The 60,948-nt window shown below is 34.7% G+C and overlaps 3 protein-coding genes across 3 annotated transcripts; 1 reads left to right on the forward strand and 2 right to left on the reverse strand.

Annotated features, from left to right (window-relative positions):
* Positions 1–1,049: 1,049 nt before the first annotated feature.
* Positions 1,050–5,210, reverse strand: LOC117784110 (cytochrome P450 18a1). The gene is made up of 5 exons (XM_034621758.1): positions 4,557–5,210; positions 3,684–3,805; positions 3,136–3,565; positions 2,790–3,054; positions 1,050–2,060 (listed from the first exon to the last, which is right to left on the reverse strand). The coding sequence occupies exons 1-5, from the start codon at positions 4,942–4,944 to the stop codon at positions 1,652–1,654; spliced, it is 1,614 nt and encodes a 537-aa protein (XP_034477649.1). The 5' UTR covers positions 4,945–5,210; the 3' UTR covers positions 1,050–1,651.
* A 38,185-nt stretch (positions 5,211–43,395) lies between these two features.
* Positions 43,396–44,523, reverse strand: LOC117793995 (cholecystokinin receptor-like). The gene is made up of 2 exons (XM_034634459.1): positions 44,324–44,523; positions 43,396–44,268 (listed from the first exon to the last, which is right to left on the reverse strand). Exons 1-2 carry the CDS (start codon positions 44,521–44,523, stop codon positions 43,857–43,859), a joined length of 612 nt encoding a protein of 203 aa, XP_034490350.1. The 3' UTR covers positions 43,396–43,856.
* Positions 44,524–56,363: 11,840 nt separating this feature from the next.
* LOC117793996 (probable cytochrome P450 308a1) lies at positions 56,364–59,333 on the forward strand. Its single transcript, XM_034634460.1, has 4 exons — positions 56,364–56,551; positions 56,612–57,154; positions 58,434–58,901; positions 58,958–59,333. Exons 1-4 carry the CDS (start codon positions 56,364–56,366, stop codon positions 59,238–59,240), a joined length of 1,482 nt encoding a protein of 493 aa, XP_034490351.1. The 3' UTR covers positions 59,241–59,333.
* The last annotated feature ends 1,615 nt before the right edge of the window (positions 59,334–60,948 follow it).

The following is a 60,948-nucleotide window of genomic DNA, read 5'->3' on the forward strand; positions in this document are numbered from 1 at the left end:
TAAGAAGGTATCATGTCACTTAGCAGGTACTGATAACTAGAAGCAAAGAAGGGGTTAACGACCCATACTATAGGTCTTAAAAGAGAGAATAATACGCCAAGACCATATAATTTGCGTTCACTGCAGTTGAAATGCCTTCACATGCACATATTTTTGCTACTTTTATTCTTTTCCAGAATCAACAAATTCGTATGGTGCCGGGTTACAGAATATTTTATAGATACAAATTGAGTATCCGAATAATCAGGCTGTCCGAATTAACAAGTGTCCGAAATATTGAAATAGTACAGTAATATATTTTTGCTCCACATTGATGTTTATACGCTTGTTGAGGAAATAAAATTTTGTAACGAAATATGTAACGCATTAAAGGAGGCATGGCGCCTCTATAAACAATACATACGAGTATTCTTCATTAGGACAACGACCTGAGTAGTCCTCGTTTCGAAGCTATCTCGATGAAACTTTTGCACAGGTCAGTTTTTTTGCTGCATGCAGTACATATCTCGAAATCGGCTTTATCGGATGACTATATCTTATAGAAATCAATAAATGGGCATTTTTTTGTCTTTTTAAGCAATTTTATTTAAGGCGGTTCTGAATCGCTTAACCAGTTCGGTTCGGGCTTTTAGGCTAACCAAAATTGATTATGAGCCGAACCTTTGATATTATTTACCCAGCGAACCAGATCTGAACCTTTTTTTCGGTTCGAAAAAGATATTGCATTCTTAACACTTTGCTGTCTGTGTCTCATTGTACGTATGGAAGTGAACACTCCAGCCCGTAATGTCTTTGATATGGTAGCAGACTCAATACCTTACCATCAGTAAAAAAAAGATAAAAAGAAATGTGAGAAAAAAAAATATTTTTATGATGCAAGCAATGTTTTAAGCTATACTTTTGGCGTTGCTGCGACTTAATATTTATTATTTTTATTAATTTTAATTCATTTACTGTTGCCAACAAATGAAACAAACAACTTTTGTGATTTTTTTGGAATCATTCGTAACAAGGCTTTACTTTATTATTGTTTTTAATACATTTTCTTAAATTTGTTGCCTATTTTTTCTGTTTGTGCTCATAAAACTAAACCACAGTTCGTTTTGTTGGATGTATAATATAATGAAAAACATCAACTAATTATCTAATTTGATGCTAAGATAAAATAATTGAATATCAGAAAGACAAAACAAATATAATAATAAAACGAATAACTAACTTGGCTAATTAAATGGCTATTTAATTGATAAGACTTACGAGCTAGACTACCAAGTAATTAATAATTAACTGAACACAGCTTCTTGGGTTTGAAATAATGGAATTCGTTCTGCATAAGAAAAGCAGCTACACCCAGATACAGTACACACATAGTGTATGCACTAATACCATCTTCAATTATAAGACACGCACACTCACGTGTACATATGTAATGGTGTTGTTGTTTTTGTTGTTTGTGTAGTGCTAAGCACTTCTCTCATTTGTCATTTGGAAAACTTTCCACTTAGAAATTTACTTAAGTTGAACTTAATTTAAGTTTTGTCATAGATACATTGTACATACAAATATATAAAAATAATAAAAATAAACGTGTTGTGTGTCTAGGAACAAAACCGTGCTCTTCTGAATCTATGTGGCATATTGATGATTCAGTTCAGTTGGAGCCCACATTGCGCACCTGCTGCGGCTCTGTGGCAGTGGGTGCCAGTGGACGACGCTTGAGGCAGACCTTGAAGGACTCGGGCGTTATGGTTGCGCCAACATTGCCCTTGAGACTTGGCAGGGGTTGACCCTCAGGTATCGCAATGTCGAAACAGTGCATGAACGATGAGAAGAACAAGAAGAGCTCCATGCGCGCCAATACATCGCCGAGGCACATGCGTCGACCCACACCGAAGGGTATAAAGTACTCAGGCTTGCGCACCTTGCCCTCCGTATCGATGAAGCGGGCGGGACGAAACTCCTCGGGCTTTTCCCACAGATTGGGATCCATGTGTACGCTATTGATTAGCGGAATAACATGTGAGCCAGCCGGAATTGTGTAGCCATTCAGTTCGACATCTCTGCAATGGAAAAAGAGAAAGGAACGGAAACGGAACGGAAACGGGAAGAGTTGCTGGTTAGTCCAAATGTTTTACTGCAGTTTCTTATTTATAGTGCTCATTGTTTCATTGTTTTTAATTAATTCATTTTCTTATAGCGGTTCTGTTTGGTGGGGTCGGTTATCAGCTGACATGCCTCTAATCAGTATATCAAGTGCGTAGAACCGAAACTGGGACAAGCCGCGATGCAAAGATGCAAAGGAAGCGCTTCCAAAGAAACGGAAAAACTGATGACGCTGTCCAGCTGAATGCGAGAGATGAGGGAATGAGACAAGTGGCCAGTTTACAGTACGTAGTTCCCCCAGTTCGTCGATTGCAATCAGTTGCCAGTGCCAGTGTCATCTGATTGGAGTCAGAGTATTCTATATTATGTATTTTCTATTCTGTATTCATCCGACTGGGTCCCTCCACCAGGTCCGATCGATTCACATAACGACAATGAATGTGCAATCTCTGATGCCATTTTCCATTCGTGGTGTGAATGAACGAACGAACAAATGGACCTCGTCGTTGTCGTCATTTGCATGTTACGCACAACATGCTCAATGCGAATGCAATGAGAATAAAGTGGGCGTGCCATACTGATAGCTGACAACCGATGATACCCGATGATACCAATGACCGATAGCTGAGTCGAGTCGTCGATACATAGTTGTTGGATCGTTTTTTGTTCATTTCATTTACACGTACCTTGTAGGCGAGTGTGTGGTGGCCAATGGCACAATGCTGGATCGTCGCATAGATTCGAGTATTGTTGATTCAGTGATGGGCAAATATTGCAGATCCTCAATTGTGGGCAATCGATGGCGACCAACAACCTGATCGAGCTCATCTTGCACTCGTCGCATCTCCTTGGGATTGCGCAGCATAAACACATTGATCCACTGCAGCGTTGTCTTTATTGTCTCCATGCCCGCTGAGAATAGATCGATGATCACCTGCACCAGCTGTTCCTCTGTTCCGATCAAAGCAAAATAATAGGAAATTAATCCTTTACTCACAATATATTGATGGGGTGACATGTACGAGTACTTACCATGATTTTTGCCATCGAAAAGCTCCGCATCTGTGCCCTCGGCCTTGGCCTTCTCGATCTCACACAGATAATAGTCGACAAGATCTCGGATATTGTTGGGATCAAAGCTGCGCTTGTGCTCATCGATGACATCCTGATAGAACTTTTGCATCTCAGCCCGATTCTGTGCAATCTTGTTCTTGGCCGTCGATATGCTGGGGAAACACTGCAGCGTCGGTATGTAGTCAACGGTGTGGATCTCGCCAAAGAGACGCATGCCCTCCTCGATGAGGAAGTTGAAGCGTCTGAATTTGGGATCATCGATAGTGAAGCGTGTCGACATCATCAGGCTGCAGATGACATTGCTAACCGCCAACGAGATGACCGGTGATAAATCAATTGGCTGACCATCACTCGCATGCAAATGGCCAATGAATTCGTGAACCTCCGTCTGTTTGTTGAGAAAGCGGTCATAAGACAATGCCGACAAGGTTCGAGTTGCTCATTTAGTTAACTGTTGACTGTTGACTGTTAACTGTTAACTGTCTACAAGTCTCATGTCGACTTACCATAATGCGCTTTTGCATCTGTTGCTTTCCGTTGCCCATGTAGGTCATACCAAATTGTCGCAGTTTGTCGTGCAGAAAGCGTCGCTGATCCTTCCACAGTTTGCCGGTGCTATTGATGATGCCTGTAAATCGATACGATACGATACGATACGATACGATATGAATATACGATACGATACGTTCAATGAGATTTCCACTGTCTTAACACTTAATTTTTATTTCTTTTGTTTGCACTTTTTTTCCTCTCTTTTTTCTGCACTTTTTTTTTGGTTGTTTTATTTTTATTCAATTGAGGTAGGCTCCACCGGGAGAGAACTACTCTTCAGTGTCCCACTTTTGCAGATTGTTAAATCGAAATACCAGATATAACACTCGTTAAATTTCAATCGGAATTTTTATAAAAACAATTTATATAAAACAATAAAAAGACAAGCTCTTTAAGGGCTGGCCACAAGGAGTGAAATAAAAAATAAATTCATTTAATCAAGTAAAAAACTGGCAACAATGAAATGTTAACTGCATTTCTTGTTTGTCGAATTTTTTCATTTCTTAATTTTGTTTTTTATATAAGCAGTTTGGAATACGTTCGTAATTCTCTGATAAGTTACGTATTCGTATAGAAAACTATATATACTACTGGTAGTCCCCTCCCTCACTATATTTATTTATACTTATTACACTTTTTGCTGATTCAACGAAATTACATAGCAAATCGGTTGTAAATTTCCATCGTAATTATAGTAAAAATTCGAAAATAAATAACATAAGAATATTTTGTTGATAAGATGAGATTCGAGAGATTTTCTGAGGGCAAGTGCGATCAGGAATCAAATTCAAGTGCAATTTTTTTTTCCTGCTTAACAATTTACTTACCGTATCCATTTAGAGTCTGCATAAAGGGCGTATCCGGACGACCAGTGAATTCCTCGCGGCGAAAGCATTCGCGTATCATTTTGTAGTCACTCATGACGACCGTCAGTTGGCTGCCCAGGCGTGTGGAGAACAGGGAACCGTATCGCTTGGCCAGCTCCATGAAGCGAGTGTGCTTCTCGTTGCCCATGAAAAGAAGATAGCCAATGACCGGGAATCCCCAGGGACCCGGTGGCAGCTTACGAAGCTCCCGATAATTGCGCAGCAGCCATTGCATCAGACTGATCAGCGTGAGGAAGCTGAGAAAGACCATCAACAGATGCTGGGCATCCTGCTGCTCCACCTGAAGCTGTCGCAGCATAAACTTTATCAGATACGAGTCGGTCAACATGTTGCAGATATTTGGGCGTCTTTTATTTTGGACGGTGGGAACTGGTAGACAGATCGCTGTCTGTGTGTCTGTGTGTGGGTGTGTGTGTGGCGTTAATGCTCAGGACACTCGCTTTACGTCTGTGTGAGTGTGTGTGTGTGTGTGTTTTCTTTTCTGCTTTATTTGCTGCACTGATTAGCCATTTGTTGTCACTTTTGCTTTTTCTTGCAACTGAACCTAACCAAAATAGTTTTTTTTTTTTTTTTTTTTTGATTTGCGGTCTTTATTGTTTGTGGCACAGAGAACAGAATAAAAAAATTGTATTTTTCTTTCACGAAATTTTGTTTCTGGTGTTTCTATTAATTTGTTGAAAAAAAAAATTTTTTTTAATTTTTTTCTTTAATTTCCTAAATTTTGTGTTTGGCGTTTTTCACTTGATTTTTTTTTTTTGGTTACATTTAAACAAATTAAGCAGCAAGCAAAAAAAAAAAATAGTTGCTTGCTTGAGTCGAAGAGGAAGAGACCCGGAGACGATTTCGCGTCGAGCGTTTATAGTTTTCGACTAATGGCTCGAGCGTATGTCCTTGCCACTTTTATAACAACTCGGCCGTCGCTTCTGCGAGCAGCGCCGAACGCGAACGAGTGATCGACGGCAATCGCGGCTCGGCCGCTGAAGCGCGCACACCCCAGAGCCAGAGTCACAGCGACAGAGACACAGCGACACAGTCGAAGCAAAGCACAGCAAAGCCAGAGCCGACGACGACGACGACGACGCCGATGACGACGACGACGCCGATGACGATGACGACGACGACGACCGATTCGACGCCGCCGTCTGCGACGCTGTCTGCAACGTCTTTGAGCTGCTCGCTCAAGCAGCGGGCAACGCGACGCAGCTTTTGCTCTGACTCTGGCTCTGGCTCTGACTGTGGCCCGCTCTGGGCCAGAATCTGATAGTAAAAAGCTGGGGAACTGTTGTTGCTACTGCTGCTGTTGCTGGAGATTGAGCTGTGGCGCTGCTGCCACTGTCACTGTCGCCGCCGCTGCCCTCTCTCAGTCGGCGTCACGATCACTCGCTTAAATTAGTCTCCGTCTCAGTCTCCGTCTCAGCCTCCGTCTCAGTTTGAATTTGATGCGCTCGTATCAGTCTTGAACTGACGACGCAGCTGCCGCGGCCGCTGCCGCTGCCACCGCCGCTGCCGCCAGCTACCCTCCTCTCCCCCCGTTAGCCGCTGACCATTGAAGCAGACAGCGCCAATTTAACAAGTTTCCAACACGCAGCTCACTTCAGTTCAGCTCAGCGCAGCGCAGCGCAGCGAAACTTTGTCGTTGTCGTTGTCATTGCTTTTCACTCAATTTTAAAGCGCTGGCAAACATGTTGCATATTAGCAGCGAACCTATTCGAACATGTTTGAGATCAAGCTGTTGCTCAATCAGCTTTGTCAGCTTTGTTTTGAGTGAATCTTCAGTACCGCGTGCTCTCTGTTTATGTTTTTGAACGCAAGCCAAGCTCAAGAGTAGCAAGAGACGATCTGGAATCTCGGCTCTCGGCCTCCACTGGACACACATAGCTCAGCGCTTAACAGTCTGAGATCGGAGTCTGAGCGATAACAACTCTCTTCTCTGGGCTCGGACAGGTGTACTTGCAGCCTTATCAACGTTCATACATATTTATTTGATAAGCGTTTACAAATGCCAGAAATGAAGATCTGTGCGTAACATTTACTAGCACATATTAACATGCTTATAGATGGTGAATCATGGTCAGTTTACTTACATATGTACATACTTATCTTAAAAGTGCTTAAAACACCGTGTATACATACATATATAGTCTATTTCTATCAAAGCAGAAGCGGAAGCAGTTGCAGTTGCCATAGTATTCGATTTTCGACCATCGTCTGATCGATCGCCTGCAATTCAAACCGGTCAAAATCAAAGCAAATGTCGCACGCACAAAAATCAATTCGAAATTTACATTTTGGGTCAGTTTCAATTTGGTTAGCCTTGATAAACGTTAATCAAAGAAGGGCTGCAGCCAACAAAAGCTAATCTTTAAAAATTAATTATTAAGATTATTTAATTTGCCAATGTTCCACAATCCAAATGCGAGACTGGACAATGTAAATATTATCAATGTACTGGGAATTAAAACGGACAAAAACTATAAACAAAAAATTGCTTAACAAAAATGTTGTTCTAGAAAGTAACGAAGTTTAGATACCCTTGTGTCCACATTTGTATGTGTATACAATTAAGTTGTTAGTTCATTGCGTCTGGATTATTTGGCATCAATTAAATATGGTCAGATCATATATGTAGGAACAAGCAAATCTTTAATAATCCCGATTCCGCAAATTAACCTTTTTCCTGTTCATTACACCGGTATCCAAACGGTAATCTCTTTGTTTGTTCGCAATATTCATATTTTCTGTCGAAAACACAATATGGGTAATTCTCTAATGTCGAATGCGACACTCGTAGTGAAAAGTAAAAAATCAACATATGCCAAAACATAATTTTATTGTGACAAAAGACGATACTTATGGGTCTTGATTAGCACTATTATTGGTGCTAAGGTGGATTTCGCGCAATTTTCAAACAATTTCAAAAAACCAAGGCATTCGCATGCGACTCAAACAGAAGTATTTTCAGCGACCAGTTCAATTATTTGTATTTCAGCGAAACGTTAACGAATATTTTGATGCAATTAATTTTTTTTGTTTACTTCGTATGAATTACATTTTAGCTTTTTAAGTCACCTAGAAGCTTTATTACTGGAATTGAATTCTTTTCTTTGCATTTTCATTAATTTTTTGTCTCTAAAAGAAAGATTTCGTCAAATAATCATTATAATACAAAAAACTTAATTTATTCAAAGATGCAGTCGGTATGCTCAAACTAATGAACTAATTTATGTGTAAAATGCTTAAACAAGTAACTTGAAATTGTTTCTGCAAGAAAATTTCACAAGATGTGAGTTTAAGATCAATTTTACGTTTTTGGCTGCGGTTGACATTTCCGAAAGAATTGCATATACATTGATTCAAAAAAAAAAATTTTTATCCCTGTACTCTAATCGCGCAAAGGGTCTATTAAGTAAGTCCAAAACGGGAACAAAATTGTTTTTGTAATAACCTTCGAGTTTATAATCCGATTATAATAAAATTTTCAGGACATATTCAGACTATAGCATACAAGGTAAATACTTTAGTTAAAATATACTATGTGCTATATAGAAATATGTTAGAAAACACTAGAGAAAAAGCATGGCAAAATTAAAAAAAAAGCATGATCTACGTGGGTTACATAAAAGTTTGTGTGTTATTTTAATTTCTATATTCTCTGAGCTTTAGACGCTCACACGGAGGGGCGGACGAACAAAGCTATATCGACTCGTACGTTGATGCTGATCAAGAATATATATACTTCATGGAGTCAGAGATGTTTCCTTCACCCTGTTATATGGACTTTAACGAATACAATATACCCTTATACATATTTTTCAAGTAACGGGTATCAAAACCAAATTGCTTTGATATTTTAAATGCAAATTAAAATGCATTTGTAATTAATTCTATAGAAGTGTTTTGGCTTTTGATTTAGTTTTGCCGTTTGATTTGTTATTCATTTGGTTGTTTACCAACATTCGGAGGCGATGCCGGTTCTTCGGACTTAAGGACAAGGTTTGACCCTCAACATTGACGTCGACTGACGGCGAGGCGACAGACACAGTCACAGACGGAACTAGAAACAGACGCTGCTAGCGGTCAAGAAATTTCGAAATATTTAATGTTTTTATACTGAAGAGTTGAGCATTGGCTTAAATCCATTTTGTATCTTATAAGTGTGCATGACAACAAATTGATTCAGATAACCGATGCAGCCTCATAGATACCTAAGACATTTAAATTAAGTTTAATAATATATTAAATCAAAATTAATAGGCACTAATATCAATGATACGCAAAGGTTTTCCATACAAAAATAAAACAAATATATTATTTATTTTATGAAAAAGTTTTTCAAACTAACGTATAGTTTTCAACAGATACATTGACATTTCCTCTTCCCGCTTACATTTATTTATTTTTTAACTTCTCAACGTTCATGTAAAATACCACATATCTCAACCGTCTTTATTTGTTGACAAGTACTTGTATTCCACAATATTATGACAGGTACTTAAACCTACTATAGGGCCAGGTCATTTCACAACCTTTTGCAGTTACCACACGCTCATATTGTAAAATCCACTTAAAAAATGCATTTAATCATACATATATTACACAGATATATTGTGCAACATTTTTTTTTTTTTTGGTATTTTTACAAATTCTGTAAGTCCGATGTTTTTCTTAACAGTCGATATCTTTTTGAAAAGCAAGCAGTTAGGGCTTACTATATTTTCTTAATAATTGACTTTTGAGGTCAATTAAAAAATAGGTCGGATTTTTTTTTTTTAGTTTTTTACCTATGTAAATGCTGAAGATTCTGATGTGAGCCATTTATTTCAAGGTCCATTATAAGTTAGGGTTTTCTTCATTAAAAAAAATATTAATGATTATGAAAGTGGGCTTTATGCCCCTACAGAAGCCTCACAATAGCGAAAAGTTAGACAAGGACATGCAAATATCTAAATCTCGAAAATCTAGAAACCCATTGCGACCGGCTTAGCCGATCTCATATATATAATACATTGCGAGTGGTCTGCAGCCCAGCACACTTCACTGAATGTATGGTTTAAGACTCTAAAACTTAGAGTCTGATATCTCAAAAAGTTTGTCCAACTAAAACCTGATTTTCGACCGAACATTCTTATGTCAGCTACATATATGTATGATACAGTGAAGCGATCCATGAATAAATATGATAAAATAAACTTGACCTGCGTCCAAAATCCCAAATACCAAGCCTGAAGTCTCAATTTCTAATAGTCTCTAAGATCGACGCATTCATTCAGATTGACAGACAAATTGACTCGGCTGCTGATACTGATCAAGAACATATATACTTAATGGGGTGGGCCACGTCTCACTCTGCCTGTTACATACATTCACACAAAACCATTATACCCCATGCTCATGTTTCTAGAACTCCGGGTATAATAAAAGAAAATAAAATGCAACAACAACTAGAATGCACATGCACGTATGTAAGACATTGGTCCTTGGGTCAATGCACCTGCCTTAGCACAGGACAACAAACTCGGCAGTGTGATCTGGCGTGATGCATACACATGCGTGTACGTACATATACTTTTTTGCATGTATTCGTATATATGTAGGTTGGTATCAGACACAAACGCGGCATGCACATGAAAAATGAGAACAGGAAAACTATGCAGTCGTATGCGTCCTTGGAGGCAGTCATTGGCCCAGACACAGATCTTTAGCCAAGAGCAGAGGCTGTCGTGAGCGGAGAATGCGAAAAAAGTTTCCAGGAACTGCAGTACTCTGCCAAAAGGCTTACGACTGCTAGGCTAAACTCCAAGCTAAACCCAAACCAATAACCAGCCTATATTTTGCCATTCGCGACTGTGCCTGGGCCTGTGAGCCAAGGAAGCCGGACATGACTCAGTCTAGAAATATGCCGCAAAGTTGCTTGCGGCAAAGCTACAAAGACATAGGCAGCAAGAAAGAGCGATTATTTTCTTAACGTCGGATGTTTGCCCTTTCTTCAATTTGCGACTTATCGCTGTATATTGCTTATGTATACGACAGTAGCAAATACTCAGTCTGTTAGTTTAATTAAGAGATTCCACGAAACACCAATATGTTGCACACATTGATCTTCGGCCGATCGTTGTTATGACAGCAGTGAGATCAAGTGGACTGATCTTAGCCAAATGCATTTTCTGTGAGATGAGGTGAGAATAGCGGAGACATCTTAAAAAATCAAAAAACGTTTTAAAAAAAAAATGCTGAATTTCTGATCGGTGATCGGTAATATTTATACATACTTGATGATTTCTACCACGCCTCTATTAATGCGTTACACATTTTGTGACAAAGTGATAACACCCTTTGCAAGGGTATACAAATCGATACAGTTGCTTTGGAAGAGACGGAGGCAGAAACAGTATCAGATTCAGTTTCAGAGGACGTCACTGAGCTCACAGACACGGGTTATTAACTGGTAACTGGTTTCTCGATCTCAATAGAAGAAAAGGCAGCTCAAAACGTCAGCTTCAGCTTCGTCGTCAGTGTTAGTTGCATTTATTGTATGCACGATTAATTATAAAACGATTCATAAATGCCAAATTTACCATAATTTGAGTAAACATAAATATGATGTCAAATAATGTAGAATCTAGATTCTAGATGCATATGTATGTAGGTGGTTGATTTGTATGGGCGGTATTGGGCGGGTAACATATGGTGGTAAATGGTAATTAGTGAACTCACCAATCTTTCCCCAACGAGCAGTACTAGAGGAAAGTAACGAATTTGTAACAAATTTAACAATGATACGTAGATTTAAATTAAAGGACAAGTAAATATTCTATATCGGTACCTATTCTATATTTTACCGCCCATTTTAAAACTGGCAACATAACAAACTTATAGGAAATGCATATATACATACAGTGGTCGGCCTATTTTTTTTGACAAAATGTAAAATTAAATCTACTCATAATTTGAACTAACTTTATGAAGATTTTAGCATCAATGAAAAGGTCATTTAAATCCTGTTTGAATGATACAAAATTTTCCTTAGCTTATTAAGTATCCATTGAAAATTTTGAATTTATGTCGACGTAGAATTGAGTCAAATTTTAAAACTTTTTTTCTCGGGCTTAAACAAAAAAAATGTTTTAATGCAAAAAGTTTCTTTAAACAATTCTTATAGGGACTGCAAAAAGAATCTTTTCAAAAATGAATTTTTGAAAATTGATAAAAATGTCTATTTTAGCCATTTTTTCTTCATCATACAAAATTTTTCTGAGATCATCCCATTCAAAAAATCATAAAAAATATAAGCAAAGAGATTTTTGAAAAATTCTTTTTGCAGTCACTATTAGAATTGTTTGAAGAAATTTTTGCATCAAAACAATTTTTGTTTAAGCCATAGGAAAGAAGTCAAAAAAGTAGATTTGTACATAAATTCAAAATTTTCAATGGGTACTTAATGGGTTAAGGAAAATTTTGTATCAATTAATCAGGATTTTAATGACCTTTTCATTAATACTAAAATCTTCATAAAAATAGTTTAAATTATGAGTAGATTTAACTTTTCATTTTGTCAAAATAAATATGCCGACCACTGTATATCCTTGGCCAGTATTAACAGAATTATATTTAACATTTTTATTTTTTAAATTAATAAGAACATTTTTGTTTACAAGACACAGTGGGCGAAACGCCAGATCTAGAAAATGAAATCTCGACGTTTAAAGTTCTCCGAAATTGTCAAACGGTTTTTTCAAGTGATAGAAGAAAAATCGATACATCGATGTATCGACTTCTGTAAAATATAATTCCGATTCATTGATTTCACTAGGCAACAAATTTCAACTTTTTGACTATTACACGAACCAAAGGCGTACGCAGGTTGGGGGTTTGGGCAGGGGGGTCAGCTGCCCCCCACCTCTCTAGATCCTTTAAAATAAAGAAATTATAAAGAACATTTTTATGTATTGTATTTCAAAAGGGAAAAATTAAAATAATGTACTTTAAAAGATGCTAACACAGCTCAAAACTATCAAAATCATCAGTTAAAAAAAAAATATTAAGGAACGAATTTTTAAACATAATGGATGTAAACTAGTCGGCCGGTGCTACAGTCGAACATACTCGACTGCCGGAGACCCCGTACTTACTATGGCAAAAACTAATAATATCATATTAGTAAAAATGTCTCATAAAACATAAAAGATTTTTATACTAAGACGTGATTTTCGCCTGATCGGTCCAATGACAGCTATATGATATAGTGGTCCGATTTGAACCAACTTTGGACAGGATATATAAAACCAATTGCTATACATATTTAATCAGTTTGGTTACGATATCTCATTAAACAAAAAAGTTTTTCATACTAAGACTTGATTTTCGCCCAATCGGTCCTATGAAAGCTATATGATATAGTGCTCCGATTTGATCCAACTTTGGACAGGATATATAAAACCAAGTCATATGATTATTGTATCAGTTTGGTTACAATATCTTATTAAACAAAAAAGTTTTTCATACTAAAACTTGATTTTCGACCGATTGTTCCTATGGGCGCTATATGATATAGTGGTCCGATTCAAAAAAGAAACAAACTTGCCCTGCCTGCAAGATAGAGGAATCTACATACCAAATTTGGTGTCACTAGCTTTTAAGTTGTTCTTATAATTTGGATATGAAATTTTTTTTTCGATTTGTGGGCGATAAGGGGCGTGGCCAAATTTTGAAATAAACTTGATCTGCTTGCAATATAGAGAAACCCACATACCAAGTTTGCGGTCTCTAGCTCTTATAGTCTCCGAGATCTAGGTGTTCATACAGACAGACAGACAGACAGACGGACAGACGGACATTGCTATATCGACTCGGCTATTGATGCTGATCAAGAATATATATACCTTATGGGGTCTGCCACGCCTCCTTCTGCTTGTTACGCACATATTCGTTAAAACAAACCCAATAGACCCCTGTACTTTTTTTAAGTAAATGAAAAGAGTTTGCTTATGCTTGCGTAGACCCAAATGTTCCTGGAGCCCAAGTTGTCACCGCCACTTAACAAATTTTTCTGCAATCAAATTTTTTTTAATTTTTAAAATCTATTATTTTTTAAAAGCTCATCTCTACAGGTGAGCTTGCGTTATTCAACATTACTTAGCCAAGCATTATACTTTCACAAACTTATTTTAATTTTTAATATAAGAAAAGTAATAATTTTTTTTTTCCTTTCTGTGTTTACGTAATTTGATTAATTAAGCTTCCGACAAGATATTAGACAATAAAATCAATGGTGGAGAATCAGCTGGGCATATTTGCAAACCTGTCTAACGTTAATTGATGGGTTTGTTTGGAATTATTATAATAAGGCTTCATTCAAAATTCAAAAATATTCCGAGGCCGGCAAAATGCATATTGCTATAAGCCATAGTAAAACCACTGCAGTTTGAGTGATGTTTTGTGAATTTTATTTTAAGTGATTTAAAAACATGCCTTCACTTGGAAACAAAATTAAATTTTGACAGTTAAATAATACTATTATAGAATGCAATTATGGGAAGTTTTTTTTATCCAGTAGGGCACTCCGCCCCCTGCTCGATTCGATCGCGGTGATGTAGTTGAGCCCAGGATACAAAGAAGTTTTTTTTTACGTATGGCAGCTATATGATATGGTGGACCGATTTGAATAAAATTTGCTTAGGATGTGTAAGACATAGGCAGACACTTGCCAGAATTCACATATCACCACCAAGTTTTATTAATAGTCTCGGTTTTTTGCGAACAACGCCCCCCACAGTGGTCGTGGAAAAATTTTAATATTTACTGGATCTGCCTGAAATTATAGGGAGTCTACATTCCAAATGTACGCCTTACTCTTACCATCTCTAAAATCTTTTAGTTCATTCGAACAGACGGACAAAAGTACATCGACTCGGCTGTTTTTGCTGATGAAGAATATATATACCTTGGGGGGTCTGGCACGCCTCCTTCCCGCACATGGTATTAAAATACATACTAAAAATATTGTTCTGCCAAAACCGATTTTCAATAGCTTTACACTGATAAAAAAAATGTTCTAAAATTAAGATTTTGGTCTCAGAACTACAATTTTTGGTCAAAAAAATGCGTTGAGAACATAAAATTCTTAAATTAAGAGAGCACATCTTGATTTTAAGAGCATTTTAAATAAGACCAAGTTCTTATTTTAAGAATAAATGTTCTTAAAATTAAAATTAAAAAAACACAACAAAATTATTAATTTTTAATTTTGATTTATTCACTTTTTTTATGTTTTATTAATTTTATAAATGTTATTTGAATCTGTTACGAGTGGGACTCGAACCGCTGCCAACTGAAGCGACTTCTCTAAGCTGGGGGCCACGGGGCCACAATTTGTTTGATACGAAATAGTACATATTTATACTTTCCTAACAATTTAAGATTTTTATTCTTATATTAAGATTTTAAGATTTTTTAGATTAATAATCTTAGTTTTAGTAATTTGGTCTTAAAATAATTTTATTTTAAGAACAAAATATTTAATTTGAATGTTCTTGATTTTAGAAGTTGGTCTTTTTTTCAGTGTATCTTCACGAATATCGGTTCAAATTGGTCTACTATATCAAATAGCTGCATTTGAACCGATCGGCAGTTTTATTAAAAAAAAATTTGTTGTTATGGAGATATCTCAATCAAACTCATAAATTTTGTATCTTTAATTGTCCATTACATCCTAACCAAATTTGTTAGAAATCGGACCACTATATCATATAGCTGCCATAGGAACGATCGATAAGCAACCTTTAGTATGAAAAACTTTTTCATTTTAAAGTTATCTGTACCAAACTTATAAATTATAAACCTCGTATCGTATAAAAGTGGTCCAAATTTGTTTGGAATCGGACTACTATAATCTAAAAATTCTAAATAAATATATAAATTAATAAAAACAAAAGCGAAAATTGGCATTGTGCACTGTGAGTAAAAAGGGTGCGCTTCTTTGTACATAAAAATTACTTTTGCGCAGTGCCGAATGCCAATTTTCGCTTTTTTTTTTTTTAATTTAAGAATTTTACCAAAAGGCCCCAAAGCCCCATTAGCTGCAATCATTTAAATTTTTCCCCTCCCACTTACACCCCCGTATCTCATGACCCAGGTTGGTTAGAAAAAGTTTTAGTATGCCATTTTGTAAGTTAAGACTTAGCATAGAAAATTTTCCAACTTTTCCAACTTAGCTGTATATATTGTTTGTCGCCTTTCGCACCCTTCGTGATGCTTTCGTTACTAACGCGAACTGCCGTCCGCAGTGATAATAGAAAATGTAAAAAAATCTAAACAAATAATCACAATTTTTTTTTTAATAAAAAAATAAAATCTTATCATCAAAAAAAAATGTTTTTCGTCATATGGGGTTGTGATATTTTTTTGCTGTTGCCTAGTGTAACTTAACCACTGTACCTTACACACAATTAGACAAGAAATTATAAATATATTGCATCTTTAAAATTCGATACATCGACTAATATCGATATTTTCAAATCACTAGTTTTTTCAAGAGTAATTCTCTAAGGATTTGTGGTGTGTGATATTCTATGAAAAAACAAAATTATTTTTTTTTTTCTAGTGCAATAATAAATTACACGTTTTTAAAGTTCAAAAAGGAAAAAACTTAATTAAAATCAGCCGCAACATTGCTTGTTTATATTTAATTTATCTATATCAATTAATTTTATGTATGCAAAAATAAGTACAAGAATATTTAAGGCCATGGGCGCAGGGTAATTCTTAGTCGTGTACAGTTGACTACATTTTGCACCCGATTCGCTTCAGATTTTAAGGTGTAAACAATTTTTTGTGCTTCCCGAAACATCTACGCACAAGAAATCGTAAAATTATCCTAAGCCAAAAAAAAAACTTATGCTAAAAAGCAGTGACAAACAAAATGTGTTGTTATTTTGATTCGTTTATCTACATAAATCTTTATTTCAAACAGGTGATCTTGAACTTGAAAACAACAATGTGAATTCCTATTAAAAATACCAATAATAGCAAAAGAAAAAAATAAAATGAATGTTATCTCAGAATCGAGCTGGAAAAAAACAAAAACAACTTCATATCAGGTCTAAAAAAGAGGGTAGTACCAGCCACAGTGTGAATTAACGAAAAAGCCTGTGGTCATGATCCAGATATGACTGAAATCGGGAATGAATAAAATTAGTATGAGTTTTACGATATAAACAAAAATAATTCTTATATCTGTCTGTCTGTCTCCCAACTTGTTTACAAATTACAAGATGCACGTTTAAATTCTATTCTCTAGACACTCGAGGCAACTTGAAAATTTCACAACTATCGACAATATTTTACCATACCAGAAGAGTTGGTGCGGTCGTCTCGCCGATGCGCTACACATTAAGTTGCTGCTGTATTCGATTTTATTAATTTTGTGGGGAATATATTAAGCAAATAAATAAGCCGTGTTTTTTAAAAAACTACACGGGTCTATTAAGTTTGTTTTAAGAAAAGTGCGTAACAGTCAAAAGGAAGCGTGACAGATTCCATAGAGTAAATATATATCTATTCTTGATTAGCCATATATTTTTACTTTTTCCTTTTACTAGTTGGTACAAATCGGTCCACTAAATAAGATAGCTGCCATAGGAACGATTGGTCGAAAATCAAGTATTAGCCTGAAAAGCTTTTATGTTTTATGAGATATCTTAACCAAACTAATAGAATATGGTCAGTCATGTCATGTCAAAAAATTAAAATCAATCTTGACCTGCTCCAACGCCATTTGAGTCTGTGTGTGAAAGTTTGGTATCTCTATCTCTTATAGTCTCTGAGATCTAGGCGCTCACACGGACGGACAGAGGGACTTGGCTATATCGACTCGGCTGTTGATGATGATCAAGAATATATATTACTTTATGGGGTCGAAGGAGCCTCCTTCTCCCTGTTACATACATTCCAACGAACAGAATATGACCGCTTACTTATTTTTTAAGTTACGGGTATGAATATAAATTAATACAAAATTAACACGAATATTGGCATTCTGCACTGTGCGCAAAAAGGGTGATCTACCACGAACATAAAAATTTCTTTTTGCGCAGTGCCGAATGCCAATTTTCGTATTTATTTTGTATTCATTTATATTTTTATTTAAAAGTTTTATATTAAACTATATTTTGTTCGTCACAAAATTGGATATCAGAAAAACAACTTAACTGTTTGGCAACACTGGCTAGTTCTGCAACTGATTTTTCATTTCATTTTAGCCCTGAGCATCTTTTTTTTCGAGTTTCTTTATGAAACTTTCGGGACTGATAAATTTGAGGTCGCTAAATCCGAAAAAAAAAATTATTTTTGTTCGTCCTTGTCAGGATATTAGATAGGACCATTTTTTCGTGGTTTACCATATGGTAATGCTAGTACCAACAGGGTACAGGTTTTCTTAATACTCATAATCATACGTTATACATCCTGATGAATTCAAACTTCCAAATTACATTAAAAACTAGTGGGCCGGTGCCGGTCGAGCATACTCGACTGTCGAAGACCCCGTACTTACTATGGCTAATGGCCATAGCCATACATCCTTACCGAAGTTGGTTTTAATCGGACCACTATATCATATAGCTGTCATGGGACCGATCCAGCGAAGATCAAGACTTAGAATGAAAATATTTTTTTGTTTTTTGAGGCATCGTAACCAAAATAATAGAATATGTATTTAACTTGGTTTTATAAATCCTGACGAAAGTTAATTTAAATCGGTCAACTATATCATATAGCTGTCACAGGACCGATCGGGCGAGAATCAAGTCTAAGTATGAAATACTTTTTGTTTTATGAGATATCGTAAACAAACTGACAGAATATACTTTTAAGTTTGCTTTATACATCCCTACCAGCTAAATCGGTTTACTATATCATATAGCTGCCAACATGCAGTCGAAAATGTAATACAGCGCTCTGTAAGAGCGTCAAGTGAGCAGAATATTTTTTAATTTTTAGCAGTCTTATCTTTTTCTATAGTAAGTACGGGGTCTCCGACAGTCGAGAATGCTCGACTGTAGCTACGTCCAACTAGTTTTTTTCTATTTTTGGATTTCATTTATATGGCTTATTATACCCGTTACTTAAAACATAAGTAAAATGGTATATTGTGTTCGTTGGAATGTATGTAACTGGGAGAAGAAGGCATCTCTGACCCTTTGTATATAAGTATATATATTCTTGATCAGCATCAACAGCCGAGTCGATATAGCCATCTTCGTCTGTCCGTCAGTGTGAGCACCTATATCTCAGAGACTATAAGAGATAGAGATACCAAATTTGGCACACAGATTTCTGTAGACCCCACGCAGATCAAGTTTGCTTCAAATTTAAGCCACGCCCTCCTCCGCCCCCGCAAATCGAAAAGCACCACACCCACAGTTTTTATAGTAATTAACATTATCTATTACTATTATCTATTATCTCACTTAACCGTAGCAATAATGGACAAGTAGTAGGGAGTAATAGCTAACCAAAGTTATTATTTCAATACAATCACCTAAAAGTATGCAGTAGTTTTCATTAGGCAGCAATTTCTTTAAAGTACTTTTATATATATTGAAATAAGTTACGGGTATCCTATGGTCGGGATCTCGACTATAGCCTTTTCCACTTGTTTTCATTTTATTTTTTTTTGAATACAGGTTCAAATTTACCCAAAGCTTTTCAGATCACATTTCATTCGAGTAATCATAAAGAAAATTCTTGGAACCCAAACAAACCATTAATAACAATATAATTGTTGTTTACGTAAGTACAAGTTCCGAATTGAGACGTCATTCATGCAAAGCGTGAATGGCCGATAGAGTGCAATCCTCAGCAAAAATTTGTTTGTGCATTACAAATATATTACTTTTATATGTTTTAATTCTCATGTTGTTTTTTTCTTGTATTTTTTTTTAATAACAACTATTTACCATTTCTTATTCTTTAATTCTCATAATATATATTTCTTGTTGAGTGCCTGACTATAAGATTCTCCGTAGTTGCCTGTTACTTATGTACTATTGTTATAGACTAATTGGTCGATATTTACCTAATATAATAAATACAATTTTTTAAATATTATAAGAATAATATGTATGACGAAAATATAAAATGATAAAGAAATTTTTCGTGTTACCCAAATTTTGTATTTCAGTTAAGTTTCCGTCAGACCAGCGTTTGTTCCTTTTTTTTTATGATAAGCTAATATTTATTTAGAGAGCTCGCTCATGTTAATTAAAGCACTTTAGTGGCTTCTAAAACATTCAGGATCGGCTCTGGTCAATAATAAAGAACTACTCGTTTATTAAATACCTTTAATATCGATATTCTTAATTTGCGATGGAGAGGAGTCTGTAACGCTGTTCTCTGCCGGTTACATGCTGTTTTACAAAGTTAGTAGTATATGCCCTACTAGCAGATATAGAAATTTATTTTTTTATATTATGCCAACTAAAAGCAGTTGACTTAGTGTTATTAAGAATTTGAAATAAATTTAGAAAAAAAAAGGTCCAAAATTAAAAATTAAAATAACATAAATTATATATTTAAAATTAAAAGTGATAAAACAAAACAAATTAAGTTTTGAATATCGAGTCGGTCGATCATTTCATTATAAAAGAAAAGTTGGAAAGGCTACAGTTGCGATCCCGACCATAGGATACCCGTTACTTATTTCAATATATATAAAAGTACTTTATAGAATTTACTTCATAACAAAAACTACTGCATTCTATTAGGTTATTGTATTGAAATGATAACTTTATTATTAACTTTGGTTAGCTAATACTTTCGTTATACTTGTCCGATCTTGCTGCGGTTAATTGAGATTATATATAATATTAATATTAATTAAGTCTTTCGCGATTTACGGAAGTGGAGGGGGGCTTGGCTTAAATTTGAAACAAACTTGATCTGCGTGGGGTATATAGAAATCTGTGTGCCAAACTTGGTTACTCTACCTCTTATAGTCTCTGACATCCTTTTGTTCATACAGACAGACAGACAAACAGACGGACATGGCTATATCGGCTTGGCTATTGATGCTGATCAAGAATATATATTCTTTATAGGGTCGGAGATGCCTCCTTCTCCCTGTTACATACATTCCAACGAACACAATATACCTTTTACTTAGTTTTTTAATTAACGGGTATAAAAATATTAAAGCCTGTGAATATTACAAAAATTTGTAAAATATCCAACATTTGTTGCATCAATTGGGTAAAACCCAGAAAGCTCTATCAGAAACAGAATACAGCAGGGTATACAAATTCAAAAATACTGATAGCTCAAAAAAGCTTTGAGTAACGTGTGAAAATGTTGGGAATTCATTGAACCCGGCGGGAAAATGAAGCAAAAACATTTTGTGCTTGGCATTATGTAATTGGAGTACATGGCAGAGCAACAAGTGGAAGGAAGGAGCGCGGAACAGCCTGCTAGTTTTATACCACAATACAATTTAAAGTCAAGCTCGTAAATATGAGAAGAATGTGCGTGTTGCTGTGCTTCCACCACCACCAACCAACAGTATAGCCATTGAGTTCATTAAACTGACAGCATCAGCAGATATTGGCGTTCGATTCTATATATGGTATGTAGGAACATGTCGTACTCAAAAGGGCCCGATTGAAACCGAAAACAAAACTGCGACATTTGTTTTCTGTTTATGTTTCTGTTTCTGTTTCTGTTTATACTTTTGCTTCTGCCGCACGCCAAATTAATCGATAAAAATAACAAATTATCAACACCAGCAAAGGGCTCAATCCCGTGAAGCTGTGCATGTGTGTGAGTCTTGAGTGCCATTCAACCTTTTGCCGGACAACTGATTGGCTGGTCGGACTGTCTGGCTGTCTGGCTGTCTGACGGTTGACTCACATCTGGGAGACCCACAAGCCACCAGTCGAAAACCGCGAGCCATCGACCATTGACCATTGACCGTCAATAATCAGCCATATCATAAGCCCAAGCCGTACACAGAGACACAATTCACACAGCTGTGCTTGTTTACTACGGCGCGTCGTAGGTTTATGGGTATGCGTATCTAATAGATACGGATACAACTTGTTTTGTTTTCGCGCCAAACAAGTAGAAGCAATGAACTTTGTAGGCGGCATGCCTTGTTCCATGTTCAAGTGTCGTTTATTATAATGACCAAATGAGCTCAACCTGGCAACGATTATATAATGTCAATCGATGCGCCATACCCCGTTTTATCAGAGTCGCAACCTTGAGCGCGTACGCTGACATCCCCGAGCACCAGGCACCAACCCCTTCCCCTCCCCCGCCCTCCCCCCAGCCAACCCACCTAGCTTTAGCAACAGAAACAGCATCAGCCCCAGCCCCAGCCCCAGCGCCAGCGCCAGCCACAGTCCCACAAGTTGGTAACTCGTCTACAAGTCAAGTCTCGCCTCTCGAGCTGTTTCGTTTAGCATTCTTGCTGCTACTGCGCCATAACGGCCAGGCCAGGCCAGGCCAGTCCGGGCCAGGCTAAAACTGAGCTGCAGGCCATAGACCGACTGTAGAGTGTGGAGTAGGCTGGACTGTTTGTGGGTTCAACCACCTCTCAGACTGTGGATGCTACCGCTTAACCGCGCTGGGGTGGGCTTTAGTGTGAGGGCCTTAGTCCAACTAGTACGCCACTTCCTCGAGAATAAATTAAAAAATTCCGAAGCTGTAAGCTTTAAATATTATTTATAAAACAAAAACGCGTTCAATTTGCGTCAATTGATGTGAGAGATACAAATATCTGCATTTATAATAACGCATAAGACAATGCAAATTCTATCAAAACAAATGAAATTCCAATTCCTGTTTAAAAATTAAAAAAAAACAAAGAAAAAAAGAAAAAAGCTTCTGCTAGTCACCTGCTTGTGAATGAGACAAGCGCGTAGATTTCCGCTTTTCTGGAACTTCATTTGCTCCGAGATCAAGATCAAGCTAGAGAACGTGCGTCTAAAAGTCTTTGATCGAGGCGACCGCTCCATTTGCTGCTCCCGTCCATCGCAAGGTATTATTGCTTTTTAGATATGACTAAATCAGTTTTGGGTTTTTTTTTGTGCTATGTTTTTTGAATGAAACGTATACGGGCCTAAAGCGCTTAACTAATGCCTCCCCTTCGCCTTCTCATCGACTACAAGCGTGCTTCATTGAAATTTTGTTGTAGTTGTAAAAAACAAAAAACTAATGTGCAAAACAGAAACTGCGTGGTCGTATCTCCCCTCTTACTCTCTCTCTCTGTCGTCTGTAGATTCTGGCTCTAAGCAGTATCTAAGCAGCATGCGTATCCCAACTGTTTATGTTTTGATTCGGATCGTTTTTTCTGTAGTGACATTCCAGATAACTCTTGTTTTCATGTCCATTGACCATAATGATTTTACAAATATCGAATTGCAAATGAGCAGCGGTTCGTTGGATAGATCGAGTACATTAGTTTCAGCTTCTTGTTGACAGTTTTTGATCCCACTCTTACACATTTCCTTAAATAGCGCACTTAGCGGATCCATCAATTCGAAGTATGTATTTCTTATACCATTTACATTTATATTACTTACGAATTAATACATCTGAGTATTTGATAATATATATTTATTATCAGGGACGATAACTGTTATGAGGAGTATAAAAAAAATCACTTTTATTGGTTATTTTAAGACTTTTATTTTATAAATACAAAATAGTAGTTACTTTTATTACAAAAAAATAAAAATTAAAATTAATCATTATTTTTGATTTTTATTTTATTAGTCTTTAGTAAGTCTTTCGAGTCTTTTTTGATGAATAATTTAAAAGTCTGTAAACACTTTTATTTCTGGTTTTAAAATTTTAAAAGTCTCAAAAGACTTTTATTTTTGAGGAATAAAATAAAAGTCTTTAAAGACTTTTGTCATATGAAAAAATTTGAATAAAAGTCTTTGTGAATATCTCCGCTTATAATCAAGAAAAAAATTTCAAAATTACACACTTGGTTTTCATTTATCTATACCAACCATGGAAATTTTTGCTCCTATTACATTGTAAAATAAAGTACTGAAGTAGTTGGGAAAACAGAAAAATAATATTTTAATCCAAAAAATAATAATAGTATTTGAGCTCACGTTTACAAATTCACTAGATTGAACTTATCCCCCTGTGCTATTACTCCTTTGTTTAATTACATATTGTTATTTATAAAGAAAAATTAAAAAGTTCTTAAAAATTAGGCATTTCAATTTTAACATTATAGTTCTCAATCAATTGTGAATTGATCCCGCTGTGCGGCGAAAAGGGGGTAGTTAGGTTCATAGAATGTCGTAGGTTTTACTGGTGTTGTAATTTTGAAAGTTCTATCTTGAGTATAAGCGAAGATATTGACGAAGACTTTTATTCAAAAGTTTTCAAATCGTAAAAGTCTTTAAAGACTTTTATTATATTTATCAAAATAAAAGTTTTCAAAGTCTTTCAAGACTTTTATTCAAAAAAAAAAATCAAAGACTCTTATTAAAGATTAATAAAATAAAAATCAATAATAATTATTATTCTACATTTTTTTGATCATTAATAATTATTAAATGTGATTTACAAAATCAAGTCTTTAAATAACCATTAATTTTGATTTTTTCTTTTATAAATCAAATAAAAGTTTATTAGCTGTTTGCAGAGATATACAAATAACAAAAATTTTGGTACATTCAAAACAGAAATTGATCTTCTCCTTATGGTTGATTTTTATGTTGCTATTTTGAACAATAATCATTATTTTCAGTCCCTGTTTATTATGTTAATTGTGAACTTTTTTAATTTCATTGAAAAGTAACCTTTAGATCAGTGCATATGTTCGATTTGAGTAAACAATTAAGAATTTTTTCTATTCATTTATAACAAATAAAAAAAAAGGAAAGTTATCTTTAGTTAAATTTTTTAGGCCACCAACCTTATGTTTTTTTGAAAAATACAAACTTATTTGGAGCCATTTAACGAAACAAACACTTAAAAAAATATTGTAGCTGAATTATAATTTGTATATCTTTGCAAAGGGTATTACGCATAAGGGAGTGAAAAATTTCATTAATTTTATTTAAGTATATTCTGAATCAGAAGGAAGAGCAGAGTCTATGGAGCCATGTCCGTCTGTCCCTCTATTTCGATGCAATCTAGTCTTTCAGTTTTAAACAATCTTTATGAATTACTATTTGCTGCAGGCAGAGTGGTTGTCGGAACCGCCCGTATTGGATAGCTAAATTATATACTGTAGTAGCTTCTATGTTATTTCTTAAGATCTCCCAACCACCGGCACAGGTAGTGTAATTGGTGTTGCCTTATACAGAAATAAATTTTGTTAAAATATAATAGGTTTTCTAAATATTTGTCGGAGCGTAGATCATCATTGTTAAACAGGCAAACTGAATCATAAAGGTCGATTATAGTATTTAGATTTTTACAAAGTCCATAGTCTAATTTAATTGCTACTCAGCTATTTAAGTTAAGTTTATTTCAATTTACAAACGTCATGTAAAGTCAACCTGGAAATATCCATATGCAGAGTTTAGTAGACAATATTTTTGTCTGATAGCAAGCATAATAAGACAGCTTTGCAATCGTGCTCACTCGTACGCCATATGATAGCTCATTGATGAGTCAATGTCAACAACTGAAAAGGTGATTCGGTATATCATTACGTGCAAGTGACTATGTTTATGACAATGCTGATTTAATAATGTAGAGATAAGTCGTATTTACCTTCAACATTGAACCCAAACTAGCAATTTTTCTGCAGTTAAACTCAAGCTAGGAACGTGCACTATAAACGCTTATTTTTAAATGAAAAGTATTCTAAAGTCTTAATTTTTGACAAGACTACTTCTGAGCCTCATGACATCTTAGCCATCACGCCCTTTCTTTTCCCTTCCAATAAAAATATCTATTTGATACCAACTTGTTGGCAAAAAAACTTACTTTGGAATGAAATGAAAACCCCTACGATTGAGCTAGAAAAGTTGATCATAATTAGCACCTAACAAAAGTATCCAATTAAATTAATGTTTGAAATAAAAGGAAAATATCTTTCCTAAACTGCTTGTATACCTCTGTTATTCTTAATTAGATACTTAAGTTCAGCATTATTTCATTTATGGTAATTGAATCAAACGGCTGCGATGTTACGGATACTGTTGTCTCTTTAAAGCGTGTTTTCATACCCTAGGTCATTAAAAATGGCCAGAAAAGGGTATGTGTTTTTGGCAGAATGTATGTAAGAGGCAGAAGGAGGCGTAGCAGACTCCCTAAAGTGTATATATATTATATATTACACTAGGCAACGGCCAAAAAATAACAAGAAACAAACCTACTTTTTTTTGATGGAATTGGGGCCCCAAACGACGACAAAATTTTTTTTTTTTTTTTGAAATTTTTTTTTAGAATTTTTTAAGATTTGTCTTTTTTTTTATTACTTTTTTTTAGACATGCGCCCACATTTGTCATCATTACTCGAGAATGCCAGAACCGATTTTAAAAAACTTTACTTTTTCTGAAAGTGTAAGCTTAAGATTTGAAAAAGTATTTTAAGAGATATCAATTCTTAAATTAAGAAAATTATGATTTTTTTCCTAGCTTTTTTTACTTTAAAATTCGAGGAAAAGTCGAAAAAAAATTATTAAATTTTATTTTATATTTTATTTGCATAGCTGCATTAATTACGCGTCGTTTAAGATATGATTCATTAATTTATGGAGAGACGGCGATATAATATTATTTTGTGTCTAGGCATGTTTTTGTCGACTTTGATGACTTCCTTGTGGAGCGGCATGACCGTTAGTATGAAAATTTCTTGTGATTTTTTAAATATCTTAACGAATCTCACACATTATAAATTTGTGTTTATTTTACACATTATGACGAAAGTTGGTTTAAATCGGTTAACTATATCATATAGCTGCCATAGGAACGATCGGTCGAAAATCCATCTGTTATATGAAAAGTTGTGTTACTTCTTGAGATATATCAACCAATTTTTTTCCGACTTTTCCTCGAATTTTAAAAAAAGCTTCAAAAAAAATCATCATTTTCTTAATACAAAAATTGATATCTCTTTAACTACTGGTTTAAATCTTAATATTTGTATTCATGAGTTATAGATATATTCACTAGCTTTCAGAAAAAGCAAAACTTAAGATAAGTTGCTTTTGGCATTTTTGAGTTGTTTTGAATAATTTTAGTTGAGTATCAGATCGTAATGAAATTTTCTAGACTCATCGAGATTATGATACTTATCATGTGTACCGAAGGTCTACCTTTAAGATTGCTTTATTTATTGTCAAGCTATTAGCAGCCGACACTTAACTATACATTTAAATTAACAAATAAATTAAAATATTACTGTGAAATGTAAATGTAAACATAAATATTCTGGGGGTATCTAAAATGAAAAAGAAAACGATTGGTCCAACATTTGTTGCAAGGATTGGGGAAACCCCAGAAAAACCCAATCAGACCAAGATAAAATTAGAGATTAGTTAGTTAGTAAGATTAGTTAGAAATACTAATATAGAGGCTTTAATAGTTAGCGAAGAACACTAGTCGTACGGTGTTGTTAAATTCAGCACACAGAATAAGAAAAGGTTCATGCAAAGCCCAGTTAGTGGTGCAATGCTGATGATACAGAGGCTTAAAGTTATGAGTTAATCTTTGTCATTATATGCTTGGTGTTTTCTCGAAAGGTCGGCGAAGAGGCATGGCACCCAAAAATTCTAATAAGCTTCATCTGCTTATGGTGTTTTTGAAGATACATACCAAATTGGAAGTCTTTAGCTTTTATAGTCTCTGAGATTGACGCCTTGGTACTGACTTACGGACAGACAAAGTAATTAAAATAAAAAGTACTAGCGCGTTAACTAAATGTTGATGTGTACCCAAACAATATCAGATTTTTATTTAACAATTTTACCACATTGCAACAACTGAAAAAGTTTCTGTAGAAAGCTGAAATTTTGAACTTACTATATGTACATTTAAGTATATGGGTTATCGGATAATAACCCAGGATACAAAAATTAAAAAAAAAATATTTTAAACTTCCACTTCACTCTACTGAATATGCATACGATAGTAGTGCTTTTTAAACTGCTATATTATTTTCGAGCTTCCAATGCGCTTGAAAAACTTTCACCAATCTGAAAATACAAAAAGCAATCTGAAAATATAAAAATATTTTTATACATATATTATTGGAATAAATTTAAATAAATGAAGTGATGTCTTAACAAATTTCGCTATGTACGAAGGTCAACTGCATGAAAATAAGCCACGAAACTTCTCCAAATGGCTAAGCCACGTTTCGAAATTGCGACAGATAAGCAGCATAATTAATATACAAAACGAATAACCCGTTTCAAGTGAAGTTGAATTGGATGCGCATGCAAACGGCGGCGTCAATTGTATAATTGTGCAAAAAGGGCGCGTCCATTGCGAAAATCCGTCTTTAAGTTTCGCTTGTCGTTACCATTGAAAACAAAATCCCAATAAACCAAAAATTGGTCAAGGTCGCCGGACCGTAGCCGTTTTGGGCCCTCTGTGCGTATACTTGTTGGCAACAGGCGCTATCACCGTTAGGCAGGCGCTTACGGCCCTTAATAATTCAAGTATTATCTTATGTGAACAATACATACACAGCTATTATTATAGTTACTTTATTGATATTGTTGATTTGCGTTGGACTGTTGCTTTTGTTGTTGTTGTTGCTGGTTTTTAGCATGTTAAAAGCGACGTTCAGCCACGTTGTTGTTATTTAATTGGAAGTTTAAGAAAGTTCGAGTTTTAAAAATTATCGAATTTATTTTGCATGACTTTTTAAAATCATTTATGTCATCGCTCTTCTCGGTGTAGAAATCCCTTTAATGATCTCCGTCTGTTATGTAACCGTCCAGTTTGTGAAGTAAGTGAATTTTTGTGAGTATGTATACTTACATATGTATAAGTAATATCAGTATCATGGGTACCACAGAAACCGAAACCTACCGAAAATCTCCCAAAAAAGTATTGGGAGATTTTCGTTTGGTTTCGTTTTCTGTGGCACTCCTGTATGAAACGAATATACGAATACTTATACGTTGTAATAATATTGTACTTAAGCTAAACAGCAATCGCACTTATCGAGTATTTTTTTTTTTATCAGGATTAAGCATGTTTAATTTTAAGAACGACATAGTCTTCATTTAATATGACTAATTCTTGATTTTGAAATTTTATTATTATTTATTAATTTCAATCCAAGCATATAATTCTTAGAGTGATTCCTCCTTCCTGGGAATTTTGTGGACCATAATGCCATTTTTTTGAATAGCCTTAGAATTTGCCACAGTGAATTAGAGTCGTTTTCAGGAAACAGAAAAGAACTTCCTTTATTTTGCTTTTCTTAAGAGCCTCATTACTCTGTAAATCATACTTAAATGTGTGCGTGCAGACCAACGATAGTTGCTCGTGATCTGATTATAGTTCCAAGAATATTTTATGAGTGCGCAGTTGGATGCCATAGTACAACAAGAGCAATAACTAGATGGCTCCCTCGTCAGCAATTGCATACGTGTCCAACCCAGAGAACTGCTCCTCTGCCTTTTTAATTGCCTAAGCTTTTGCTTCAGTTCAAGGGCTTAGGCAGAAGGGGGAGTAATGTTTCCCCTTATATTCGTGGCTTTGAACCTTGGACTTTTTTTACTTTTACCCTGTAGCCATTAAAAATCTCCAAAAAAGGCTAAAATGTGTTTGGCAGAATGTATATACTATATGTAACAGGCAGAAGGAGGCGCGGCAGACCCACTAAAGTGCAGTCAAACTTCCATAATTCCCTAAATCATCAATATCCAAAGAAAACATTCGACTCATGGAGACTTCGAGTAATGGAATTTTTGTTTTTTTTAGTTTATTAAAAGAAACTACAATTCATGCAAATAAACATTCAACGTTTTTAAGGCGTTTGCCACATCGCTCATGGAGGGCTGGCATATTCTATATTATCTATTATTATTATCCACCGAGCCTTCGTCATCGCTTTCCGCTTCGCTTAAAATAGTTTCCACTAATTTGGAGCTAATAAAACGCAATTTTTTTGTGATTTCTTCGAAAAATTCGACTTACACAAGCACGTGCCATTATTTTTGTTCGAGTTATGGAGAAAGTCGAAATTTTGTAATTTGCTCAATAAACGCTAATTTCACTCAAGTTAGAGAAAATTCGAGTTATAGAAGGGAAATTCAACTGTGTATATATTCTTGATCAGTATCAACAGCAGAGACGATTCAACCATGTCCGTCTTTCCGCCTGTCTGGAAGCCTGTCTGTTTGATCGCAACGATCTCAGACACCATAACAGCTAGAGACTTCAAACTTGATATGAAGGTTCCTGGAACCAGTACCCAAGTAAATTTGTTTTTATTTTTGGTTCGAGCCCCTATATCATACCACTGTTGTTCCTTTGACAGCTGTATATGGTAGCTAAAGGTTATAGTACACCGATTTGAACTAAATTCGTTCAGGATGTATAGCACAACACCTCTATAAGAGAATAAAATAAATGAATACGTTATGATTTCGACAAAAATTCTGTGACAAAATGTGCTCACTAGCATACTCTTACTCTCCAAAGTGTTTTTTAAGCATACGATGTTTTCCCAAAAATGCGTTTATACTATATCTATGGCTTTTTCGAACATGTGCTATGATTGCAAAGAAAAACAAATTGACCCTTGCACAAAACTGCCTACGCCCATCCTCCAGTCTTTGCTTTGGATGTGGGAGTTGTTTTCATTACGTGTAATAGCTGTGGTTATTTTGGCATAGACCTAGGCAACAACTACAACAACTGACGACACTTGTCTTGCTGTTGTCATTTCAGAAAAATGATTACATCGTCAGAGTCAGAAGCAAAATGATGTTCCCAAATGGGTCATTGCAATTGTGAGAAATCGGGGCACAAATGTGATAATTGAAATTGGTAAGAGTCTCAACAGCTGGATAATACGCTCAACTTCAGCTATGTATGGTATACTTAGCTCAAAATATTATTCTCAAATCATTTGCCATTATTATACATTAAACTTTATGCAAATTTTGATATGTGGTCTTAAAGATGATCAAGGAGTTGCCACCGGCTTAATGAGGGGACCCTGAATGCATTTTTTTTTGTCAACAGCTTTGTGGATTGCAAATATTTTTTTAAATTTGGCCATATCTGCATACAATTTTGTGCTAGTTCTGTGGTCGGCTGCCGACAGCTTCAGAAAACAGTAAAAATTTATTATACTAAGCAAGAATATACATTTTATTTATAACCTTTACCAAAAGTACTTTTGGACAGCCAGATAAAAAGGAAGCGGAAAAGTCAATAGTCGAGACCCTGATTACGAGTTATAACTTAAATATAGTCACTGCCCGAATGCTTAGCACACACTCTAATCTATAAGCTTAAAGTCAAATAACTTAAAGCTCTGAATAACATGAAACATCATGCTCATTATTTTTTTTTTCTACATTCTACTTCATTTACACTCATTCTAAAAAAATATTTATAAGTTCTGGAAGTGTGTCCGCTTAAACTAGGCAACAAATTTGAAATTTTTCTCCTGAACCGAATCAAACCCACTTTCTTGATTCCTTTGGGCCCCCAGATGACAAAAAACATTTTTTTTTTTTTCTAAGGCAGAGTTTTTTATAATTTTTTTTTTTAATTTATCTTTTTTTCTTTTCTTGTATTTAGAGGTGTGCATACATTTGTCATCATTTTTTGAGCCATAGCCGATTTTAAAAAGCTTTAAATTTGCTTAAAGCCAATGAATAAACCTACAATATAAAAACAGTTTTAAATTTCAAACAGTAGTTTTAGAGCTGATAATGATTTCTTGCCTTGTGCCCTTGCCTGCCCGTGTGTATGCACAAATTGAAATGTTCTGGGCATCACGTAAAATAAAAAAAAGCAATTCATTTTTTTTTTAATGCCAGTGTGAATCAAACAGTGTTCAATTAAATGCAAACAAAGATATGAGTTTTGTAAACAAACAAATCATCGCGGCAAACAGTTTTGCAAAAAAAATTTTACTCAATCCTGAAAATAGGCAACATTATTAAAGAGCAGTTGGCTGACATTCGAAGCTAAAAACACAACACAAAATGATTGAAAAACTTTATACCATTTTTCTTTTATTAGAGAGAATTTTTTCAAATTGTATCCATTGCAAAATCCGTTCATTTGTTCTAAAAGTTTTCCATCACTGTTCTTTCCATGGTACATGAGGACACGCGATATCGAGCGCGACCTTAAGGTGCCCAAAATAGGAGACAGAATCCAAGCGAATGCCCATAAGTACACGGAGAGGCTAGGAGCTCATCCAAACAGTCTAGCTAGACGCCTAAATACTGCCTGCCTCCGTAGAAGAGTAAGGAGGAGACTCAAACGCCACCATCCTCAAGACCAGTATCATCCCTTAAGCCTCCCCCTTATAAATTATCTTTAATTCATTGTTATGTTCTATCATAAATAATTTTATTTTTATTTTTAGTTTAATTTCTGATTAGTTTAAGTTGCCTTGTAAGTTAGCAGGACACTCACCTTTTGTAAACATTTCATTATATTTTTAATTAAAAAAAAAAGCACTGTTCTGGCGAAAAGTTTGCAGAACTATATTGGAGATGGAAAATTAACATTGCAAGTATGTTATAGAATGAATTGTAGCTCTAGGTTGGTAATAATAATAATAAAAATTAATAGAAATGTTAAAGTCAATAAAGGTAAGGTCAGACAGGCAAAATATTTTTGTCAGAATGACTACAATTTTGCACAAATGCTGTCAAAACTAGATTTTGGGAAAAGGTGTTTGCACACATTTTGAGGCTAAAATTGTGCTTTGTATTTGCCCTTGTCTAAATACTGTGTGACCACACAGTAAAGGTAAGGTCAGACAGGCAAAATATTTGTGTCCAAATTACCAAAATTTTGCCCAATGCTGTCAAAAACGTCTGGTCGCCTACATTTTTCAACACTAAACTTTGTGAAAATGTGTTTGGTAGTACAAACTGTGCAAACGTTTTTAGTTTATGAAAATAAAAAACTGGGCTGAGGACTATGAATAGACGTTGATAAAATTTCTAACTAATGGAAAAATGGTGTCTTTGGTATTATGCGGGAATCGAAAATGTTCTGTAATGACCTGTAGCTGTCACCTGCTGCTAAAAATCTCAGAGTCAATATAAGCCTGGTATTTGCCGCAATTGCCGAACGCATTGGAGTGTCTTTTTCTAATTTTTGGCCAATTAAACCCAACTGAAAATAAGAATATATGAATTAATATTGTAAGCAACTGCAAACTATTAAGATCTTACCAATTAATCAAAATCCGCTGCAGTCATTCGCAAAAAATTTTTATAAAAAAGTGGACCTTAAACGCGTAATTCATTTAAGAGTTTAACGCAAAGTCCTTCGGTGTACCGGCGTTGCACCATCGGTTTATGCACACACTCTACGGTTTTTTTAAACTCTCCGCTCTTCCTTGTCGACCTTTTCCGCAACACTCAGTGCATAAATTGAAGCAGCAGCAGAGCTCACAATTAAATTAATTTTATTGCTTGCCGACTCCATCTTTCAATAATGACAATGCAGTAAGCAAAGCATTGAGAAAATTAGGCATTTTATTTAGTTGTCATTTTGTTACAAAATTAAGTTTGTGTCAAATGTGTGAACACTTCACAAATTGTTTGCATGCTAACCGAGTTTTGTACTAAACCAGCGTTGCCAACTATTTCGATGATTTTGCCTAACGTATGAGCGGCGACCAAAATTTAGGCAAAATTTTTTTATTTTGTACAAACATCTGACGTTTGATTTAGTGTTAAATATTTTGCCTGTCTGACCTTACCTTAATGCTTCTATCTGCAAATTTGTGAGTTATGTATTATTGTCAGAAAATACTCGAAAAGCTTACTAGAATTTTCAAAATAGCCTGAAAGTATGCAATGGATTTTCACATCTGCATGCTGGGTATGCAGTACTTTTTGGCTCGTCGTTTCTTAAAGTTGTTCAAATTAACGTTTTTTTTATGGCGATGCATTCAAAATACTTCCACCTCAAATGTTGCATAACCAAAATTTTCACATTTTCCAACACTGTTTAGCAATCAGCTGTGAAACAGAGTTGATTTGAACGAAGTGCACATGAAGCTCTTATTGCAATTTTGTAGGTAAAATTTAATTACTTGGTGGCACTAGCTAAGAAGCTTTTTTAAAAAAGTTTATCATGGATTATATTCATTATGGCTTGTACTTTGTGTTTATTTATCTCCATTGTTAAAAATCAAAGTGCAATGTATAGTTTCTTGTAATTTAAAAAATTGACTTGTTAAAAATTTTATTCGATGAAATTTTAACTTTGAAAAGCCATAACTAATTTTGCTAGCATATGCTAGCAACGCGACTATATGCATTTTGTAGAAAAATCAATTCTGAATTTGCACTATTAAGCTCAAGTTGCGCAATTTTGCGCATTTTTCACAATTTCACTTTATTTCAGCTAACCTCACGTTATAAAATGCTTATTCGTTTAAAGTGTGGCGACAATACGTGAGACAAAATGACCAAAATTATGATTTTTTGGCTTATTTTATTGTGCGCATTGGCGAAAATTACAAAAACTCGTGTTTACGTATTGAATAAATGATAAATCTTTACAATCGACAAAAAATAAAAAATTCTAATTTCATACAAAAAGTTAGTTCACGATCGATTTTAATAATTTGAACAATATGATATTATAAATGATAGTATTCCGATCTTGATATATGTTGGTCAGAATGTCAGTAGCATAATATCACTTAAATACGATCAGTTTGGTCAGATATTTTGGAAAAAACAGCGTTTTTATGAAAAAAGTGACTTTTCGACTGATAATTCCTATTATTTCTATATGATATAGTTGTCCGATTTGGATGAAATTTTGCCAACACGTTACGGGCATAGTAACACGCCTAACCTGTAAGTTTGGTCCTGATAGCTTGAAAAACAAAAAATTTACATATCGCAGAATCCGAAATAAAGGCGGGACCACGCCCACTTTTCTAGGCCATTTGCGTATTGATATCATAAGCCCAATGCAAAAAACTAGACCAAAATATCTTCATTCGTTTTCGAGTTATTAATTTATTCCATAAAAATCGTCATCCGGACCATAGTGCAGTGCCACACAGTCGGGCCATTTCTCTATTTGTTTTGCAAACATTATATTGAGCCCTACTTGTAAAAACGATGCAAGCGACATTTTCCGAAATTTTTTTTTGTTTCCTCCGAAACCTAAGAGACATGTTTTTTTCTCTAGGCTTTCTAAAGATCAGTCTTCGTATGATGTTAAGGTTATGTCCAAAACAAAATACAAGATGCTGATATTTCGGTGGGTAAATTTAATTTTAATTACCCCAGGTAAATCTCGTCATATAAAATATCATGCTCAGAAAATGTTTTTGATAACAATTGTCAACAACACTTTTGGCCCGAACATATCTTTGTGGCTGAGTACAAATGAAATGCAAATCGAAAGAAATTTAGCTCAGAATTATAGGGGTATTGCTAAGCTTTCTTAAATTCCGAAGTTGCTTGAGAAAATAATAACTTCTCATCTCCAACATTTATGTGGTTCTATTACCTCTCCTACTCAGCATGGGTTTATGAGATGTAGATTGACAACCACTAACCTTCTTGAGTTTAGTTTTCTTGTGATTAAAGGGTTCAAGGAAAATATGCAAACTGACGTTATTTATACGGATTTTAGTAAAGCTTTCGATTCTGTAAATCACTAACTACTATTTCATTAGCATGATCTTCTCGGCTTTCCGAATAATCTTCTTCTTTGGATATCCAATTACTGAAGTAACAGAACGCAGAGTTAATTTCAAAACTTTATTTTCAAAGTCCATCAAAGCTACGTCTAGAGGAGGTAGTTATCTTGGCCCACTTCTTTTTACGTTGTTTATAAACGATTATCCATCTGTTCTATTTCACTCACGTGCACTTATGTATGCGGATGACGTCAAGCTTTGTATAACCTATATTGAACCTTTCTCTGATAGGTTTTTTCAAGCGGACTTAAATGCACTGTTTCTTTGGTGTCATGTTATGACTTTCTACAAATCCTTTCGGCATACTTGTCAGAATTCACTTAATGGTATTATCTTGGAATGCTTAAATGATTCCGAAAGCTCAGTAAACGAATTGGGTATAATTCTAGATCATAAACTGAACGAATCGCATCGTTCGAAAAAGAATCAGTTCAAAAACAATTCATAATATCTGCTCTTCGCGGCTCAGAAATTCAGATACTTTCATACTCTAGAAGACTTCGCTTAATCAATCTTCCCTCTCTTACTTATCTTAGAGCTATGGTTGGAGTCATGTTCGTTAACTCCTAACTTTAAACCTCCCTATCTTCAGCATTGCACCTTTTCGTATTCTGTGTGCTGATTATAACAATCTGTACGGTACGATTAGTTTCGAGTGTTCTTCGCTTACTGTTAAAGACTCTATATTATTATTTCTAACTAATCTAACTAACTATCTAATCTCTAATTTTTATCATGAACTGATTGGGTTTTTCTGGGTTGTCCCCAATCCATGCAACTAATGTTGGACCAATCGCTTCCTTTTTCATTTTAGATACCCCAGAATTTTAATATCCCACAAAAAACCTCTACACGAGGTAAAATCTAGAGGCGAAAGCAATTTCTAAGCCCAATATTTCTGATTTCCAATTTTGTGGCAAATAAAATTCAGTTTTATATAAAAACCTTAAATAAAAATATAAATTAATAATAAAAAAAAAACACGAAAATTGTCATTGTGCACTGTGCGCAGAAAGGGTGAGCTTCTTTGTATAAAAAAATTTGCGCAGTGCCGAATGCCAATGTTTTTCTTTTTATTAATTTATATATTTTTCCTTTCTAATGATATATAGAACATATCTGTAGCTTGGAAACTGTTGAAACTGTTTACGCGGGATTTAGTGTTTTCCCGCTAAACTAGCGGTTTTTTTTTTTCAAAAGTCTAAGAAAAAACATTTCTAGATTTTCGAAAAGGAATAAACCCCCATCATTACTTTGAAGGTTTTTTTTGCGCTTTGATGTAAACAACCAAACAGACAAACAAGCTAACTTTTCATTTAATTTTTAAAAATCAACTAAAATTTCAAATTTAATTATTTGATTTAGGTGATCGTGGTATCGATGAAATGAATGAATACATAGAACATATCTGTAGCTTCTATGGCTTGAAAACTGTTGAGGTTTCAATTTAAGCGAAATTAAGCGTTTTCCCACTAAACTAGCGGGAAATTGAAAAGTCGAAGAAAAAACATTTCTAAAGGAATAAATCCCAATCATTACATGTAAGTATTTTTAGAGCCTTGATTAAAAAAAAACAAACAAACAAACAAACTGACTATTCATTTCATTTTAAGAAATCCACTAAAAATTTCAAATTTTTTTATCTTTTGAACCAATTATCGTATTTGGGTGATCGAGGTATCATCGACGCGTATTTTTAATAATAGTTTTTAAAAAATAAAAAATTTAACCAAAAGGCCCCAACAGCCCCATTAGCTGCAATCATTTAAATTTTTCCCCTGCCACTTGCACCCTCGTATCTCATGACCCAGGTTGGTTAGAAAAAGTTTTAGTATGTCATTTTGTAAGTTAGGACTAAACCTTTCGATCGGTATACAACTCGATCTGATCGGACAGTCATAGCAAATTTTCCAACTTAGCTGTATATATTGTTAGTCGCCTTTCGCACCCTTCGTGATGCTTTCATCACTAACGCGAACTGCCGTCCGCAGTGAAAATACAAAATTTTACCAAAAGGCCCCAACAGCCCCATTAGCTGCAATCATTTAAATTTTTCCCCTGCTACTTACACCCCGTATCTCATGACCCAGGTTGGTTAAGAAAAGTTTTAGTATGTCATTTTGTAAGTTAGGACTAAGCCTTTCGATCGGTATGCAACTCGATCTGATCGGACAGTCATAGCAAATTTTCCAAATTAGCTGTATATATTGCTAGTTCACTTTCGCACCCTTCGTGATGCTTTCGTCACTAACGCGAACTGCCGTCCGCAGTGATACCAAACTTTCACCCACAGACTCGAAATGCGTTGGAGCAGGTCAAGTTTATTTCAAATTTTTGTCGACCCCCATTCCGCCCCCTCAAATCGCGAAAAACAGTTCGTTCGTCTGTATTAACAACAGTATCTCAGAGACTATAAGAGATAGATTAACCAAATTTGAAAAAACAGATTTCTATAAGCCCCACGCACGTCAAGTTTGTTGTAAATGTTTGACACGCCCCCTTCTCTTTTTTTTCATTTTCTTAATATATATATATCTGAGTATACACACACAAAATTTCAAGTCGATCCGTCGAATATTTTCGAAATTATAGACACATTAGTGAAGGCGCGCCGACAGATAACATATGCGTAACAGTAGGGGACCGTAAAGTGCTTTCAAAACTTTAAACGCGTTTTTCTCGAAACGGTGTTTTTAAAGTCGGTGAGCAAGATTTCTCAGAAGCGGCTGAACCGATCGGTCTGATATTTTTACACAAGCTTCTTAACTATTTTGTTAAAAAAATTTTTTTTGCTAATTCTTTCGATTAATCACTAGATTATTTGTTATATTAATGAAATTTATTTGGTTTTTGCATTTTAGATGATCCAGTCCAGAGATATCGTGCTCACCGCAAGAGGCCTTTTTTTTTGCGGACCTCTGCAAAATTGTCAATACCAACGTCCCCGATAATTATTATTGGCAATAAAAAATATGTGAATATAGTTTAAGGTTGTCATAATATACCTGCCAAGTTTCAAATCAATAAACCAAATAGTTTGCTTAGAAAAAAATCTTGAAAAATGCCTTTTTTCGACCTCCTAACTGTATATAACCCCTTAAGTACTTATATATATCGACCTCTTTTTGCGAAATTATCGTATGTTACAAAAATCAATTTGTACAGGAGATCGTTTTTTCTGGTTTCTTCCCAATTGGCAGAAACATTGCTTCTAAATTTCATATGTACAAAAATAGACAACCAACGAAATATACCAGCTAGTATTTAATGATAAATTCCGTATATGTTTGTAAATATTGTAGTTTTATGGCACATACGATAATTTCGCGTGCAAGGTTTTGAGCATCTGGTGATTAACTTAGACACTTACGATGACCAGTTAAACAGATAATAAGAGAATAAAAGGTTGTTTTAAACTTATAAAAGATAAAAGATTACGATTGTAGCTTTATATAGTAGTTTTTTCAATTATTGTTTGAAAGTTTTCTTTTTATTTTTTAATTTATTTTTCTTAACATTTTTTTAGATTAAGCGATACTTTTCATTCTGGTCGAAATCGGGTAACTTTATCATATAGCTGCAATAGGAACAATCGGGATCAGATTTATTTTTAGTATGGTATTATATCACACAGCTTTCATGGGTACAATCAAGCTCAACTTAACCTTTTGTATGAAAACCTTTTTTGTTTCTTAAGACATATAAACCAAACTCACAGATTGTATTTGAGACTGCCTGTTACACCCTGACCAAATTTGCTCAACATCGGGTAACTATATCATATAGCTGCTATTCGAACAATTTAATTCAAATTAACTATTAGTACAAATTTTTTTTTTTTCCTATCTTAACCAAACTCACAAAAACATAAAGAAAAATTGTAAAAATTCAAATTTGAACGAAACCCACTTTTATGGATAGATTTGGGGCCTCAAACGACGGAAAACATTTTTATTTTAGAATTTAAAAGAATAATTGATTTTTTTCTTCTTTTTTAGAGGTGCGCCCACTTTTGTCATCATTACTTGTGAATGCCAAAACCGAAAAGCTTTACTTTTTCTAAATGCTAATGAGAATATCTATATTTCATTCAACCACAGTCTTAGATTTAAATCAGTAGTTTTAGAGCTATCAATTTTTGAATTAAGAATATAATGATTTTTTGCTTAGCTTTTTTCAGCATTTTTATACCCTGAGCCCATTGAAAATGGGCAAAAAAGGGTATAATGTGTTTGGGAGAATGTATGTAACAGGCAGAAGGAGGGGTGGCAGACCCCATAAAGTATATATATTCTTGATCAGGATCAACAGCCGAGTCGATCTAGCCCTGTCCGTCTGTCTGTCCGTCTGTCGGTCCGTCTGTTTGAACGCGTCGATCTCAGAGACTGTAAGTGCTAGAGACTTCAAATTTGGAATGCAGGTTTGTGAATACCATACGCAGGTCAAGTTTGTTTCCAATTTTCGATGCCACGCCCCCTTCGCCCACAAATTGAAAAATAACGATTTACAGGCGCAATTTTTGACATAGCACTCCCTAACTGAACAATCAGTTGAGAAGTATGCGTATCAAACGACCCTGAAAATTTCAAAGCGATTGACCCATAAATAAAGAAGTTATTTCGGAATTTAGATTTAGTTGAATAATTACATTTGGATGGCAAATCAAACGTGCGAGCGAGACAGCATGTTCACGTTTGTATGCAAGGCGCGCACAAAGACAGAACGAATTAGTACCCATTTTTTTTTGGTACCAAATAAGAATTAAGCGATAAGCAAAGATATTATCGATATCATGTAATGAAAATGTTAATGTATAATTTATGTATATACAAATATACAATTTGATTAAAATATAATTGTGTTAATATATAAATATGTATTTTTGCATGGCAAAAATCAGCAGAAGCTGATAGCTATGTATGAATGAAATTGCATGAGAGAAATAGCGATCATTTTGCAGCACTACTCTTACATCTTTGCCGAGCACTGAAAGCTGCAAAATAATAATTTTAATTATTAATATTTTCGATTCCTTACACATATATATAATAAGTATCTGCTTATTATCGTTGTAAAAAAAAACTTAGCATTTTCCGCTTTAAGAATCTCATAAAATTAGACATTGCCTTTTATTTCAAATTTCGCGCGCACTGCAGCAGCCTTTGGCAGGCTTGAATTTGTTGCGTAAGTGGGAGAGAGTGAGAGAGGAAAATGGGTGCTGCCAGATTGCAGGCTGAGCAAAGTTGTAGTTTGTGGCTACTCTTGACACACGCTACATCGATTGCAAGCGATTACGATTACGACTTGAGATTTACCAATTTATCAATTTCTAACTAATTTTAAATACGTTTAATATAATACCCAGTGATATATTAGTTCAGTAAGGCATTAATAACGTAGTCTGCAGTGATAAACACAGTAATTTAAGAAAACCGAAAGTTGTTCATAGTTTCGCGTGTGTAATTTTTGATACCCTGAGCCCATTGAAAATGGGCAACAATCAACTTCTATAAAAGAGTACATGGGCTCAGGGTATCCTACTGTCGAGCGTGCTCGACTGTAGCCGCACCTCACCGCGAGCGAAGCGAGCCGGGGGTAGGCGAGCGAAGCGAGCAGGGGGCGGAGCGCCCTTGTTTACTTTAAAATTCAAGGAAACTCGAAAAAAATTAATTAAATTTTCGTTTCTATTTTATTTACATAGCTACATATGATTCATATACAAATATATTTCAAAGCGGCAATAAAAATATTTTTTTATCTGTATCGATGTTTCTTATATTTTTATGACTTCCTTGTGGAGCAGCAAGACCTTTAGCATAAAATTTTTTTGTATTTTTTAAGATACCTTAACCAATCTCACAGAATACCAATTTGTTGTTGTCTTACACATTATGACAGTAATTGGTTTAATTGGATTACTATATCATATGAAATGTAGATATATTCATTAGCTTTTTGACAAAGCAAAGCTTTTGAAAATCGGTTTTGGCATTCAAAAGAAATGAAGACAGAAGTGGACGCACCTCAAAAAAAAAGTAAGAAAATAAGCCGTTCGTTCGTTTAACAGCCAAAAAGCTCAAATTTAAGTTTGTTTAATACATCCCGACCAAAGTTGGTTTAAATCGGACCACTATATCATATAGCTTTCATAGGACCGATCGGTCCAATATTTAGTCTTAGTATGAAAAACTTAAATGTTTTACGAGATATCGTAACCAAACTGTTAGAATATGCATTTAAGTTAGACTTATAGATCCTGACCAAAATTGGTTCTAATCGAACCACTATGTCGTATAGCTGTCATAGGACCTATCGGGCGAAATCCAAGTTGTAGTATGAAAAACTTTTTTTTTCATAGGAAGTACGGGGTCTCCGAAAGTAGAGTATGCTCGACTGTAGCAACGTAGTCTTCTTTATAATTTAAGAAAAAATTTTTTTAGATATGAAAGAAATTCAACAAATAAATTTATATATTTTACTATATGCCTGCATTAACGATAAAGTTACAATGTCAAAAGCAATTTGCAAAAATTTCTGATATCCCACAAAAAAAAACCTCTACACGTAGTAAAAGTCTAGTAACGAAAGCATATTCTATCCCCAAAATTTTTTTATTTCCAATTTTGTGACGAAAAAAATAAAGTTTAATATTAAAATTTAAAATAAAATAATAATTAATAAAAAACAAAATTAAACTATCTGACAACACTGGCTTTTTCTGCAACACAAAGAACAATTTTCTGGCAGCACTGGTAATTTTTGTCGCTCAAAAGCTGTCTGCTACATAGGTTTGCTGATATGCCACTTTATTGCTGCTGTCATCTTTGAACTCTTAGTAATATGTATATATACACTTAATCGCTAATATCTTGCCGAAACGAATTTTTACAGATAAGTGTGATATACCAAAAAACGCGGAATTTTATTGACAATAGCATATTGATAAATATGTCATGTGTCAATTTTTCAAAAATCGCTTAAATGTAAGATAAAAAAACTATATTTCACCTGTAAAACGTTAACTGAGTACTTTAGAAGTACTGTACAGCTACGCCCTCAAACACCCTCACCTTTCCAATGATATATAGGACATATCTGTAGCTTCTATGGCTTGGAAACTATTGGGACTTAAATTTTAGAGGGATTTAGTGTTTTCTAGCTAAACTAGTGGTTTTTTCAAAAAGTCGTAGAACAAACATTTCTAGATTTTCGAATAGGAATAAATCCCCATCATTACATCTAAGGGTTTTTAGCGCTTTAGCAAACATACAAACAAACAAACAAACTGACTTGTTTCTCTTTTGAACTAGTTGTCGGGTTTGGGTGATCAAGGTATCAATCGACGCGTATTTTTGATTAAAATTTTGTAAAAATAAAAAATTTTACCAAAAGGCTCCAACGGCCCCATTAGCTGAAATTTTGACAATCTCATTTACACTCCCGTATCTCATGAACCAGGTGAGTTAGAAGAAGTTTTTGTATTTTGCATTTTGCAAGCTCGATCTGATCGGACAGTCATAGCAAATTTTTATTGTTGGCTGTATATATTGCAAGTCGCCTGCCGTCCGCAATGATCGAGGAAATTCGATAAAGAATAATAAAAAAAAAATATAATTTTATGTATTTATATATACATATTAAAAATTGAAATTTTTTCTTCCGAAATAAAACTATTAGCGCCCATTTAATTCACATTTTATTTTTATATGCGAATGGAAATTTTCAGAAACTGTTAACATTATATGTTTTATTATGAAAATTACATCATATTATGTTTAATTTTAACTAATTTACAAAAAAAATATTTAAAGTTAAGCTCAAAATTAATCATTATTTCGTGTCGCAATCCATAAAATTCATAAATTTTAAATTTGAACAAAAAGAAAATAATCATTACAAACCATCCCTGAAGATTTTCAATTATAAATAAATAATTTATTCCTTAGCACTACTTATCACTTCACTAGTTTATTTAAATGCGATGTCAATTACTAAAAAAAATCTGTTATATTTATCCTTATTTTACAATGGTGGAGGTTTGCAGCCAGGTGTATATTCTTATTTCTAGAAATGCAGTTTATTAAATACATTAAAAACACAAATATGTAATAAGTGGGAGTATTTTACGAGTATTTTCATACCAATCACCAACGCACTTGGAATAGAATCGTTGACAACCACAGTTTTAGTTTCTTGCACATAACTTACTGGAATGACAAATTCATTTATAGTGACTTTGTTTCCATTTGCCCCTGTCCTATCGTGTTCTTTATCCTGATCGGTTCCCCAGTCTCACGTCTGTTATAGTCCTTGTTCCTGTTTCTATTATGCATCCGTGTCAGCGTCCTCGACTTGTTATGCTGCCGCCGGCTGGCTCAGAGTCGCGGACTTTCCAATATGGTGTGGCTGGAGATTACAGAATTGGCCAAAGCTATTGAGTTGCCAGCCACCGAAAAATCGGTCTTATTATTAGATCGCCGTTTGCACAACCGAAAGTGTCCCCCCTCGCACAGTCGCAGTCCCTTGAAAGTGTCTACAAACGCACGTCGAAAGCTAGCATTCATGAAGCAATAGGTAATGGGATTGCAACAGCTCGATGAGTAGGCCAGCAGCTGCAGGATACTGATGGCCGTATAATCCACATACTCATACACCACAGGCCCAATCAGCATAGTCATCGTATTGATTACGTACAACGGCGTCCAACAGATAAAGAACTCCAGCACTAGCACAAAGAGCATTTTCACCACTCGCTTCTTGCTCTCCAAGCTCTTACTCTCGTTGGATCTGCGTTGCACAATGCATCAGTGTTATTTCAATTACCACATACAGGTCCACTTACCTGCGTAATGTCGTCTCAGTGATGCGTAAGCTGGGCGTGGACAGCGATTTGCGTCGCTCCCCATCATTTGTCACAGTCAGGTGAAAGTGCTGCTGCTGGTGACGTAACCGCTGCACGCGACCACAACAATCTCCAGATCCTATCAACTGCGGTTGTTGCAGCTGCTGGTGTCGCAACGACTTAGCCGACGCGCTGCGCATACAATAGAGATGCCGACGACCATCGCAGGAGCCAAACAAGCGACGTTTGCTGCCGCCATGTGAGTAGTTATCAGCTGCAAAAGAAAGTGAAAGGGAAAATTTGTGAGGGTGAAAGGCAGAAATGAGTAATCAGAGCCTACTCCTTAATTAAATGTGAAAAACGATAATAAACTTAATTTTTAAATAACTTTTAAAAAAAAAAAAGTTTTGAATTCGGCATAAAGAATACAGAAAGTATAAAGAACCGGACCCTTTTTGCGCAATGTGCCGAATGAAAAACTTTTAAGACCCCGTACTTAAAAAAGTACAGGGGTCCATTGGGTTTGTTTTAACGATTATGTGCGTAACAGGCAGAAGGAGGCGTGACAGACCCTATAAAGTATATATATTCTTGATCAGAATCAATAGCCGAGTCGATATAGCAATGTCCGTCTGTCTGTCTGTCTGTCCGTCCGTGAGTATGAACACCTAGATCTCAGAGACTATAAGAGCTAGACATACCAAACTTGGTATGTTAGTTCCTCTATATTGCAAGCAGATCAAGTTTGTTTCAGAATTTGGTCACGCCCCCTTTACTGCCTAAAAATCGACATAGAAAATTTCATATCCAAATTATAAGAAAAATTTAAAAGCTAGTGACACCAAACTTGGTATATAGATTCCTCTATATTGCAGGCAGATCAAGCTTGTTTCTTTTTCGATCGGACTACTATATCATATAGCGCCCATAGGAACAATCGGTCGAAAATCAAGTTTTAGTATGAAAAACTTTTTTGTTTGATGAGATATCTAAAGCAAACTGATACAATAAGCATATAATGATGGTTTTATATATCCTGTCCAAAGTTGATTCAAATCGGACCACTATATCATATAGCTGTCATAGGACCGATCGGGCGAAAATCAAGTCTTAGTATGAAAATCTTTTTTGTTTTATGAGACATTGTAACCAATATGATAGAGCATGCACTTAAGTTATCTTAATATTTTTTAATTTTTTCCATTATTAGTTTTTGTCATGGTAAGAACGGGGTCTCCGACAGTCGAGTATGCTCGACTGTAGCACCGGCCCACTAGTTTTTTATGTTTTTTATATTGGATATCAGAATATAAATGGCATGAAAAGACTTTGGTCACTAGATATTTACTTCGCAAAGAGGTTTTTTTTGTAAGATATCAGAAATTTGTTGAATTTCAAATGCTTCTGACACTTTATTTCCTTGATAGAAGGTTATCAATATGCGTTCGAGCCCTAACCACAATTAATTCGTACAGAAACATTTTTTATGAAAGTACAACTTTCAATAGCTTCTATATGTCTAGGTGCTGATTGCAAATTAAAATTAAACTTTTTGAAAAGGTTTTTAATTAGCTTTATTTCATATCAACACATGAGCCCTTAAAAAATGTTTAAATATAAATTTTAATCAAACTAACTGTTTTATATGTACATGGAATATTTTTGACTTTTATTAATTGATACGCAGCAATTCTTGTTAATTGAGTGCGAGTAACATCTCCCTTAATTTTAACAACAACTTTATTTCACTTCTTCATAGTATTTACTAAATTTTGTAAATTTTCAGGTGTTATGGAAACTCAAAGGATGCATGCAATAACGCCCATAGGCGCTACTGCGCAGCCAAAACTGCAATAACGCCTATTGACATTATTTCACTTTTTAAATTGCAATAACACCCTCGACAAGTGTTGCAAAAATTTATTAAAAAAATCGGCCTAATCTTCGACGAAATCTTAGATCTAAACAGTGTCTCATCTTAAAAAAATATAATTTCTTGAAATGACACACTTAACTTGAAGCTTCCAATTCGGAGTCCGAGTCTGGTTAAGATGATGAAGAGAGAAATGCTCCTCAATTTGAATTTAGAAAAATGGCGGACGTTCTTTCATTCTTTAATTATTTCAACTTGCCACGAGATTTAAAGCCCTGTAGCCACTTTAAAATTTGCGAAAATTGTATCGAAACGTTAGCTGAGAAAGCTAGGCAAAATAACTCTCTATTGCTCTGGCCATATTGCCGACAAATAATTGAGTCATAATATAATATACCGATAAAATATATAAAAATATTTAATTTTTTTTAAAAATTTTCAAAAAAGTTAGACACAAGCAAAAATGTTTCCCTGCGGCGTTATTTTTTAAATCAGTTTTACAGACTCCCATTCCGTTCTCTTATTCCTCTGGTCCTTGATGTCACAAGAGAGTAAGTAAAAATCGAAAAAATAAAGTTCAGTTAAATGCCTTTGAACCAATTTGGTACATAAAGCACCAAGTCCGGTTGGCACAAATAGAATAAGAATATCTTTAAATTTTTTTAACACACCAATCGGTTTAAAAGACATTCAACTGAACTTTATTTTTTGATTTTTACTTAAAAGTTATTGAATAACTCTTATTTGTGACATTTAAAATAAAACTCAAAAATAACTCTTATTTTAAATTTTTATTGAAAAAATCAAGAATAAGTGTTATTTTTAAACTTTTAAATAAAAATGATTATTTAATTATTATTATTTACTTTTTAAATAAAAATCAAAAATAAGTGTTATATCGTAACTTTTAAATAAAAGTTTGGAAATAATTGTTAAGCTGCAATTATTATTTTTAAAACTTATAACAGTTACGGTCCCTGGAAAAAACGTCTCTAAAACAAAGAAAAATTTAAAAAAAATTCTAAAAAATAAACTCTGCCATATAAAAAAATAAAAATTTGTTTTCGTCGTTTGGGGCCCCATATCTATCCAAAAAAGTCGGTTTGGTTAAATTCAGAAGAAACATGGTGGCTCCGGACAAAACAAAGTTAAATGCATATTCTATCAGTTTGGTTAGGATATCTCATACCAAGACTTCATTTTTGATTGAGCGTCTCTATTGCAGCTATATGATATAGTGGACCGATATTAACCAAACTTGGTCAGGATGTATAATACCAGGCCAGATGCATATTCTATTAGTTTGGTTCTGATAACTCAACATATAAAAAACTTTTCTATACCAAAACTTCATTTTTGATGTAACGCTCCTATGGCAGCTATATGATAAAGTGGTCCGATCCAAAAATAAACATTATACCCTTTTTTGTTCCCATTTTTAATGGGCACAGGGTATAAAAACAAACTTGATCTGCCTATGGTACCGATTTTAATCAAATTTGGGCAGGATGTATAATACCAGCCCAGATGCATATTCTATCAGTTTGGTTCTGATATCTTAACAAACAAAAAACTTTTTCATACTAAAAACTTCATTTTCGATGTATCGTTTCTATGGCAGCTATATGATATAGTGGCCCGATCCAAAAGTAAACATTATACCCTTTTTTGTTCCCATTTTTAATGGGCACAGGGTATAAAAACATACTTGATCTGCCTATGGTATCCAGAAACCTACATACCAAGTTTGAAGCTTCTAGATCTTATAGTCTCTGAGATCGACGCATTCAAACAGACGGACAGACAGACGGACAGGGCTAGATCGACTCGGCTGTTGATCCTGATCAAGAATATATATACTTTGAGGGGTCTGCAACGCCCCCTTCTGCCTGTAACATATATTCTGCCAAACACATTATACCCTTAATTTGTTACGAGTGGGATTCAAACCGCCGCCTACTGCTTCACAGCTGAAGCGGCCTCTCTAACCAGAGCGCCACGGGGCCTCAATTTGTTTGATACGAAAAAGGACCTGTTTATACTTTTTATTCTTATATTAAGATTTTTAAGATTAATAATCTTAGTTTCAGCAATTTGGTCTTAAAATAATTTTATTTTAAGATCAAAATTTTTAAGATGAATGTTCTTGATTTTAGAAGTTGAAGTTTTTTTCAGTGTATGATATAGTAGTCCGATTTTGACCAAATTTGGTTAGGGTGTAACAGGCCGTCCCAAATATACAATCTGTGAGTTTGGTTAAGATATCTTGAAACAAAAAAGTTTTCAATACAATAACTATATTTTTTCATAGAAATTCCCTTTGACCCGTTTTTTGGTCCATCAAATGATCTCCGATCGGGCTCAAATTTTGCAAGTGTATTCAAGGGGGAATATTTTTAAGCCCGGCGCTCATTGATATCAAAAATTATTTTAAGAAAGGCCACCCTAAGGTACACATGTTATCTTAATGTTATTATAACATAATATAATTTTAGTTATACATGTTATATCAATGTTATATTAACATATTATCTTGTTAATTAATTTTATGTTAATATACATTTCTCCTGTTAATTCAATTGTTCAATAAATTATGTTAATCTATAAATGTTATATTTTCATATATTTATGTATGTTTGATGGTTAGTAGTTAGTTAGTATGTTAAATTTTCTTTTATTTAAACATTTTGAAAGTTAAAAGTGTTAAGTAAATATAGCCTCTGTACGAATTGAAGTGTTTAAAGCAATTATTTATTTAATAAATGGTCATTAAATCTAACTGCCGCGAAGATGTGGGTAGCGAGCATGTAACTGTCGAATGGGCTCGATTGTAGCCCTTTCACACCTCACCGCGAGCGTAACGAGCAGGGGGCGGAGTTCCCTTGTTTTTTACTTGTAGGGCTTACCAGCTTACTTAAAAAATAAATAATTAGAAACTGGTGACTATAAATTGCGAGCTGTTAAATTTTTTTATCGTTTAAGTTAAAGTTTAACTGTTAAACAAAACCTAAAATATCAGAAATTTCACTCAGAAAAAAATGACCGAAAAATATTAAGCACATTTGTTATGATTCGTGACCTAATCTTTCTTATTTTTTGTTGACAAAACGACTACATTTGTTTTCAAACTGTGATCCCATGATCATGATACATGAATTTCGATACATAAAGTAAAATACAGAATCAATAAAGTTTGTATGCAGCTCGTACTTACATTTTTAACCGTAATTTTTTTTTAAATATATATAAAGATTTTTTTATAAGGACATAATTTTCATTTATTTAGCCAATGTTGGGTTGAAAAATAACTATCGATTTATCTAAAGATCAGCTTATTTGTTGAGCCCCGTTATTTGTAAAAGTACATCATCTCTAATTTGGGTAAAATTTACATCATAAAGGTTTGTATGCAAAAAGATTTTAGCAATTGTTTTCTTCACGGTGAATAAAAATTTTACAGTAAAGAGAATGGTATTGTTGCAATTTGATACTAGCTCTTTAACTTTAATAAAAAATCTGCTTAGTAAATATCCTAATCCTATCTGAGCAAAAAATGGCGCCACGCGGGAAGGAGTTGTCTCAAGACATGAAAGATTTGATAGTAAAACTATTTCTTGGGAAGAATTCTCAAAGAAAGATTGCCGAAATTGTTAGAAAAAGCCATTCAACGGTTCAAAAGGTAGTGGAAAAATTTAAATCAGAAGGAACTACCAAGACAAACCCAAGATCCGAACTGCCAAGCATATCAACCGAAGCAGATAAAAAAATAATTGTGCGCATGGTGCGAGAGGATCCCAAAAAATCTGCTCCAAAAATTCAATCTTAAATTGAAAATCAGATTCTGCCGGATATCATGGTCGCAACATGCGAAAAAGCCCTTTGCCAATGCCGTCCACCGTACCAAAAGACTTTAATTTGCGATGGAGTATGAATCAGCGGACCAAAGCTTCTGGAACACCGTCATATTTTCAGATGAGAGCAAGTACAACACCCACGGATCAGATGGACGTACAAAAGTATGGCGAAAAGTAAATTCCGAGCTGGAGCCGCAGAATATAATGTGTACAGTCAAGCACGGTGGTGGGTCTGTACTTGTTTGGGGTTGTATGGCACCATCTGGATTTTCTGGAATTTTCATCAAAGTGCAGAGAAACTTGACCTTGGAGACTCGTTCATCTTTAAACAAGATAACGACCCCAAGCATACTGCGTACATAGTGAAAGAGTGGCTTCTTTATAAGGTGAAAAATCAGTTTAAAACATCACCTCAGTCACCTGACTTAAACTCAATCGAGCATTTGTGGAATCACCTTGACCGTCTTGTCAGAAAACGAGAGATATATAAAAAGAATGTCTTAAAGAAAGCGCTCTTGGAGGAGTGGGAGAATATACCCCCTAGAGTGACCATGAATCTTGTATTCTCAATGAGATCAAGACTCCAAGAAGTTATAAAGCAAAAGGGATACCCCACCAAATATTAATTGCCATAATAATGTTACCTTGCTATGTAAAAACTGTTGTAAAACGGATTGAATTGGTTTTTTTTTTAATGTATTTTTTTTGGCTATTTTCGCTAATATTTAGATAAATTGAAGATTTCATGTTTTTTTTTTAATATTTTAAGTGCCTTAAATGAAGTTCATAATTTATATTTCTGAAATATATCTACACATTTGTTTAGAATGCATTGCTGCTATTTTTTTCCATTGCCTAAAGTTTGTTTTGCCAACTGCATACTAACTTTATTGAGTCACTGTAGGCGTTTGATATTTAACATCATTACATTGACATGTGAAACGATTGATGCTCCAATGGCTCTCTGGGTAGAGTCATCGCTTCCGGTTTAAAAATCCCGGGTTCTTTTCCCACTCTTGCCAAGGAAACATTTTAAGCTTAATAATAAAAATGTAAGTACACGTTGCAATACAAAAAAAATTATTTATTAATATTTCTTACAATAATCGTTATTTATTAATTTAAGATGCTATCTCTCCAATTAACTATAATTATTTCATACCTCCAGAGCAAAAGCTTGCGTAAGGCGTTCGGCCGGCCGGTCAACTGCTTTGAACTGTGCTTGCAAGCTAGTTGATTTAAAATGCTATTTTTTTTTTTTTTCTTACCACAAATTGTTCATATTCTAACACCACTTCAATACCAAATTATGCACATTATGCTCCTGAATTATTCCCATTCGTTCAGAAAAATACACCTAAGAGTTCATGAAATACCCACCCAGCAGAACTGGACTTCAAAGAAAAAATGAGAAAAAGTTGAGGAACATTCCATTGTCATTGAGGAAACATCGATCCGTTTGTATGAAATCGATTGAGGAATTTAACATTGAGAGTTACTAGGAACGAGGAATAAGGAAGCTTCCTTATACATTTCTCAACATTTCCCTAACAAGAAACGTTGGTGACTCCTCGTGGAACTCTACCAAAAAATCCCCAGGCACTAAACTAAAAAATTATTATTTCAAACGTATTGTTTTTCATTTTGAGTTTTTTTGATTTTTTGATGGTTTTTTTATTACTTTTTTTACTTTGTTTTTTTTTCTTTTAGTTTATATTGTATTAAATTTTTGTTTTATTTATGGCTGTTCTAGTGGTGTTTGAGCCGGGGCCCCCGAACTGAAAAGTTCTGCTTGTCTAACACAACACTGGGCGACTCTAAGCATTGAACCACGGGAGTTGAACTTTGTTGCTTAACAATAATGTAGCAATTGATTCCAATTTCATGTTTCGAAAAAGCAGCAGCCAGTTGACGCCGGCAGAATTATTACAACACCAACAATGAAACGTCAAAAAATATCAAGAAAAGGGAATTTCAGTTCTGCTCGGCACAAAAACAAACTCTACACGATGTAAAAGTCTAGTGACGAAAGCAATTTCTAACCCCAAAATTTCTGATATCCAATTTTGTGACGAGCAAAATTCAGTTAAATATAAAACTCTTAAACCAAAATATAAATTATAAATTAATTCGGAACAGCAATCAAAACGATTTGCGGCAATTCCACTCGTTTTAGGAATTCGCAACAGGGCCAAATAAAACTAGTCGGCCGGTGCTACAGTCGAGCATACTCGACTGTCGGAGACCCCGTACTTACTATCCAAAATCAGTCACTTCTAAAAACTAAATAATATTTAAGATTACCATAAACTCTTATATATTAAATTTGTCGCCGCTCGAATTTGCTTCCGATATAATTAAAAATTTTATCGGCACCCAGGACTTATAGTATATATGCCTTAGAGTCTTATGTTTAACACTATTTAATAACACTAGTCACACTAATTATCTTAAAATGGAACACTTGGTAGCACAACAAAATCAAATTTCAAAATCACTTGTACACAGCGCGCACAAAAGAGTTGAAAAAGAGTCAGTTTAAAGTCAAATAGACATACATATGCATTAATCATTAGGAAGAGCAGGACATCCATATGTGCCATTCAAAGATTTGTTAAGTGCACACATACATACATATGTTGGCACGCGCCAAAACAGAAGAAGTTTCTAGCTAAGCATTCATATATATAAACTTGCGTTTATGCATATTTGGCTATGTTAAGCATAAGTGAAACCTTAACAGAGAATAAATTAAAACTGCATGTTAAACATGCTAAATGTTAAATCAAATAGTAAAATAATTGAAAACCAAAAAAAGACAAATTTACTAAAAACATAAATTTACACAGTAAATTTATAATAAACATGAAATTAACATAGAATTTTAACTTAACGTTTATATAAATACCAATGTAAAATTATTTAAATGAAATTTTTAAACATGTATTCAATATTAAATGTCAGTATAACATTCATAAATAACAATTTCAATAAATTGTAAAAATTAAAAAAAAAGCTTAAATTCAGCTGGAAAAAAGTTGTTCCCGCCGGGAATCGAACCCGCGACAAAATTGCAAAAATTTTCAAAAGACAAAGGCTCAAAGTGTTGAGCCACTCTCGCACTTATGTCTTTATCCTCCTAAATGGCCATATTGCTTGTTTTAGTGCTCAATTAAAAAGTAAAAGAAATAATTTATATTTTAACATTTAATGTTAATATTACATTTTAAATAAACACTGAGTTTGTTTTAATATAAAATGAAATTGAATTCGAACATAAATAAATTAAAAATCTTTCGCCCACGGCAGGACTCGAACCCACGAGCACTGTCCGACTCCGCGACTCAGTACACTGCGCCACCGAAGCTCACGTCTGAATGGACGCCAATTTGTTATATAATATGTTAATATAAATTTTTTGTTTTATCAAGATATTCAAGTTTTAATTACTGCCAACGCGCCATCAACGAATTTAACAGCAAAATTTATTATTTGAATATCTTCGCTATTTACTGTGCGATCAGAATGAAATTTTCAGCAAAAATTTAGGACAATTATATCTTCATCTGTGCAAAATCTGGAATTTCTGGCTTTCAAAATGCTCTTATAATTTGGATATGAAATTTTCAATGTCGATTTGCAGGCGGTTAAGGGGGCGTGGCTGATTTTTGAAACAAACTTGATCTGCCTGCAGTATAGAGGAACCTACATACCAAGTTTGGTGTCTCTAGCTCTTATAGTCTCCGAGATCTAGGTGTTCATACAGACAGACAGACAGACAGACAGACGGACAGACAGACAGACAGACAGACGGACATTGCTATATCGACTCGACTATTGATGCTGATCAAGAATATATATACTTTATAGGGTCTGCCACGCCTCCTTCTACCTGTTACGCACATATTCGGTAAAACAAACCCAATAGACCCCTGTACTTTTTTTAAGTACGGGGTCTAAAAAAAAAAAATTAAAAAAAGGGGCATTGTGCACTGTAAGCAAAAAGGGTGAGCTTCTTTGTACATAAAAATTACTTTTTGCGCAGTGCCGAATGCCAATTTTGTTTTTTTTTTTTTATTAAATTATATTTGTGTTTACAACTCCGCCCCCAGCTCGCTTCGCTCCCCAACCCCCGGCTCGCTTCGCTCGCAAAATTGGAATGTGAAAAAGAGGAGCACTTCTAATAATTCTCTGGAATAAACTTCTTTTAAGCAAAAATAAATTACTGTTCTTTTTCAATCATTCTGACACTTGTTAATTAGGACAACCTGAAATTTCGGACACTCAATTTTTTACTTCATGTATCGAAATTCATGTATCAAGAACATGGGGTCACAGTTTGAAAACAAATGTAGTCGTTTTGTCAACAACAAATAGGAAAGATTAGGTCGCGAATCATTTTTTGGTCGTTTTTTTCTGAGTGTAATTTCTAATTTTTTAGGTTTCGTTTAACAGTTAAACTTTAACTATAACGATAAAATAATTTAACAGCTCGCAATTTGAATCTATGAGTTTGTAGTCACCAGTTTCTGGTTTTTTATTTATAAAGTAAGCCCTACAAGTAAAAAAAAAATAAACTCCATAGCTCGAAGTCACCATAAATCGAAATTTTTCTTGGGATAATGGTGATTCGAGCTAGTGAAGTAAATTTAGGTTAAATTTCAGCTTCTTCCAAGCATTATATTTAATTTATTACCGTATCAATTAATAATGGTTTAAGAAAATTCCATGTTTGAAACAAGTACGTTTAATAAATTTGAATTTCTTAGTTACTTATAGAAAACTTGCGTATATTTTGATATGAAAAGAAACCGACCTTCCCAAAAAGTTTCACTTTGGATGTGTAATCCTCACCTATACATACACAGAAGCCATTGTAAGTCGTACTCTTTTACTCTCTTACTCATTTATAAAAGTTGATTTTCGACCAATTGCTCCTATTGTAATTATATGATATGTTGAACAAAATTAAACCAAATTTGATCAGAATGTAAAAAACCAACTTAAATGCATATTCTAACAGTTTACATCACTGCGGACGGCAGTTCGCGTTAGTGACGAAAGCATCACGAAGGGTGCGAAAGGCGACTAACAATATATACAGCTAAGTTGGAAAATTTGCTATGACTGTCCTATCAGAACGAGTTATATAGCGATCGAAAGGTTTAGTTCTAACTTACAGAATGGCGTACTGAAACTTTTTCTAACCAACTTGGGTCATGAGATACGAGGGTGTAAGTGGGAGGGGAAAAATTTAGATGATTGCAGCTAATGGGGCCGTTTGGACTTTTTGGTACAATTTTTTATTTTTTAAAAATTCTACTTAAAAATGCGCGACCGTTGATACCTCACAAATCCGATAACTGGTTCAAAAGATAAATTAATTTGAAAATTTTATTGGACTTCTCAAAATGAAATGAAAAGTCAGTTTGTTTGTCTGTTTGTGTGTTTGCATCAAAGCGCTAAAGAAGCTTAAATGTAATGATGGGGATTTATTCCTTTTCGAAAATCTAGAAATGTTTGTTCTACGACTTTTTGAAAAAACCGCTAGTTTAGCGGGAAAGCGCTAAATCCCGCTAAAATTGAAACCTCAACAGTTTCCAAACCATAAAAGCTACCGATATGTTCTATATATCATTGGAAAGGTGTGATTGAGGGCTCTTATACGTACGTGACGAACAAAATTCAGTTTAATCTAAAAATTTTGAATAAAAATATAAATTAATATAAAAAAAGCGAAAATTGGCATTCGGCACTGCGCAAAAAGTAATTTTTATGTACAAAGAAGCTCACCCTTTTTGCTTTTAATTTTTTATTAATTTATATTTTTATTTAAAATTTTTGTATTAAACTGAATGTTGTTCGTCACAAAATTGGATATCAGAAATTTTGGGGTAAGAAATTGCTTTCGTCACTAGACTTTACCTCGTGTAGAGGTTTTTTTTCGTGGGATAATCAAAGATCTATGTAGTTAGAAATTTGAAAAAAGGGCACATTAAACTTAACCTCGTTATACACAAATATAATTTACCTAATAATGAATCTCAATCTGAGGCTAAAGGCTTGCATGCTTTCTAATTGATCAATATCAAATAAGATTTTACATATATGTGCTTTTAAATAAGGTATTTCTGTTAAGCATGATTGCAACAGATTGTAAGGGTGAAATTGGTTACACTTGCATACATTATAGTGGTAACAGAGATTGAAAATTGTCGTGCGAGTAATGAACTGCAATTAAGGTCATTACAGGCACGGTAACGAGCACGAAAAGTTAGCGTTAGTAGAGTCAGTTTCAAATTGAATATTGACGATGACAATACTAGTGTTTCTCTTGCCTATGATCCTACTGTTTGTGCTGAGTTTTTGGCTGGCCTGGCAGGGAAGCTTCTGGTGGCGTAAAGGCGTGGTCGGACCATATGGCTGGCCTCTGGTGGGTAATATGTTGCAGTTTGCACTGGGCCTGCGTTCGTATGGCGACGTTTACTCCCGGATGTACAAGTGAGCTCTACAGCTAATCAAAATGTAACTATATAAGTGAGGATTTCGTATACTGTACAGTGAGAACCCGACGTTGAGCTATGTGGGGATATATCGGCTGTTTAATGAGCCCGCCATTCTCGTACAGGATCAACAGTTGCTGCAAGAATTGCTCATTGGTGAAAACTTTGAACATTGTGCGGACAATGCTATATACGTAGATGTGAAACGGGACTTATTGGCCGCCCAAAACCCGTTTATAGCTTGTGGGGAAAAATGGAGGAAACGGCGCGGAGAGCTTATACCCCTTTTTACACCTCTTCGGTTACGACAGACGCTGCCGCATATTACTGCAGCCTGCCAACAGTTGCATAAATTTGTTGCTCACCAGCTGAACAACTGCGATCGGTTTGAGACTAAAGAGCTGGCAACACGCTACACGCTACAGGTGATTGCCTCAGCTGTTTTCGGCCTGGATTCACAATCTCTAAACTTGAACGCCAGTTCAGGTAATAGTGAATGGATGGCATTGCTGGGCCCTTTGTTTCAGCCCGGCTGCTGGAGCTTGACGGACACCATTGCGTTGTTACATTCGCCTCGTCTCGTTTGGCTTCTTGGCCATCGGTGGGTTATATTTCATACAAATTTATATATTTATATATTATTTATATTCCACATAAAGTCAATGACTTCTTGTAAATCATTGGCAACGACTCGTTGCCTTCTGATATGCGATCTGCAGTGGGATTAAAAATATTCGGTACGATCCAACATAAAGGTAGGTGAGTGTAGTGAGCTGATTCGAGCAGCTCTGAAATGGGAGCTGTGCTACTTTTAGTTCCACATAGGGGTAAATTATAGTCGAGGTATCTACATCGATATACATAGCTTCAAAACTGAGACAGTAGTTTGAACAGAAATAGACGGCAGAAGGACAGACGGGCATCGCTATTTCGACTATCTCCTTTAATGCGTTACACATTTCGTAAAAAAATTGTAATGGTATTCCAAGAAAGAAGACCTAGTCGATAGTACACGTCTGTCGAACAGTGCCGAAGTCCTAAGATACCCTCATACTTAATTACACACACATTCACATTAAAGAAAATAAACACACGAAAAAGTTGTCGCAAGCTTTGCATGTATGTATGATCCTCTTCTTCTGCCTGTATCGCGATATTGAAATTGTTCCATTATCCAATCGTGAGGAAATTATTAGAACACTTTGGAACTAAAATATTTATCATGTGTTCCAAGTATCTAGCTTAATAGAATATATGGTAAAGCATAGATGCAGCTCCTGCGATTGATTTTTTATACCCGTTACTTAAAAAATATGTACCAAGTCGATATAGCCATGTGTGTCAGTCCGTCTGTCCGTCCGTTCGTCCATGTAAGCACATAGATCTCAGAGCCTATAAGAAATATAAGACCCCACGCAGGTCTAGTTTGTTTAAAATTTTTGACACGCACCCACAGCTTTTAAGATAATACGTTTTTTATGGTAAATAACGTTATATATTAATATGATTTATTATCTCAGCAAGATCGGACAGTTAGAACGACAGTAATAGCTAACCAAATCTATTAATAATGAAGGCAATACAAGCACCCAGAAGTATGCAGTAGTTTTTATTAGATAGTAATTTCTATAAAGAACTTCTATACATATTGAAATAAGTAAGGGGCATAGCCTTTCCGACCAGTTTTTTTGTGTGGCCGAAGGAGCTTAACCTTCAAAATTTATAACATCAGCATCATAGCAACGGGACAATTCCTGCTACTGTCCTTATATAATTCTAAGAGACTCTGACTCCTCTGGTCGGATATTTCCAGAAGTTTAGTACTTCACAAACGAATCGAAATTAAACGATACTATTATCATTATTGTCTGATATTGCAGATATGTTCCACTAAATGTTCAAAAATGGATTCGTCGCCAAGTGGCTGGAAGGAGTGACGGTAATACTTTACTGAATTGTCTGAAAGACAAACATGACTGTGATATTGAAGGACATTCTACTACATTACTATTAGAGGGTTATGAGACCTCTGCGACGTTGCTGGCTTTTGCTCTTTATGAATTGGCATTAAATCCATCCATTCAGCGACAATTGCAGGAAGAAGTAGATGAGGTAGCCCGATACAATGGGGGCCGATTGCTGGAACCTGAAGCACTGGATGCTCTGCAATATACAGAAGCCACGCTTTTTGAGACATTGCGTCTACATCCAGCCATGCCTGCTTTGCTAAAACGCTGCACCAAGTCCTTTGTGTTGCCAAGTCAATGTAAAGAGAAAGGAGAAAATGACGCAAGACTACGTGTGCCTAAGGATATGGTACTAGTTGTGCCAGTTCAGGCCATACATCTGTAAGTCCTGTTCCCTAAGCAAGTAAATTACTTCCTCAAACCTTTTATTTCTTTAGTGATCCTATGCTTTATCAGATGCCCTTAAGCTTTCAACCTGAGCGTTTCATGCAGAAGTCTCAGTCTGGTTGCCGTTTCCTAGGCTTCGGTGCGGGACCGCGTATGTGCCCCGGTATACGATTTGGACTGGCACAAACTAAGGCGGCACTGGCGACACTTCTCCAAGACTACAACGTTCAATTGTCTGATAAAAGTCAGCCTGTCGAGAAATCTAATGTCACATTTCTCACGGCCAGCAAAGGAGGCATTTGGCTGCGGTTTAATTGTCGTCGGGCAAAATAATTACACAGGCTTTTAAAGTTCCTGTGTTAATTGTGTGTAGACAACTTACTTTTAAGATAAAGCTGTGTAACACATATTTCTACTAAAGTTGTATTGTGGTAAGATCCTTTATCTTCTATATATCTAATATAATATGGCGTGTATTGTAATTAATAACATGACTGGTGACAGCTAAAAATGAATAAAAGCATTTTTTTTTGTAATTTGACCTGTAATTGGGTCAAAATCGGTTATCAATGCACAATAGGGTGGAGTGAATTTCACGTTTTTCTTATTTTCGAAAACGCTGTATCATCAATGGATGATACAATATAATAGCAATATCTGAAAAAAAAATCAATTTTTTTTGGAGGTCATCCTGAGGTGGCGCACCGACGATCAATTTTAAGAAATCAGTCAAAAAATCAAAAAATCCGACATAACTGTGATTTAACCCCAAAAAATAATTATTTAAAAATCAAATATTGCTTGCACCTACTATGGTGTCAGGTGTCAACATTTTCACAAAAAAATTAATCAACCTTAAAAATTCATTCAAACATTTGTCAAAAATAGCATGCATTCTTCATACATGTCACACTTTTTAAAAGAATTTTTTATAAATTTTTAATAATAATATAAATTAATAACAAAAAAAAAACATGAAATTGACTTCTGCACTGTGCGCAAAAAGGTTGAGCTACCACGAACATAATAATTGTTTTTAGCGCAGTGCCGACTGTCAATTTTCGTGTTTTTTTTTTATTAATTTATATTATTATTCAAAATTTTTATATTGACTTCTGCACTGTGCGCAAAAAGGTTGAGCTACCACGAACATAATAATTATTTTTAGCGCAGTGCCGAATGTCAATTTTCGTGTTTTTTTTTATTAATTTATATTATTATTCAAAATTTTTATATTAAACTTTATTTTTTTCGTCACAAAATTGGATATCAGTAAGTTTTCGGCTGGAATATGCTTTCGTCACTAGACTTTTACCTCGTGTAGAGATTTTATTGTGGGATATCAGAAATTTTTGCAATTGCCCCTTTTGACATTATATTATAACTATCATTAATGCAGACAGATAATAAAATATGTACATTTATTTGTTGAATTTGTTTTATTTTATAAAGAGGCCAAGGGGCCTCCGCAACTAAGGTGCGGCTACAGTCGACCACGCTCGAAAGTATATACCCTGAACCGATTTGAACCAAATCTGCTCAAAATTTAGAAAACCAACATAAATGCATATTCTATCAGTTTGGTTAAGATATCTCAAAAAACAAAAAACTTTTTCAAACTACTCGTACAACTTGATTTTTGTCCGGTCGGTCCTATGACAGCTATATGAGATAGTGGACCGATTTAAACGAACTTCGGTCAGGATATAAAAATCTAAGTTTAATGCATATTCTATCAGTTTGGTTAAGATAACAAAATAACAAATGTAAAAATCCATTTTATAATGGAGTTTGTTGTTGTAAAGATATCTCAAAAAACAAAAAACTTTTTCATACTAAGACGTAATTTTTGATTGAGCGTCTCTTTTGCAGCTTTATGATACAGTTAGCCGATTTTAACCAAATTTGGTCAGGATGTATAATACAAGCCCAGATGTATATTCCATCAGTTTGGTTCCGACATCTCAACAAAAAAAAATGTTTTTCATACTAAAACTTCATTTTCGATGTATCGTTCCTGTGGCAGCTATATGATATAGTG

Source organism: Drosophila innubila, chromosome X (assembly GCF_004354385.1).
Source record: "Drosophila innubila isolate TH190305 chromosome X, UK_Dinn_1.0, whole genome shotgun sequence".
Classification (NCBI taxonomy): Eukaryota; Metazoa; Arthropoda; class Insecta; order Diptera; family Drosophilidae; genus Drosophila; species Drosophila innubila.

Excerpts from the sequence above, each read along its gene's own strand:
- LOC117793995 (XM_034634459.1), bottom strand. The coding sequence starts at position 44,523 with ATGCGCAGCGCGTCGGCTAAGTCGTTGCGACACCAGCAGCTGCAACAA. Across the intron at positions 44,269-44,323 it reads ACTGAGACGACATTACGCAG|ATCCAACGAGAGTAAGAGCT; the intron begins GTAAGTGGACCT and ends TGTGCAACGCAG.
- LOC117793996 (XM_034634460.1), top strand. The coding sequence starts at position 56,364 with ATGACAATACTAGTGTTTCTCTTGCCTATGATCCTACTGTTTGTGCTG. Across the intron at positions 57,155-58,433 it reads GTTTGGCTTCTTGGCCATCG|ATATGTTCCACTAAATGTTC; the intron begins GTGGGTTATATT and ends CTGATATTGCAG. Across the intron at positions 58,902-58,957 it reads CCAGTTCAGGCCATACATCT|TGATCCTATGCTTTATCAGA; the intron begins GTAAGTCCTGTT and ends TTATTTCTTTAG.
- LOC117784110 (XM_034621758.1), bottom strand. The coding sequence starts at position 4,944 with ATGTTGACCGACTCGTATCTGATAAAGTTTATGCTGCGACAGCTTCAG. Across the intron at positions 3,806-4,556 it reads GCAGACTCTAAATGGATACG|GCATCATCAATAGCACCGGC; the intron begins GTAAGTAAATTG and ends ATCGATTTACAG. Across the intron at positions 2,061-2,789 it reads ACCACACACTCGCCTACAAG|AGATGTCGAACTGAATGGCT; the intron begins GTACGTGTAAAT and ends TTTCCATTGCAG.